The 66,787-nt window shown below is 48.3% G+C and overlaps 2 protein-coding genes and 2 long non-coding RNA genes across 9 annotated transcripts in view; all 4 read right to left on the minus strand.

Annotated features, from left to right (window-relative positions):
- Positions 1-15,788: 15,788 nt before the first annotated feature.
- MELK (maternal embryonic leucine zipper kinase) lies at positions 15,789-40,328 on the minus strand. Of its 6 annotated transcripts, none has more exons than XM_030005562.1 (18): positions 40,274-40,328; positions 39,850-39,951; positions 38,887-38,972; positions 38,295-38,411; positions 36,821-36,964; positions 35,221-35,289; positions 34,028-34,120; positions 32,788-32,886; positions 29,538-29,606; positions 28,883-28,981; positions 27,224-27,310; positions 25,708-25,836; positions 23,058-23,204; positions 22,106-22,331; positions 20,247-20,340; positions 19,634-19,802; positions 17,375-17,478; positions 15,789-16,220 (listed from the first exon to the last, which is right to left on the minus strand). In XM_030005562.1, exons 2-18 carry the CDS (start codon positions 39,911-39,913, stop codon positions 16,043-16,045), a joined length of 1,974 nt encoding a protein of 657 aa, XP_029861422.1. In that variant the 5' UTR covers positions 39,914-39,951; positions 40,274-40,328; the 3' UTR covers positions 15,789-16,042. The 6 variants fall into 6 exon arrangements, 5 of the variants coding, with proteins under 5 accessions (XP_029861422.1, XP_040976859.1, XP_029861425.2 ...); XM_041120925.1 differs by lacking the exon at positions 40,274-40,328 and adding an exon at positions 40,130-40,266; XM_030005565.2 differs by lacking the exon at positions 40,274-40,328 and adding an exon at positions 40,079-40,266.
- Positions 40,329-47,094: 6,766 nt separating this feature from the next.
- LOC115336403 lies at positions 47,095-48,070 on the minus strand. The gene is made up of 3 exons (XR_003921755.1): positions 47,904-48,070; positions 47,493-47,552; positions 47,095-47,177 (listed from the first exon to the last, which is right to left on the minus strand). It is a non-coding gene; the product is annotated as an uncharacterized LOC115336403 (long non-coding RNA).
- On the minus strand, positions 48,071-60,473 carry LOC115336647 (maestro heat-like repeat-containing protein family member 1). The gene is made up of 12 exons (XM_030004005.1): positions 60,469-60,473; positions 51,921-52,070; positions 51,569-51,723; positions 51,323-51,461; positions 50,614-50,768; positions 50,357-50,494; positions 50,000-50,105; positions 49,666-49,803; positions 49,302-49,361; positions 48,828-48,983; positions 48,368-48,469; positions 48,071-48,127 (listed from the first exon to the last, which is right to left on the minus strand). The coding sequence occupies exons 2-12, from the start codon at positions 52,005-52,007 to the stop codon at positions 48,071-48,073; spliced, it is 1,293 nt and encodes a 430-aa protein (XP_029859865.1). The 5' UTR covers positions 52,008-52,070; positions 60,469-60,473.
- A 3,309-nt stretch (positions 60,474-63,782) lies between these two features.
- The window catches only part of LOC121232686, a 12,962-nt gene continuing 9,957 nt past the window's right edge, over positions 63,783-66,787 (minus strand). Inside the window, exon 2 of the long non-coding RNA XR_005931595.1 lies at positions 63,783-63,936. This is a non-coding gene — a long non-coding RNA (uncharacterized LOC121232686). The remainder of the gene's footprint in view (positions 63,937-66,787) is intronic.

Here is a 66,787-nt window from a genome sequence, read left to right on the forward strand (position 1 = left end):
GCCTTGTGTTACCACTGCTATAAAACAGGACTGATCACTCTGTCTCTTGTTTGTGTGCAGGAGGCAGGCGGACAAAGCTGCTACAACGTGTGGAAACTGGTATTTATTAACCACGGAGCCATGGCCCCCTCACGAGATAAAAACACGCATCAGCAAGTCAGAAAGCGCTGGCTGTACACATGAGTGTTCAGACTCCCACCCCCATAAAGTCGGGGTCTTTGCTTGCATTTAAAGATGGCATATGCTGCAAGGTAACTGTCTGCTCTCTCTTGCCTATTTTTAGCTGCTTTCACAGGACGAGAATTGTAATTTATTTTGCAGAACACCAAATGTCACATCCTATGAGTACTTTGTTGTACAAAATGCAATATAGTAGCTGGAGAAAAGTGACCTTCCATAATGGAAGTGTCCTATAGAACTAATAGAAAATGATAACCAATAGTTTTTACCAGATAATTATATCCCTCTTCTAGAACAGTTTTAAAAGCCAAGGACATCTCTCTCCATAACATTGTGCAGTTCAGGCTTGTTTGGTGTGGGCTTTTTTTCCGCTCTTTCAATTCCATTAGAACCAAATTCATTTAATCTCTGGCCATGTCTAAGAAAATTCACATTGGTGTTGTCAGGGATTCAGACGCAAGGCTTAACCCTTTGACTCTGATCGACCAGCCCATCCTTTCTGCACGTACCACAAGCTTACAAGATCTACGCATTCTTCCAAATCTAGTTTAACTGATCTTAAATGTATTACATTTTATTTTCATGGGAATTGCTGACCAGGTAACAAGTACAGACTTCTTTTATATGGCTACAGCCACATGTGAATGCAGACTTTGTATCTCCTCTACCACTGTAGGGTGCCATCCTGAACTGAAGACTCTTTTGTGAGGTCTTTTTGGTCTTTTTTTGAAAGATATTAGCAGCTGCATGTGGTAATGATATTAACTGAAGTGCACTCCTCCTGACGCATGTTTATCTATGTCAGAGCAGAGTAGTAATTTATTCTCTGGGAATGTACAAAACATTTTTAGGGGAAAAAAACCACTGTTTAATACGCATCCACCGTTCAGTCCCACTACACCTTACTAGAATAGCAAACATGCCTTCGTGTTGCAGCAGAATGAGGACGGGAAAAGGAACACGCTCACAGCATCGTGACAGAAGTGGGCACTCTTGCTTCAACAAGCTTAGCCAGGGGATAGAAACAAATTCCTATCTAGACATCACTGAAAATGTTTGAACAGCTTCCAAATAAGGGCCAGAATAACAAAACACAATGTGCGTCAACAGCCCCATTTTTTCCAGCACAAATGTGTGCGTGTCTGGGAACACAAGACAGGGAAAGGCTCCTGGTTTCTGTCCCAGATTTTCATGTTTTCCATGATACTTGGTAATACTTTGTCTTGGGGGGAAAAAAACCCGTTATTTTCATAGAGCTACCAAGTATTGCTACACATATGCTTTCTGTCAGCAGTCTCAGTTACCCACAAGGTGCCCCATTCCTGTCTGAATCAAGGTTTTTCCATTGCCTTAGAAATTCCAGTCATGTTATTGCCTCTCTTGTAGAAAAAGGTAGAAGTTTCCCTAAATTGCTCTTTCCGCAAAAATCCCGGGCAGGATCTCAGAATGCTGGAGGTTGGAAGGGACCCCTGGAGATCGCCCAGTCCAACCGCCTGCTCAAGCAGGGTTACCTAGAGTTGGTGACCAGGACCATGGCCAGTTGGGTTTTGGACATCTCCAAGGACAGAGACTCCACAACCTCCCTGGGCCACTGCTTGCTCACCCTCACAGTGAAAAAGTGTTTGCTGATGTTCAGGAGGAACCTCTTGTGTTTCCGTGTATTCCTACTGCCTCTGGTCCTGTCCTGACCACTGAAGAGTGCCTGGCTCCCTCATCTTCATTCCTCCCATCACATATTTATACGCATGGATAAGACCCCCTGAGCCTTCTCTTCTCCAGGCTGAACAGTCCCAGCCTGTCCTCATAGGAGAGATGCTCCAGTCCCTCATCTGGGAGGCCCAGAACCGGACACAACACTCCAGATGTGTCTCACCAGCACAGAGTAGAAAGGAAGGCTCACCTCCCTCGACCTTCTGGACACACTCTGCCCAGGATGCCGTTGGCCTTCTTTGCTGGCTTATGGTCAACTTGGTGTCCACCAGCACCCGCAGGGCAATTTCTACCAGCTGCTTTCCAGCTGGGTGTTCCGCAGCGTATACTGGTGCCTGGGGTTGTTCCTCCCCGGGGACAGCACTTGGCATTTCCCTTTGTTGAACTTCATGAGGTTCCTCTCCGACCATTTGTCCGGCTTGTTAACATCCAGACAGAGTCAAAAAAAAATCTCTAGAGAAGGATTGAATAACTGGAACTTGTGTTTATATCAGTCAGCTACGCAGAGATGGTCTTACCTGATGTGCAACACTGTAAGGATGGGGCGAGAAGTGTCAATTTCCACACTCAGAAAAACACACGCTGAGCATACATACCTGTATGGACAGTATACAATCAGTGGCTTGTCATGGCCCCTCACTGGGTCTGTTGTGACATATGCTCCATCTATATGTGCTCTGTCCTCCGTCAGTGCTGAACGGCATCCAAGCCAGCCCAGTTCCATGGGAAGGAGTCGGGCAGCGACGGGAGGTGCTGGTACTGTTGGCTGCATGGGAAGCCAAGGCTGGGAATGTTGAGAAGCGTCCCTCTGACCACCCCGAAAGTAAAGCAGAAATCAGACCTCTTCTTCTGGCATGCGTGTACTAACTGCAAGGTGTGAAACAGGCAGCTTCAGCATTTTTCTACCCTTTACACCCAGAGGGGTCCCAGATCTTCGTGTTTCCCAACAACAGACATGGGTGGAGAAGTGGCATCTCCCAAATGGATCTTGGCTGGGGTCTCCATCCACAGACCCGTGCTCAAATCCTCTCTGCTTCACATACTCAGAGCTAAAACCTGAGGCAGCTCCTGGTGCCAGGAAATGCTAAGAACCTAACACTTGGCAGTGTTAGGTTTACAGTTGGACTCCATGATCTTAAAGGTCTTTTCCAACCTAAATGATTCTGATTCTAAGAAGGCTGGTCTTTCAGGAGTGGTGCAAAAGAAGACCATACCACCCCAAGTGAACATCAAAGCAACAGAGAATTATTAAAAAAATAAAATAAAAGTTATGGTCCAGGAAAAGAGGTTGCAAAGGATGTAGGAGTTGCATTACTTTTTGGATTCTGGCACAGATACAGCTCCTAGGAAGAAGCATGATACCATTGCAAACCTGCATGGAAGAAAACTGCAACTTCTGCCCTTTTGACAGCTGTGGGCTTTGGCAGACCTGTCCCAGCAACCTCCAGCCGATGCGCAGGAGGGCAATGGAGTCAGAGAAGCTGCCCGGTTCCGTGCGAAGGGTGAGATGGGTGGCGAGGGTGAGAAGGTTTGCACACCAGTCAGTGATGCAGGAAGCCTTCTGCAGCACCAGGAGAGAGAGAAGCATATGAGGGGGAACATTGAGATGAAAGGCAAAAGGAGGGAAAAAAGCACGATGTAACACAGGCAGGAGAAAAGCTCTGAAAGGGAGTCTCGGGCACGTGCGGACCTGCTCCCAGGAGAGCTCAGTGTCAGGGTCCCGATGGCACTTGCAGCCCCGAGCAGCCCCCCTGAAGCCCACCCCAAACCCTGCCTGTGGCCCAGGAGCCGATCTCAGCCCCGGGGGCCATCAGCCGCTGCCCCAGCAAGGCCATGGGATGCTGCTGCCTGGTGCTGCTTGAGAAATGACAAGCCATGGGCTGCTGGGAGATGTTAGAAAAGAGACAGTGGTGGCAGAGGTGCTTTCAGGAGAACCACAGCCAGCAGAGCGGTGGAGGCCTCTTGGAGAAGCAAGAGCTGCACGTGGTTGTCCCCTTGCACGCCGTGGTGGTCCCCAGGTGACCAGGAGCAGCTCCAGCCTCCAGTTTCCCCAGTGCGTGCTCAGCGGGATGAAGACCATGGTGGAGGACAGCCTTGTCTCACACCTCCGAGGCAGCGTGGTCTGACCGGCCAGGAAGGGACAGAGCACGCAGAGATACTGGTTTTCTCCGGTTGAAAATGCAAAAGCTTCCGAAAAATATAAATCCATTGTAACTACAAACGTGACAAAATCCTCGTTGGCTCTTTTCCGTGGTGAGCTCAACGCTGAGATTAGAGAAGCTGCATCCAAAGCAATATTCAGATAGCTGGTTGCGGAAAATACAACATATTGCGCAGCATCCTTTGGGGGAAAGGTTTGGCGCACTGCTGTTAAATGGAGTTCTACTAATTATTTACAAGGCATATCCTTAAAGATCCATTGTATGATTAAATTAACATAAAAAGTATTAATACATGAAAATCACCAAATAGGATGTATTTGCAAGGGATTTTTTTTTTATTTTATTTTGTTTACATTTGATAGGACATAATGAGGCCATCTTGGTGCTAATTGTGTCTCTGCTAGACACATGATTCAAGAGCACAGCCTACCATTGTTGAATGAAATTGCCCAGAAAAGTAATTGCTTTTCAGGATAAGCTTGTGCTCATTTATATGATTATGATTTGTTGATTAACCTTTTTTTCTTTCTTTCTGTTCTGTGCATAGTGAGCAGGATCTTCTCCTTTTGTAACTTTATCATTTTAATAAACCTTGGCACACCAGCAGCAACCCAGAGATCATCGTGACCTGCCCATGACCACCTGAGCCCTACTTAATCAATTTAATTAATTTACCTTCCATAGTCCTTGATATCAAGTTTGATCAATTCCATTTGATACACCAAAAATTCACTGGCCACTCTTGTTACGTTTTGTGAGGACTTTGTAAAAGCTCTGGAGTTTGTCTCTTTCATAAGAAATTAGCTTTTTCCTCTAAGACCATTGCTAAGTGAAACCATATACCTGAAAAGTAGTTAGAATAACTTCTCTTAGTAAAGGAAAAAAATAAGAGCAGTCATACAGGTCCATTCAGCCTATCTGGCTGTGACTGGTATGGGATGTCCGAGGAGGAGTATAGCAAGATGGCAATCACTTTATTAAGATTCTATCTGAATATTCTCCCACTAAGTAATGATTTACAGCTCATGATCCTCAGCCACCTCATTTTTAGCGGGATGTCCAACTCAGGAACATGAAAAGGGGACAGGGGTATCCCATTGATCCACAAGTTTATAAACTGGTTGCAGAAAAATCATAGGAAAAAAAGAAAAAAAGGAAGAAAAGTTGACTATACAGCTTAAAATCTGGTCAAAATTGCAAAGTCACAGCACATTGGGAAAAGCCACACACAGAGGGATGAGGGACTTGAAAGCAACCTGGGCAACCAAGCCACCATCCCCAGCAGCCTGCGACGTGTTGGCCCCTGAGGTGTCACAGCAGCATCTCCATGAGGGAGACCTCCACGGAGGTCACAGCCATCTCCAGAACCAACCCAGGTCTGCAAGGGACTGTGCTGCTGAGGGGGTTTCTTTTAAATGTTAGGGTGGTTTGACTTGTGTTTTTTTTTAAATCATCCGCTGTAGGTATATTGAAATGACTTCTCTCCCCCTGCTACTGCATCAGCTCCTTTCTGAGGGAAATCTGTCTGCAAGTCAAGATATGGATTTCACTTCAGGTTGAACAAAATACCTCTCCTGACCCTGAAAACAAAGTGAATAAGAATCGTGTTCTGCTTCCACCCAGAATGATCTGCGGTGGCTCCTGGCTAGCTTTTCATGGGGAAGGGACACCAGCAGACCAAGCACTCGGATCGAATCCTGCCCCGGGGGAGGACAGTCTTGGTCCACAGGAGGGCACGGGGAAAACCCCTGCCAAGGAGCAAGTGCCAGTACCAGAGGAGCCCGGTGACCCGCAAACCATCTCGTGGCTGCTCGCCACGTTGCTTGGTCATCCCCGGTCCCACCAGAGCCCGAGTGACCAGCGTGCAGGCAACGTCCCCTGCCGCTGCCACCATCCCCGCGCTCAGCAGGGACGCGTGCGAGCTCGGCGTTAATAACCGCGTGCCCGAGCCCCGTCCTCACCCTCCCGGCAGCTCTGCCGGCTGCGGCCCCCGCATTGGCGTGGCTGGGTGGTCGTGGGCTGACAGCGTTAGGGGCCGAGGATTCCGTTTTGGGGATGCTGAAATTACGCAATCCGCACCTTGAGTGCCTTTGCAGCTCCTTTCCCCCCGTGTCCCAATTCACACGCCCAGAGACCCCCCCCCACCTCGCCATCTGAACGTGCGGGTGCTGAGCCCGCACCGGACCACGCGTGCTGCCTTGGCCCGAAGTGCCGTCACTGCCGGGGGGTGGCGGGGGGGGGGGCCGCCGGCCCCTTCCCAGTGCTCTGCCCCAGGGTCAGCTCGCCTGCCAGCAGCACACATTCTGCTCAGCCCCAGGGACCCTCATCAGCCCGGCTGTCCCCAGCAGCAGCACAAGACTTTTCCTCCCGAGCCAGCGCCGGCGACGGGGGCGAGCAGAGGATCAGAAAAGCAGGAGCCTTCTCCCAGCTGCGGGGCACCCCTTCCTCCTTTCCTAAAAACGCCTGTCAGCCCCTGAGCAAGGGGGAAGCCCCCCAAAACACCCGATCTAGCGTGAGCTCCCGCAAGGGGACCGGGGGGGGTGTCCCTGCTGCCCCCGGGTCCAGCATCCCACGCCGGACCGTGTGCCCCGCTGTACGCGCTGCTGCCTTTTGGGGGGGGGGGGGGGTGGTCCACATCGGAGGCCACTCATCTGACTCCCACGCCGCAGCAGGTCAGGACCCCCCCCAACACCCCGTCTTAGTGCAGCATCCCTTTCCTTTCCCTACGCGCCCCGCAATCACCCATCATGGGACTGTTTCTCTAGAACCGAGCACGTCCGTGTAGTGGCGTTCTAGTTGGTTTTTGCTTTGCAGTTTTATTATGTAAGTGTGTACTGAACAGGATTTTATCTAAGCAGCCCAGATCCTAACGTTAAACCTCTTTTTTATCACGCAAGTTAAACAAAACTGAAAATCTATTACTACACAATTAATTAAAAATAGATGAGTTTCTAACTGCTGAGCTTTTAATTAAAGGAAAACCTGTATTACCCTGAACATTTGCAATAGGAGGCTGTAAAGTATCACTGCACAGTGATACTCAGAGAGTTTGGGAGTTTTGATTGCAGATCTCCACATTTCAAAATGAGGATGCTGCTACCAACAGCAGGAAGCCACTTTACTGTTCCCCATTTGGGAGCTTTGCTTTATCTTAGCTAAATTTCCCCTTGCTAGCACTCAAGGCCAAAACATCCAGCAACTCAGTTACATTTTCCCAGCTGGCCTGTGAAGCCAAAACCCTGAAAATTACTACTGGCACAAGGCTGAATATTTTCCACTACCTCCTTCTTTCCCAGATAGCTAGAGGTTTTCAAGAAGACCACTTTTGACGGGGAATTTCAAATTGCAAATAAAAATTTGATTCTCACAATTGCTAGCACCATTTTGCAAGGCCAGTCTCGATCATCTCTCACTCTGAGAAAAGATACATTACTTTTCCTTCTGCTGCAGGGGCATCTTTACAAGGTTGTGCCAGTTTCTGTGCTTGCTCCTATACTCCTCCTCAAACTCGTGAAACTCCTCAGAATTTGTTGCTCTCTCCCATGTGCTGACAGGCACCTTCTCCGAGCCTGAATGTGGGGCATCCTCCCTCTGGCCAGATCTCTGCAGGGAGACCTGGCTCCCGCACTCCAGGGAAACGCCTGATATAGGTCGAGAGAGCTCCCAAACCTGCTGCTGTACCTCAGCTCACCAGTTCCACCAGCATTCATCTCATGCGCGTATGAGCAAGCTGGGTCCTGCCCTGGGGTAGACAGTGCTGTTCACACGTGGTTTTATGAGCATGGTGGCACATACCACAAAATAAAGCTGTAATACTGCCCAGCATCGGCAGTGTGACACAGGAATTGTCTCCTGTAGGGAATTTTGGGGTATTTGGTTCTTCCTTGGGATTGTGACATCTTCTGATGATCCAAAGGTTCAACCTCGTCTTGCTGTTGAAGCCAACAGTCTGTCAATTTCTCTTCCTACAAGCGGATAAAACTGAGATTTTTGCCCTAGAAAGGATGGTCATTGTCTCACTTTTTTTGTATTGTCTTCAGGAAAGGTGGCAATTAATTCAGAAGACTCAAGTCTGGACCAGGGGTATGGACAAGGGAGAAGGGGAGCCTGGGAAACTGAAATCCGTGAGAAGCAGCAGAGGACCCAGAGGGGTCGTGGGATGTAAGGAGCACCCGGGGAAGGGAGGCCAAGAGCGTGCTCCATGGGGGGGCTTTGGGTAGGAGGTGAAGGGGCTTGGAGCTGCCACGGACTGAGAAGGTCAAAGTCTTCTGGAAGAAAGAGAGAACTGGTGGACCAGGCAGGGAGGAGGAGGAGGAGGAAGGTCAGAAGGGTGTCAAAGCTGTGGGGCAGGATGCGTTTGGAAGGAAAACTTGCTATCAGTGCAAAAATAGTGTTGAGGGTGGAGAAAGGCAGACCGTAGCCTCTCCAGAGCCGTGATCAATGAAGATACCCTCAAACCCCAAGAGCTACTGATGAGGACAGGGGTTTGCAGGTGTATCTGTCTCAGATGGACTTTGAAAACCGAGGTAACCCCATGCGAAGCAGGGACAGACGGCTTCCCTTGGGAACCTTGAGCTGGGACAGATGCCATCTCCCAGGAGGCAGGAGCTGCCCCTCAGTCCTTCCTCCCCATCCCTCGGGGCAGCCCAAATCAAATCAGAACATGGGCAATGAAAGAGACAAACTACTCGGCTGCTTTTCAGGAGGTTGTTGGGTAAAGGTATATTTTATGTCAAGATGACTCAAGGCAGTAAGAAGAGCTAAAGAAGAGCTGCTCGTTAAAGCATGATTATTGCTTCTCTGCTATGGAAACACAATGAAATCCGCCCATTACTCTCAGCAAGACATTTTTTTTCCTTCCCTTTCTTTCCACAAAAAAAAGTTCCTTGAATTAAAGTCACCTCAAAGTATAAACACACTTTATTTTCCCAACACTTGAATAGGCTTATTGTTTCCACCATTTATATTTAACATTAAAGTTTAATCATGAAGTTGTTAAGCATAAAAAACTATTAAATGAGTACAGAACATTAAAAAAATTAGTAAGTATTTCAGAATGAGCACTTGAAAAGAAAATTTATGCATAGAAACAATGGAGAATTACAATTAAGAGCTCTAGGGATCCGAGAATGATTTGTCCAGCCATTACACAGTCATTTCAATTTAAATTAAAATTGTAACTATTTTCTAGTCTACTAAAAATATGTGGTGTCACATTAAGAGTTTTAATGGAGCTTTCTCTAGGGAATGCAGAAAAGCTAGTTAGTAGCACATAAATAACTATATATTGGAAACTGAATAAATTCTCTGCCAAAAACCTAATATGATAAAAACAAAAATGACAGTGGATTATTTTATTTTCTCTAACGAAGCGCAGCCCTCACATTAAACCAAAGAAACAGTTCACAGGGTGTCGGAGTCTACATGATTTTGCCAGAGCTGACTGACAAAAATAAATAAATGTCTGCCTGATACATTTTTTTAACTTGACGAACCCCTGTGTGAATTATGCTGAGTACATTGTTCACAGACTGTGAGAGTGTTATCTAACAGCACAATCTTCCCTCCTTCTTCTCCTAGAACATACAGAATAAGTTGCTATGGTCTATCCAATATCCCTGGCATCGGGAACATTGGCTTAGTCAAAGTTTTAACCACTGCAAAACATGTTTTCAGAAATAGAGTTTTTTAGTGAGTCACTTTATTCATCTACTTAAACACAAAGATCTGACTGAAGAAAATGTACCCGTGCACCAAGTCAAAACCAGCTTTCATGTGGCCCTGGATGGCTTTTGCAGTTCAGAAGGTACTTGAGATCTGGGAGCTGCATGCTGCTATGCTGAAAGTGAAAACCAGGTTTAATAAAGCACAGGACAATGTGTTCTGCCCGCTTTGCTCACCAGCACCGTACTTGGATTTCAGAGAAACACAAAGAATCTGAGGCTTGCCCTGTCTGAACCCCAGTGCTCCAGGTGGGTTCTCAGCAGTGCCCAGGGATGGGACAATTCCCCTCCCTCATCCCAGAGAGAGGTGCTGCCTGCCTTTGATCCCAAAGAGAAGGGTCTCCCTCCTGCTCCTGTGCTCAAAACGTAAAGGAATCCACCCAATTTTCCGGTCGGTAAGTGCCTCCATACCTGTCAGACCAAGCTAGAGACTGGTTAGTCAGGTATCTCCTTCTACCACCGTTAGTAGATCAGTGTGAATCGCAAATAAGCGCCATGCCCTCCGGTGCAGTGCCTGCACCTGCACATGGGTGCCATGCGCCGTGTGGGATGCATGGTGAAACCCAGCTGTGAATGTATGGAGGTATTTTGGGGTCGTGGAAAACATCTCCTAGGCGTTAAGCAGGCTTTGGGGACAGGACAGTATAACACAAAGCTGTCTTGAAGCCAGTTTACTACTATAGCTCTCAAGCACCCAGAAGCTTTAGAGACTAGCAGCTGCTGCCAAATATATTATAATGAAGCAACTAAAATTTAGTTATCTGTCTCTCCCAACAAAGGTTGGTGGCATTCAGACATTTGATAAGCTTTCCATATGGCATTCCTGCTTGTTTTTTCAACTCTTCACTATTTTCCTGAATTACAGATGTCAGAACAGTAATTCCCTTAGTTAGTATATTGACTTCAATTAAGTAAAACAAAAACAAAGGGCAAGCAATTAGACTAATATCCTCAACCCTGACTGAGTCTGGAAAACAAGTCTGTGTGTTTTTTCTTTGCATTACGTCTATAGCAAATCTCACTCTATAGACTGAAAAACTAGCTTAGCTTCAGTATGTAAACATATTTTGATTTTCCCGTCTCCTCAAAATTTAATTCCATTTTTGTCTGCTCAAATTACACAGATCTGTTTTAATCTTAACACAGGCCAGTTGCAATTTCTCTGTCAGTTTCCTATTACCCTCACACCTGAAGGGTCCACCACCTGCCTGCTCCTCTGCAAAACTATCCAGCAGGACAAGATCTGCAGAAAAGAGGCAGACAGAAGAAAAGCAATGAGAGGGTGATGTTTCCTATGAAAAATACCTTCTGTTATAATTTTACAGCAGGGGCTTTGAGAAGAATCTTTACATCAAGTTTTGAATGGAAAAATAATTTAAACATGTGAACAGATGGGCTGCAGGGGTAAAGCAGGAAGGGTTCACTGCTGCCTGTTCCTCAAAGTAAAATCAACATGTAACACAGTTTTGTTAAAGTATCAAAACTAGTCCAGTACTTCTTTGGGAACTGGTTTTCTAAACAATACACAGCAGAACTGATCTGCACTTCTGAAGAGCACTTCATACTGCAACAGATAGGAAATACGATTACACTGGGAAGGATAGGGATTACTCCATGAATTACAAAGATAAGTGAGTCAAAGAGATGAAAGGTGATCTGCTGAAGAGGGGAGAGCTTCTGGTAGGTTTTTCAAGCATTGGTCTGGGACTACTCTTGTTAAATATCTTTATTCGTGGCCTGGACACAAGTTGTACAAGATGTCACAGAAATTTGCCGTTAGCACTAGGTTAGAGATGAACAAAGGGAGGAACTGAGAACACGTGCAATGGAAAGCACATGAATATCCGTAGCCCAAAGTACTAGGAACAGTAGTTCTGGTAGAAAGAGGACAAAGAGTGTTGCTATTGGATGAAGTCCATACAGGGACTTACAAGAACAGGGACCATCTGATCACCTGCTTTCAAAGGAAGATGAACCAAGATCAGCCAGGGGAGTACTCGACACCAGGATGATGAAATGGAGAGCCAAGAGGAGTCCCCAAGAGCTTGGCTAATTCAATCTCACAAAACACATGTCAGGAAGTCATGGGTACTTATATACCTGGACAAATGGTAGCGTTATGGAGAGATAAGACTTCATCTTAGCGGTAACACTAAGAACACATTCATGTGCAATTGTCATGGTTTAACCCCAGTCGGCAACTAAGCCCCACGCAGCTGCTCGCTCAGTCCACGCCGGTGGGATGGGGGAGAGAATCAGAAGGGCAACAGTGAGAAAAGCCGTGGTTTGAGATAAGGACAGTTTAACAGGGAAAGCAAAAGCTGTGTGTGCAAGCAAAGCAAAAGAAGGAATTCATTCACCGCTTCCCATCGGCAGGCAGGTGTTCAGCCATCTCCAGGGAGGCAAGGCTCCATCACGTGTAATGGTTACTTGAGAATACAAACATCATCCCTCCAAACATCCCCCCTTTCCTTCTTCTTCCCCCAGTTTACATACTGGGCGTGATGTCACATGGCATGGAATAATACCCTTTCGGCCAGTTTGGGCCAGCTGTCCTGCCTGCGTCCCCTCCCAACTTGTGCATCCCCCCCTCTGCCTCCTCGCTGGCCGGGCATGAGAAGCTGAAGAGTTCTTGACTTAGTCTAAACAGTGCTTAGCAACAACTGAAAACATCAGTGTGTTATCAACATTCTTCTCATCCTAAATCCAAAACACAGCACTATACCAGCTACTAAGAAGAAAATTAACTCCATCCCAGCCGAAATGAGGACAATAATGAACATAAATTAAATTTAGACTCTAAAAGAGGTTCCTAGCCAAGGGAATGAAGTTAGGACAGCCTCCTAGGTGTAACATACCAGTTGATTTCAAGACTGACTGATACACATGACTTTATACAAACTGCCTGCCTGCAAGAGGAGTAGTCTGAATGCAGGGAAGCAAGACAAACCTGGCCCTGCATTCCTCTGTGCAGAGGCTTCCACAAGCTTGGCACACAACCCATGCTCCTCATTATCCACACAGCTCCTTTATTTGTTAACCCTTGGTTTTGCCTCCCTCTGAGTTCCACCTGAGATCGGCTGAAACCCACTTTCAGCAATCTCAGTAAAAAAAATTACCGATATTGTAGCAGGTTTGGTTTCAAAAAAAGCATAAATGAATCTTGCTTCTTGCCCATTCTCTGATTCCTATCACCAGATGTCATTCATTCACAGCAAGGAATATTAGCAAAAAAAGTCAGGACGGTAGCCTATGAAGGGGAACCTTATTTCACACATCAGAGCTTGTAAGACAACTTGAATCAATTATCTCCCAGTTGTTTTTAGCTTAAAAAGAAGGAAGGAACAAGACATCTTAATTACTGTTTGTCCTTTCATAACATCAGTCTTGTCACCATTGGGAGGAGATAGTTACACAGAACGTGCTTCTAAACAGTTGCAATTCAGGTATTTCAGGACACTTCTGTAGTGATTCCTGAAATTAAAACTCAAGGAATGCAAAAGCAAGTGAACGTTTCAATTCTTCAGCCCCTGGGCTTTGCAGTTGTGATTGGTGATCTAAAACACATATCATGCTATTCATTAGCTAAACTGTTATCAATATGCCTTTTTCAATCAGCCCTTCCATCTTCTACCCTTATTTCAATTCAGATCAAGTTCCAGGCAGAAGCCGAATTCTTGGGGAAAAGTTTGTATTCGAACAACCAGAAAGCAAGCAAGCAAAAAACAGAGCTCGCACAATACTGCAGCGCTTCAGAAACATACCAGCTACAGCCCTTGGCTGCACTGCTGGCATTTTACCTGATTTCCAATTGATATTTAGCAGACTCGAATTTCAACGTCCAAAACCCTAACAGGAGTCTAACACTGCAGCTAGAGTCAGGTACAGAAAGTATTTAAGTGCTGGTAGGAAGCCTTAAGCACTAGTTTCTTAGAACAATGCTTTCATCAACACAAACCCTTAATTCATGTGCCGGTCACATACCACTCGTAAGATCTCCTGCACTGTGTGGGCATCACCGTTTACATTTCTATATTAGCAGTTAAAGGATGTCAAGAGCATGGCTGCCTCCTCCAGCACATGCACAGTCGTGTCCCCCCCGAGCACCGCACCGGCATAGCCCCCCTGTCCCCCCCGCCCGCACCCCGGCCCTCTGACCCTACCACGGGTCCCCTGCTCGCCGGCCGGTCCAGCTCGGCACTCGCTGCAAACACGCAGCACTCGCACGCTCGTCCCACGGGCACCCCACGCTTGTGGGTCCCCCCCAAAACCAGCACCAACCGTCCACCCGGCTGACACCCCTGCCCAGACCTGGGGACCCCTACTCACCCGCTGGCCCGGCTTCACGTTTGCCGGTGGATACACACGCACGCCTGGTCTGGGGAGGACACAGACGCTTGCCCCCCCCCCCAGCAGCCGGCACCAGGCTCTGGGCTGTGAGCCCTGCACGTCGCCCCATCAGCTGGCACCGTCCCACCCTGGACCCTCGCGTTTCCAGCCTCACCAGTTGCAAAGTCCCGGTTTGCTGCAAGTTACTCAAGAGCCCATCCACTACTGCCACGGACCAGGTTGGCTTGTTGTCTTTCTGTCTGTTAGGTTTGCATCCCTTTTCCCCCCACCCCTACTTCCCCCTTTTCCTTAGTATCCCATTTGACAAGGTCCTCGATCAGATAACCTTATCAAAACAAACATTACCACATTCCACACACCCTTATCAATTAATGTGACCGATCAGGTCTGGTTCTCATTACTGCCTCTCTTACCATCTGTCAGTCAGGTTTGTGTCGTTCTTGTTCATGTTGTCCCTCTTATTAACCCCTTCTGTAGCTAAAAGGTTCTTGACCAGAAATGGTTCAAGGAGCAGCAGCTCTCTCCTTCCACATAACCTTGCAACCATTTCCACCTTTTCTTGAAATTCACTAAAAGTGTCCTTATTCCTTTACCTGTCTAAAGAGCAGCAAAGGGACAACTTGGCACTGGAAAAAAAAATGATGGACACTTCTGCCTTGGTCAGTAACTGCTCTAGCAAACAAATCCCTCTAGTTAATGCATTAAGGGTCATGGATAGTGAGCAGACAGTTTTAATTAGCAGCCATATCTCTCATAAGTCACTGGAAGTTTCTAACAACACTCAACTGTCCACCTACCCAACCCTTTGACAGGTGAGCCTCAGGCTTTAGTTAAAGAGCAATAACTTGGGGTTTACATACAGCATGTGCCACCATTGCCCTCATGTATATTAAGAAAAATCTGCAGCACACTGTCAACTTGTCTAGATATACTGGACATTTTTGCATAGAGAAAGGCTTCAAGATATGTCTTCCCACTGCTGCTGCTTGGATTTATCCCCACGTGGTTGCTACTGAAGCAAGGCTGAAGGCATAAATACTGCCACACGACAGACAACACCAGTGCTTGGGAGATGCTTACCTTTTTCTAAGGGGATACCCTAACACCCCAACCAACTTTTACATGTACTTACTCATTCTGCATATTTCATATTTTGTTTTTAGTACTTAAGTTAGTTTTAGTGCACCCAGTGCTGTTAAAGGTGTCACTCTGAACTCCTTGTAGACTGTAAGGGTTACAAATGCCTTCTCCATTCACAACAGTTCAAAGGTGCTATTGTTCTTCACACAATGATCTGATGATCACTTAACGCAAGAGCATCAGAGAGTACATACATTTGTTAAGCATCACTGAGGCATAGCAATGAGATATAGTAATGTTTTATATGGGATCATAGTTTAAATCCTAGCACTCTTGACTTCACATTTATTGAAGACAGTCCTATTTTGTACAACACTGAGCATATAGTGTAACTCTGAAAACCACAGCTGTGACTTAGTTAATGATCTCAATAAATCCTACTTAAGCAGAGACAAGAGGAGAATTATGCAAATGACTATTTCTGTACCACATGTACTTGATAACTGAAGACATACTAAAATAAGCTTCAGCATACAAACACCAATACTTTTTTAACCCACATAGATCAAAAATACACAAAAGGTGGAGCAGCTTACAGAACTTTATTTCAGAAGAGTTGCAGTTGCAGTACATTTACTGCAAACTTGATATTAAAGGAAACATACAGAAAGGACATGTACAAAGAGGGGTGATTAAAAACCCAAGAAAGATGACAGATCTTTCAAAGACAGCTGTGAATGTGACAAAGAATTACTTTTCTGAATAGACCTTTCTAAACCATTATGATTAAAGGCCTAAGTACAAAACTGCTGTTTCCTCAGCACATGCATCAGCCAGTCACACTTGGCAGCTAGATAAGATGCCTTCTATCAGTCTCTTGTAGAGCCAGGTATCACCTTTAAGCCGTTGTCGCCGGATACCCACTTCTTCAGATTTACTGAGTCGACACACTTCTAGCTCAAATGCCACAGTTACTTTGCCAAAATTTGACCGTGTTTGACATTTCAGGGTATAACTGTACAAAACAAAGGAAAAACAGCATAACCACCAAACTGTTTGTTTGTATTGCAATGCAATTCTGAATTGATAAAAGCACCTTACAGAAATTACCCCATTGCTATTCAGAATACTGGGAAACAACCCAGGAATTTAGTGAACTGAGAGCTTTGAATACTTTAGTCCCAGAAGGCTATCGTTGTGCCCAAGTACCAACATGTAGCACCAACGTCCTACCCAGCCATAGGAATCACTGCTAGCCACAGACCCCCATTCTCAGAGTGCAGAGCTGGAAGGATGGAGATGTTCCCACGTTTTTCCTAGACAAGACCGCTCTCCCTTCTGCAGAGACACCACTGCTAACAGGCTGGTTACAGCTCAGCTGGTGTGAAAAGTGGAAAAACTGAATGGGAAGTTTAAATCATTACAATGGGAGAAGGTGTTTCCATGCAATTCAGTATCTTTCCAGATTTTGAGCTTGGAAATGCATCAGAGGTTGAAATACACTCTGACATTCTACCATGCCTATATTTAAATATTCAATAACTTTAGAAAATGCATATTCATAAGTGAGCACAACATTTCTTTCATTCATTGGGAAGTCAGGAAACAGATATTAAGCTTTGATCAGAACTAGGAACCAATCCCACTCTCAGTACCTTAGTCTACTTAGTAAATCCTACAAATTAAAATACAAATCCTACAAATTAAAATAATCCACACAAAGGTGTGTGGATTCTGTGCAGCTTTTAAAATACACTGGTCTGTTGGCTAAATGCTAATGTCTTTTAACTGCCAAGATTGAGGGTTAAAAGGTATCTACATTATCTCCCCAAATTGTCCGATTTGGTCATGTCACTATACCCTAATAGACCATTCGTATTTGCAATTTCACAAGACAGAGACAAAATTCACATTAGCCTCTAAGAGCTCTCTCACTATTATTGGTTCACATCTGTCAAAGAGTTCTATCAGAACTCACTTAACATTGCTTTGCATTGTGTGGACAAGTTTCATTCCACAAGTTCATTCAGTGCTCTGTACACTTTCTATAAATTCTTGTATTTAACAGTGTGCAGCTGAGAAAGTAAGATTACATACTTCGCTTTGTCAAGGATTGCAGTACTGACTATTTAGGCAAATATAGTTGAAGCCATCGTATTTTACACTTACCCCTTCTGAACATATTCCACATGCTGCTTTGAAAGAACGGCCATTACTTCATTCAACAGTTCATCTGGATTCAGTCGCTGAATGGTGGTAACATTACAGTGTGCCTAAAAGTAGTGAGCTCGTTAAAAAAAAAAAGGGTCAAGAAAAAAAAAAATCTTTCTCCTAAAACTGAAAACATTATGAAAAGTTTTCATAAAGAAAGCTTTGGAACAGCTTTGCTTCAGAACATAGTGACAAATGCTTCAACTTCCCAATATTATCATAATTAAGACATTGTAGTAGCAACAGGAACACTAAACAACAACTGCTGGACCATTAATATCAAAGCACGTCCCAACTACAACCCATCATAAAATCCAAAGTAGCAGTGATGGGCCAGGGCAGCACAGAGGCTATTAGAAGCCTTGTACACAGCCAGAGGTGATTCCTGCAGAGGAGTGCAGAAGATAGCCACACAACTCTGCTTAGAGCACCCTGCTGCACACTCCACAGTTGGGACATCACCGATAGTGTGTTGCCTAGCTGAGACTGAGCACTTCCGATATCAAGGAACAGGCACAGCGCCATGCAGCTTTTCTAGGACTAAAGCGTCACCATGTTTAAAGAAAAAAGGTAACTTACTACTCATAATTTCACTGTTACAGGGGTCTTGTATCTAATACTTCATATAATGAACTTGTCCAATAAGTGACTTCTTGAACAACTTTCAGACACTCATATGTAATGAAAGCGTATGCCAACTGTAATACACCACAAACACTCTATCTAGCTTCTGGTCACAGAAGCAGAGAGAAAAGACAAGATCATAAAACAGCATGAGAAATGAACACAGGCTGAGGATGCAAAGCCAGAATACAAGACTGGTTCTTACAGCTCTTATTCAGCTGAGAACATATGCAACTCCCTACCATAACTGCTGTACCAGTGTGAGGTACAGTTCTATCTTCCCCTATTATACTCCAGTGTCCCTAGACACGCATCAGTAACTTTGCATGTAGTATGGACAAGGGAAACTGATGCAGAAGGATAAAAGCTTTTAGAGACAGAAGGTCTAGCTTTTGTTTCCAGTTGCTCAGGCTCTTGAATTATTTGCACAGTCTGGACTCTTGTCCGATGAGTTGGTCAGGTTTGTAGCCCAACATATGTCCTGAACTTGTAAGACTGCCACCTTGCCTCTGACAAGTGCATCTTGGAAAAGCTTCCAACTGCAATACAGTAGCTGAATTCCATTTACACAGGCTGCAAAACACAAAGTGATCCTTTTACTGACAGACAGATCTTACTGTACAGTAGGTGTCCTAACAGCTGCAGCTCCAGAAGCCAGTCAGCTGAAGGTATACATCACTTACTTCTATGGAGCTATTTATGTCTCAGTAACACACTTGCCTCTTTCACATTAATCATGTTCTTCAAACATGTCACCTACAGATTAAAGTATAAATTCCTCCTTGTATAACTTTTGAAGTATATCAGTTGCTTTTGAGTGATGTATACAGTTCTGTTCACTACACTGGTATTATGCCAAAGCCATCTGATGTGTATTCTACAAAGCTAATATTAACCTCACGAGTCAACTTTGGTAGGTACAAATTATTAATGTAATTTTAAAGTGTTCTGTGCAATGCACTGTCTGAAGAACAGCTTTTTCTACGGCTACTTAAAGAAAAGTAAGTAGCCAACTGGCTCGGATGCAGTGACATCAAAACTTTAAAAATCAAAATTATGCTGACAGTGTCAGAAATTCTTTCATAAGATATAGTTATTTAGGCTCTAAGTTTGATCTCAGGTTCTCTTGACATCTGAAGACTATCTTGGAACAGATACATCACTCCTGGACTACAGGAACCTAAGCCAGGAATGTTATCAAAACTTTTCTTTGTTTGTTTGGGTGGTTTTTTTGTTTTTAGTGGGAGAGCTAGCAGTATCTCTATACAACTAATATGATCAAAATTTTTCAGCTAGGGTTTCTTTAAAACCATCCTGCTTCCCTCACATTTAGTTTAGATAGGATATGAACAGCAATGGCCAAACTCCTCCCTTGATCTGTTGGTGACTCACCCAAGCCCAGACTAACGTGACATCTCTTGGCAATAACTAGGACATTACCACATTAATAGAGATGCAGTAAGAACAACTGCACTTTACTGTAGAATGCAGGCAAGTCAGATCACAGAAGTTTTCACAAGACTGTTTCTAAAGGCATTGGATGTTTTCAATAATTCTACTTCTTTTCATGTAAGATTTTTCCAGCAACCATACCTTAAGTTTCCTTGGACAATCTCTAGTGAATCGTTTCTTTTTGCTTGGTGTCAGCATTGTGATCACTTTATCTAGGCCTCTCTCAATACTTCCAAATATTTTGGCTTTTCTCTTCTTTTGGTTACCATCCATGTGAGCTAGGTTGAGATCCAATTCCACTGAATGACACCTGTTACATGAACAAATTAATCAGTTATTTTTCCTCAGTGTTTAGAAATTAGTTATTTCAGATACAACACTAAAATATTACCAGACCTGACGGAATGAAGAAAACCAAAGCAAGTGCAGTGTATTATGAAAGTTTCTGTTTGAAAGTCAGTTGAGATTTAAACCCAGAGATGTATATAGAAATCCCAGCACACTGGGGAACTGGAATAAGAAGGAACTTACATTATGGAAAATAGGAAAATATTCTGAAGATAGTTGAGTTATAGTTTTAAAACTTTTCTCTGCCTTCAGTATTTTCTAGTGAACGTAGAAAGAGGTTTTAGGAGGGTTTTTACCAAGAGATGGAAATAACAGCTTGCTGTTGTAACAAGGCTTCCTAGGCAGTACATGGATTAAGGTCGTCCTGCTCTAAATCAGAAGTGTACACAAATAACAGGACATTTACCTTTTTTCGGGAAGAACCTCAACAGCTGTCAATTCATCTGTGTTTGCTGGGTTTGTGGGTTTCTTAATTGGGGAGACAGTAGTGAACTGGCTCTCTGAAAGAAAGCATCCAAGCCAAAGCAGGTATGTTTTTGCGTAAAGGATTTTCTTTTCTTCAGCAAGGATTTCTCATGATTAATAATTTATTTCTAAAACCAGCCCCCTTTTCTATCTCAGGTCTATATGTTCAGAACAATAAAATAAGTTTGTAATATAATTACAATACTACCCCCACTCTACAAAGAAACACTGCAACTGATTTCCCCAGGGCTCTACAAGTCAAGCCTTAGAGGGACCAATGCAGTTCAATATTAGAAATTTGGAAAGGAAGAGGATTAGAATTGCTTTCTTGCTCTGCCACTGGTCCCAGAATAAATACCAAGCAGTTCACTGTGTCAAATAGTTGTGTTCTTCACAAAGCCATTTCCCTTATATGGTGTGAGTTTATACAGCCATGTTTAATAGTACACACTACATAATAGCCTAAAAAGTTCTCTTACACACACATTGACAGAGTTCTGCAGAACATGGTTTTGAATGTGCAGAAGCAAACACCAAGTGAAGCAGTCAGCAAACAAGTTGTTACAATTAAATCCAATTCAATGTTTGAAGTTTCAGCTCTCTACAGAATCACTCCTGTCCCCAGACAATGATGATCTCAATTTCCAATGAATACTTCCACTTTTCTATCTCTAAGAAAGTATTAATATTACCTCTCCTGAATCAAAGATCTTTCAATGAAACAAAGAATTAGCTTTTCATTGTGTAATCCTCAGAAATATCTCTAAAATGAGCTGGAACTGTGTTTCTGCATTTCCCATTTCAGATAGAGTACCTACTTCTGCTTTTTAAACTTAACTTGTGAAGTTTGATTTCATGGTGTCACATACAATCTTAAGAAAAAAGTCAGACTCATATAAACAACTGGGTTTTGCAGTGCACTTCCTTAAATCCTTTACATAGGGTGTCATTGAACAGCAGTATGTCCAAGATCCCTTATAACTTGAATCAGCCTGCAAATACTTACTGTTTCTGAACAATGTTCCTTAGCATGTGGAACAGAAGAGTCTCCTACTGTAAGGAGTCCTTGGCATTTGAAGCACAGAGTTATCATTTACAGTATCAACACAAAAACTTTTATCTCAATGGTGAAGGAAATGGTAATGTACATACAGGATCCATCATTTTTCGTAAGAATGGGCTAGACAGGCTGAGAACAGAAATTGCTAGTAACTCAGAAAAGCTGACATAATTTAGACAGACATCTGTTGTCTATCACATAACTGTAAAGTCTGTACATTGTTAACAGAAGTATTTTCACTGCCACACTAGACTGTTAGTGTGAAAATGCTGATACACTACCATGAGAAATCCAAAAGTTAGATTTCTCTTCGAAGAAGCAATAAAAGCAGACTTGACTAAAAGTATACCCTTATTTTCACTCAAGGTAATAACAAATTAAAAACAGAGTGTTGAGGAAATTGTGCTCTCAACCTTCATGGAAAAGTGGAACCAGATGCAAGTTTTAGGAACACAGTACTTGGCTCTGTGTCAGAGTGTGCCAAAAGGCACGCATGTGTGATACCATAAGCAGCAATGACTTCTGTAATTAACATACAACATGCCCTGTTGTATGGTCAAACCTTTTGCAGCACCTTACCAGATGTACTAGAAGAACCAGGCTCATGAATATGACAAAAAAAGTTAAATCTTCCAGAAACAGATGTGTTGGATACACAAGTACTGTGTTCATAATTGAATTTACAATACTTCCTAAGCAATGTATAAGTTTTAAGTTTTCATTAGTTACATTCAAGGTACCTTGGAAGCCAGGTGTCTGACAGGGTATGGTTTGTACTTGCGCCTCAATCTGATTCTTTGCAAAAGGAGTCTTTGGAGCAGGAAGCGCAAAGAGCATTTCATTTCTTAAAGCTGACTCTGTATCAACATTCTCTTTGTTTTCATGCTTCTTTGATGCCACTTTTCTTGTCACTGGATTTGACAGTGTGAATTCCATATCATCCAGTTGAGCATCATGCCTTGAATGCTACAAGAGATGTAACAAAAAAAGACATCCTTTGCTGTATTCTGATCACATTCAGGAATGTTACAGACAAGGAAATTCTAAAATTGAAGCAGGTTAAAAATACCATACAATGCTTGCCTATTGAGCAAAATAGTTAATAACTCTTCAATACTTCTAATTCCCTCTATAACTTGCTAATAAACATCTCAAGTAATTTACCATTTCTTTATCTACTCTTCTAAATTCTTCAGCCCACACATTTAAGACTAGTCCTCACCAGCTCATCTAAACACAGCTAAGAATCTTCATTTGGTTTAATGGTATAATTTTAATTGCTTCATTGGATTTTTTTGTCCAATACAGACAGGTTGAACCTTTAAAGACTTGTCCAGCTTTAGCCTAGCTCAGAGATCTTGTTTACTGTACCGTATTGTTTTCCCATCAGTTTTAAAATCCTCATTGTCTCATTTACTCATTCCTTAGATGCTGTTTTTATGCAACTCAAATGTCAATGCTCAAGTTTTCATCAAATGAATCATGACCTACAGCTAGAGGAAGCCACAATTTATGTTCAGCAATATATTTAAAACATTTCTTTACTCAGTTTGTAACTCCCTTGGCTAGGGTCCACCAAACATTTAAATATGTAATAAGTTTTATGTACAATGAGAATAAGACTTTTGGGGGGATTAAGAATAGTATATCTATTTATATTTTTAAAGGAACTAGTAATTATTCTGCAAACACCTGCTTTGTTCTGCAAGTATTTAGATTATATTCTTCTAACGGAGATTCTTCAAACAGTGAAGATGCATCAGAAAACTCCGTGGATCCAAATGCACATGGCACTTCACTGCAGCCTGGCATATCTTCCTGTGTCATAGGTTTCTCACACTGAAAAAAAAAAAAATTCAGTTGAGATTCCACTACACAATTAAAAGTAAGATTTCATCAGAAAAGTGTCATTAAAATCTGAATCTTATTCTTTCTAAGTTCCTAATTATGGTTAACAGCTAATGGAAGTTCTCATGCCAGTGACCTAAGTTTTATAATATGACTTTAATATTTTCATTTTGGAGTTGTCATTTGTATCAAAAGCAGATGTGAAATTATTCTCAAAGCACCATTACCAAGTCATCTTTCATGACCTGTGCCAAGAAGAGAAGCAACTCACAAAAAATACCTGCCTTTGATTTCAAGACTGGGACCACAAGCTCTTTTTACCAAAAGCCAAGTAATAAGCCGGAAGGAAGGCAAGAAAAGAATGCAGTAAAGTCTGAAAGGGGGCCAGATAAAGGTAAACACATTACATTCAAAACATATGATTATGGAATCTGCAACAGTACTTGAACTAGAATTCAGAACCCTTCATCTAATTGCTAGCCCCAAATAACGTCATTTATTAAATCACAGGATTCATAACTTCAGCCAAGATTGTTAACCTTCACATCACATACAATCAGATGTATATCACAGCATCCTTAGTTTCTAACACCTTTTGTTATTTCCAGGAAACTCTTCCCAAGGACTTGTTTCATACCACTTAAGTGAAATTACATACAGTTATTTTAAATTCTCAGTCCTCAGCTGGAATGGATACCATTTTAGGAAGCTATGTTCTGATGGCAGGTAACTTTCTCTTGGCCTATGATCAAGGATATTGCAATCATCAGATCTCTCATTACTACTGGAATAGAAACAGATCTTCTTGGTATGCTACCAGACCTGCTATTATGACTTACTAAAGAGCCCTTACCAGAGGGCTGCTAGCTACAGCCAAGAAGCTAACAGCCTGATATTGTAGTTGAAATCATGTTCTATTACAATATGAATGCCTGATTAGGATTCCTTGGCTACCGTGTTCCAGATGAAATTCATGCCATGGTGAATTTTTTGGAATATCCTTCTACATCAAACTGCTTGAAACAAGGCAGTATCACATACAAGTGTGTGCCACTAAATTCAGAAACTGGCTAAGTTAAAGTTTCTGTTTGCTTGTTTGTTTTCACATTAGACCAGCTCTAGCTAGAGAACTTTGCTAGTTAGGTATTTCAGCAAATTCACTGACATTCACTCACAGAATCTACATGCAGGTAAGTTAAATGTGTCCTCAGTGCTGTAGAAGGAACAATGGATTTTTGTGTTGTGTAGACATGATTTTCACAATCACCTGTGAAGGTATAATGCATATGTTAAATAGTAGCAGTAGCCGGATCAATTTACCTGGGACATCACTAGAGATGAAGTAATTTCACAGCATCAGAGCTACTGAACCTAGAGAACCTCCACATTAAAATCATCTGAGTGTAGAAGACTATCCCACCATGATCATGGAAATCACATTATGCATATTCACGAACACTTATGATCCATGATCTGTTATGCAGCACTGGTAATCTTAGAATTCTCATCTGTGTTTCAAAGCAGTTGTACAAGTGAACTGAAATGATATACATGCAATTGAATCAGATACATAAGAAAGTACTTCTTCTGAGTGCTTGTCTCTATGCAGAGAACAACACATTCAGATAGCTAGTTAACAACTTCACACAGGTGTCTACAGTTCAAGGGGAAATGGCTAATAGGAAGTCTGCAATTTTACTGAATGCTTTTGAGTTTGTCAAACATAGATGAGTATCACCGGCATCACATATAACTGCCTATTACATATGATATTGCAAGCAATTTCGCAACTTTAGACAAGTTCTGAAGTATCCTATTTGCACTTTGCTACCAAACCACAGGAACTGAAATTACCATACGACATATAAAACCTCTTGAGAATCCAATACATCAGAAAAACATCAGCAACACATTTCCTTTACTCAAAATATACAGAAACCTCTCTGGGATTGTGTTCTAAAAGGAAACAGACAAGGAAGGAATAGGTCCCACTGCTTTGACCATCAGCTCATGTAGTACCCATACAATCTCAAAGTAGGCTGCCCAGATGACATGCCAGGATGTTTCAGAAGACTTTCCTTACTAAGCCATGATAAATGCAACTAGCATGGTACAAAAATATTTAGACAAACGTGAAAGAGTGCAGTAAGAAGTTAGGCATCACAGAGGAACATCTGGAATGATCATATAGGCCAGACAATGGGCAATTTTAGTCCACTTCTGTGAGTAGCCAAGGGGAGATTCCATGCAGTACTCATAATGCACCATGTCCTCCCAGATAGTTATTCCAGTAATGTCAATTCATAGAAGCAACCCAGCTTGCTAAAACATGTTAATGAGGAGACTGAACTGTTTAATGACCAAGCCTTTGGCAGACTGCACACATGCTCTCTTACTGATGTTTAGGGCATCAGCCTGTTTTCCTAGGCAGACCTTTGTTACTGCAGAACAGCATTTTAATCAGCATATTGTCCTGTTGAATTCAAAAACTTACCTTGAGGCCTGCTGATTGTGTTGTACTGGCATGCCCTGTTAGACATGGAACCCTTAAGCAAACATGCTTGCCACGAGCCTTCTTGGATTGAAGCAAGAAATATGTTGCCGACATGTGGTCATATTTCCACTGGGGGGGGGGGGGGGGGGGGGGAAAAAAAAAAGAGTATTTTAATCTCTTCTTTGGAAACATTGTAAATACAAAGCAAGCTCAGCCTTCTGAAAATTTCTGCATTTCTACAAGTTCTACCTGATGTGCATCCCTAATGTTTGATCAGCTAAGTGTAATTTTAGACTTCAGTCACATTATGTGTTTGAGATCAAGAAACAGACTATGGTTGTTGCTCTTTGCAAGTTAGTTTGTAGCACACTCACTACCATGAAAACTAATACTGGGGCCAGAATCTATCCACTGAAGTGAATGGCAAAGGTCTTAATTCAGTTTAGCCAATATTTCAACCAGAGTCTCAAGTTTTTGGAAGTCCCCCTCCATTCTTCCCCCACAAGCAGCACCAACTTTTTGCATGATTTTCAGCAACTCTGCTTGTGTGAGGAACATGGGTACAATGCTTGAGAGGTTTGCAGCACAGTACAATTAGTTTGAATTAGTTATAAGGGACTAGAAGTCCTCCAGTAAAGGACTATGCAAATGCCACAAACATATTTGGAAGGACTTTTCCCCATGTAGACAGATTATTCAGGTTACTTCCTATAACTGAAGAACAAGTAGCATTAAATCCACAAATCCATCTTAAGTATCACACACATTTTAAAAATCTGTTTCTACTACAGTTACATGGAAAACCTAATGTTTTTTCCAAAGCAAAGAACTATATCACTGCTACCATATACAAAGAAGCAAAAAATTCAGTTTCAAGGGAGAATTTTCAGATTCAGGTTAAAACTGGACAACACATCATGTTTTAAGACTCTTCTACAGCCTGCAATGTCATTGCTAACATTTGTACAATTCTTCTAGAAGCAGTCAGTTCAATTTTTGTCATTTGTATTCAAAAGTGACTAAACATACTTTTTTAAAAAATCTGAATAGCAACTCCAAAAAATGTATTTTATTGTCTGTCTGGGTGATGCTCTGATATTTTTCTCTTATTCTTTTATTCCCCCCCCCCCCGCCCCCTTACTTATTGAACCATTTCAAAGCAAAGAGTTAACCCAGCAAAAGGCATCTGCTGTTCAACTACAAATTTCTGTAAGTCTATTTTGATTTTAAGACATTCAGAAGGATTTTACCTTGGTGGGAAATAACAGCAAGGTTTAGGAAACATCACAAGTGCAATTAAAGGAGGAAAAGGAAAAACACACAAATTTGAACTTCAGAACTGTAGTTATAAGCTACAGCTAGATTCTGGAGTTCTGCTGGGGGTCCTTAAATCTGAAAAGTATTTAAAATTTCATACTTGAGAATAAGTAAGCATTAGTCTATTAATACAGTACATTTATTTACTGTATTACTGTTTAATTACCATAAATTACAAATATAGATATATACTTCTTACCTCTGATATTAATTCCAATATACTCTCCCTGCTCTGTTTATGAAACACAGAAAGCTCTGTTACACAGTCTTCATCAATGTGTCCAAGCTGCAATAACATGACAGATATTGAAGCATGAGGCTTTCAAGTTGTTTCATAATCCATATCAGACTGTGACACTGTTGTGAAACCCAGTAGGCAGAGTCAATAATCAACCATGATTTTAGGCCTCGTACTTTAAATAGTTAGCACCATAGCTAAATATTGTAGGGAACAGACTGAAAAAGTCATACAACTTCAACAACTTCACAGTGTGACCCCTCCTTGGTGAGAGGCTGTGAATTCAAATAAGAAAGCCTGACAGCAGATGAGTTTTTACTAGAATGGAAGCTACACTTTCATCTCTCCATAAATATTCAAAGCTATCAGACATGCATATCTTTTCTAGAGCCAGTTAGAACTGATGCTGCAGGCACAGTAAAGCTGTTCTTTATCTAGAGAAACAGTGTCATCCAGTGGCTAATGAGCAGCATTGGCTGCAAGCACGAAGGAACTTCTCAGTACTTACTACTGACAGCAGGATTCCCACCCCCCCGTCCTCCATGCTACCTTAGTCTCTCACACAAGTAAAACAAGTGAGAGAGACAGGACAAACATACTTTCAATGAAGTAAAATTTTTATTCCAACTAGCAATTTTCAGTGAGGACTAGGTACAAGATAAACCATAATCACGTCTAACATGCTCTCCAAAACGTTTGCATTTTGCACCTTAAAGTATTGACCAAGCAGCCTGGAGAATCAACCGGTCATTCATATGCAGAAATACTTCACATTTTGATGAGAAGTCAGTTATTTTGCAAATTAAGCATCAGCTGCAGAATACAATTGTCATGGTTTAACCCCAGCCAGCAACTAGGTACCATGCAGCCACTTGCTCACTCCCTGCCAATCCCCCACCCCCAGCAGGATGGGGGAGAGAATCAGAAAAAAAGTAAAATTTGTGGGTTAAGAACGATTTAATAACTAAAGTAAAATAAAATATTATACTAACAATAATAAAATATAATAATAATAGTAATGAAAAGGAATATAACAAAATAATAAAATAAAACCAAAACAAAACCAAGAAAAGACAGGCGATGCACAATGCAATTGCTCACCACGCACTCACCAATGCCCGCACAGCGATCCGCCCCTCCTGGCCAACTACCCCCAGTTTATATACTGAGCATAACATTCTGTGGTATGGAATATCCCTTCAGCCAATTTGGGTCAGCTGTCCTGACTGCATCCCCTCCCAACTTCTTGTGAACCTGCTCACTGGCAGAGCATGGGAAACTGAAAAATCCTTGACTTAGGATAGCAACAACTAAAAGATCAGTGCATTATCAACATTGTTCTCACACTGAATCCAAAACACAGTACCAGCTACTAGGAGGAAGTTAACTCTCTCCCAGCCAGAACCAGGACAATAATGAAAACACATTTGAAATTCCTCCCCAAGAGAAATCGAGAGAAAGTAATAATATTTTGACAGCAAGAACAATCCGAAAGGAACCATGGCCATCTCAAAGTTCGTCTTTGGAGAAATGTCTTCGCACCCCCATACTGTGAGGACAGTAGCAAGTCAGTAAAGATTACATTAAATACTTGAGTAATCACCTGACAAGCGTACTTACTGGGTATTTACTTTGCCACTGAACAGCATCAGAATAACCTTGCATGAGCCAAGGGTGACTTAATAGATCTCTAACCCTAATCCGCTTCTTTGGGTCCACCTAGTGGGCAATAAAAATCAAGCTGATACTTCCACTGTTAAGAAGAACTGAAGAAAAAACTTGTCTTCTACTCAGAATTTTAGGGTGATTAGAAGCTCAAATGGAAACCAATACGTTTCATAGCTTCACCAAAAGGAAGGTCAAACACATGAGCTGTGATTCTGTTACAGAACTTACAGATACAACAAATGTTCCAGGAATATTCAGCACTGGCTAGATTGCTTAGATGTAGCCCAAATGCATAGTCAGTATGTATAACCTCATTTATAAAACAGCACTTATTTATATGGCACAATTAAGGAAAACCAAATGCAGACTGCTTGAACAGTTTGTTTAATCATTTAAATTTTGCTTAATTATTTCTATACCCAATCATTCTTCCCAAAGAATTTTCAGCAGAAGACAATATTAATCTTTTCTTCAAAAATTTGTAAGAATTCAACTTGTTTAAACACTGAACTTTTTTTTTTTTTTTTTTTTAAGTATTTCAACGTTGTAATGTTTTGACCTAGCAATAGTACCTTATAGACCTATTGAATAGAAGCAATACTTTTACCTGCAGCATTTGGTTGAGTAGTAGTATACTGCCAGGAGAGAGCCACTTTGGAATACTGTATTTTCCTCTCTGCAGAAAAGACGGCGATTTAGGATGAACCTTGAACAGCTAGCTCAGAAGGAACTACTAAATTACTTGGATGATAGTTACATCTGTATTTGGTCAAAAAGGAAGAACAGCACACACGTGCAAACTTAGTTTTTAGAATGACTTGAATAAATTTAATGGTAGTACTAAAATCCAACTGTATTAGTAAGGAAAATACTATGTTTGAATTATCAGCTGCAGTTTTCACCCACTTAGCTTGTGTGACATTTCCATCTCAGTCCACTTTTACAGCTAACCTGCTCCTTATCTATTGCATTGTTTCATCATACCAACTTGATACCGAAGTTTTAGAAGTTCAAACATGCTGGAACATCAATAACTGATATTAGCACTTTGAAATGTGAATATTCATTGAAATCACTGCTTTTCAGATACTAAAAATAAACCATCCTCAACACTTAGCCTTTTTTTTTTTTTAATAGGTTACATCTAGTGCTAGAGTTTCGATCTCTACTCATATTGCAGACAGGAAAAAGGTTACAGATCTAACAGGTAAGCTTCTTTCAACCAAATTATTTACTGGTGGTTTTTTTAAATCTTGATTAGAATAAATTTGAAAATGGCTTTCAGATCTGAGGTGCAACAGTAGGTAAAAACCAAACCAAATTCACCATCAAGCATCATTTACTTCTCAATGAAAATGAAGAAAATAAATAAAAATCAGTAAACAGCCATTATGAAATAATATAACTATCAATTTGTCATGGCAGTTTTCTTTCTACAAATGCCTCAATAACAGAACAGTTGGTACTATATGCAAAATACATTTCTAAGCAGAGTATGTACTGCTCTGACATCACAGGTTAAAGAACTTAAGTTACATCTTTACAGACAGTATTAATGAACTATTTATAAATAGTTTGTAGGCTGTTTCACAATGCAGCTTTACTCTTAAACTAAGCCAAGTCAAGTAAGACATGTAATCTACATTTTGTTTCTAATACATTGCTACAGAACATGAGACAAGGAAAAACAGAATTAGCATCTACTTGACTGAGGGCAATGCTGGAAGGTAAATAGCTTGCAAGAGCTACCAGATGCTTAAGATCACACCAGAAATAAGTTTTGGTTTTATTGTTTTGTTTTGTTTTTTTGGCTGGGGTTTTTTTTTTTGGTTTTGTTTTGTTTTTTTACAGAAGTTACACCACATGCTTGATTCTTCATTCAAAAAGTAAAGGCATTTATTCAATTATTCCCAAATAAAGAGACGTGGAACATTCCAGGAAAAGAAACATTGCATATAAGTCATACAATCCTAATTAGATTCAAGCAGCAGATTATTACATTGACTTGGAACAATAGTTCCGAGTTGAGATCACAATAAATTTCAGGATCTACAATGTGTGAAATTAAATTCCACAATAGTGCATAAGTGCCTTCATTTCAAGCAATTTTCAGTTCACAACCACATTAAATTAAAACAAATTCAGAGTGGAAATAGCAAGCCTGTATCTTAACACCTGTGACATTACTGGTTTTCAACTGCACCCAGACTAAGTTTTACAACTTGGTCATCTCAGTTCACTTAAACAAGTTTCACCGGCCAACATTCTGTCAGTCCAAACAACTCAGCTCCTAGCTCCTGTGCATGTTAGATGACTATAACTATGCAGAAATCATCTTTGATGATCTTAAGATCTCCATTGCACATCTAAGCTCTCTGTTCACGTTTCAACTATTGACAAGTTTAAGAGAATGAATACCTTAAATAGTGAGATCACTTACCAGGTCCTGCATCTTGGCATAATGACCAGCATAAAGGATTTTCTGTCATTCTAGAAAACTATGCTAACAAATGGACAAGTTCTTAATGTATACTAACATTATGGGTAGACAACACAGTTCACACCACAAGCAGAGAGGGAAAGGTAGCTCAAGTCTGATCGACAACCTAGTTGGTTCCCCTTCATAGTGATTTTACTGAGAAATTGCACATGCTTGCTAACGTTATCTGGACAATGCTCTTAGTCATAGGGTTAAGTTTTAGGTAGTCCTGCGAGGAGCAGGGAGTTGGACTTGAGGATCCTCATGGGCCCCTTCCAATTCAAAATATTCTATGATTATGCAAGCAGGAAAGTAATATCATTTTAATGGTGACCCACCTGAGTATCAGCACTTTCACACAATCTCGTTGGAACAGTTAGCCATCGCTTCCTTTTTTTTTTTTTTTTTTTTAAAAAAGTTCTTTACAACAACTCAAACTGAGCTTCCTACAGATCTTATGTCAAGGTACTCAAGTCACTCCAATTCTAGACTAAAAAGCCATGCCATTTGATGAATTAATTCTGCACTTTATAGAGCTCTGTTTGTTAAGCACCCCAAAAACACTCCCTGTGTAGATCAGCTGTCAGTTGCCTCCTACCACAGTAGTCCTTGAACACTCTCAAGGAGTTTTGGGGGTGGGTTTGGTTTTTTTTTTGTTTTTTTTTTTTTTAGACATATCAGAATCTGGGTGAGAGAAGGAGAAAGAGGTAGAGTAAGCCAAAGCCCTTACCCAACACAGCTACTCCTCATCCCACTCACTTACTGGAAGCTTTATCAACATAAATTTTATGGCAGCTTAGAAGCAGTTGGTAGAGGTGTGTGTACGGTGAAGAACAGCAGCTGGTTAGCTGCATCAGGAAGAGTTTACAGGGAAACAGAACAAACTACTGAATTCTATTACTTATTATTTATTCAACTTTTCCTATTGATTATGATGTCTTACATTACCTCCTCATTTTGGAGGAGGAAAGCATAATAGCAGATGCAGAAACTTGCTTCTTCTAGACATGAGAATAGCTGACATTTAAGAACACTATTTCTGGTAAATCAAATGATGTATTTGCAATTCTATTCCATACAATACAGGGAGAAGCCAGACAGAAGGCTGAATTCAGCCCACCAGCAAGAAAATACCTCTCCTAAAACTTAATTTCCTATCATATTATAGGACCAAGCTAGAGTACTGCAAAGGCTGATCAAAGATGGAAACAAATCCACAAAATATTCATAGGAAAAGTAGCAAAGTGTAACAAAATTCAGCAGATAAGCCTTTTTGCCCTAGGCACAGCTCAACAGGTTCTGCCATCAGAAAAGCAATGTTCCTCATAATGCTTAGAAATGTCCATTCCTAGTGTACTCTAGCACCATCAATACCTACCATTATCTTCTTGTAGGTAACCATGACATTGGCATCATCAAAGGGGAGAAAGCCACACAGTAGAGCATACAGCAGTACTCCCATGCTCCAAATATCTGCCTAAAAAATAAAAGCGAGTGGAAGTTCACAAACCTGATCTGTCTAAAATGGTTTAGAGACAAGTAATATTGTCCCCCTTTGGCAAAGCCCACATAAAACTCACGAAAAGTAAGCTCCTTAATTCTGGACAGAACTCTTAAACTCCAAGTGAAAGCACACAACTCAAATTCAATTTTCAATTCGCTGAAGCTAGAGCACTAGTAAAACCAATATCCTCTCCTTAGGTCACCAAATTGCTGCATTACCTTCGATCTACAAGGACCTCACTGGAAAAAATGAAATCAAACTCATCACAAGGGATTTCATACAGTAACATACTATGGATTACAACAGCTGTCAGCACAGTTACAATCAACTCTAAAGCCCTACTGCTTCTTCTCTGTTTGTATAGGCATGACAAGGTCCATGTGCCTCATACTGTAATTCCCACTTAGAACATAAGAAAAAGGAGGCTTGAAAAGCACTGGACCTCATGGAAAACAAAAACAAAACAAAGAAAGCAGGAGTTAGAGGCCAAGGACAGTGGTGCAAAGACTGACTCCATCCAACAGCACGGCAATTTAGGAAGTTTGAGGGGATTGCAATTACAGCATTTTGGATGGTTTGACAAAGGCAAGTAGCAGGTCCCAACATTCTAGACATGGAATCAAACCTGGATAAACTCCACATTTTTTCTTCTCTCAGATTTTACTATACTGTGCAGTACAATGAGAGCAAGTTTTCGTACACAAATTCCAAGCTAAAGGCAGGCCTGGTAAAGCACACAAGATACTGAGACTGCAGAAAAATTTGCAACAGGAGTCAGATAATTAGCAGAACAAATGGCTGCTTGAAAGAATGTGCAGTAGAAGGAAGGAGTTTAAGTTACTCTTTCATAGGGCACTAAAATATGGAGCAACAAATGGAGAGAGAGAGAAGGATTAGTCAGAGATGAACTAGCCAACTACATGACTTGTGGCCAAGAGCACCATGTGCTGTTCCAGGCTGTGACTGTTGAGGCTAGTCACACAGCTTCTGAGATACCTAGGCAATGTTATCCAGCAGTATTCGAGAGAGAAACCAAGTGAGCATATCTGAACCTCACCACCTTTAAATACATCATGGTGGGGAAAGAAACCTAACCCCAAACTGTGCTACATACCTCTGAGCCAATATAAGCTTTGCCCTGAATCAGCTCTGGTGCTGCATAAGCTGGGCTTCCACAGCATGTGTTCAGATGGTAATCAAGGCCACCCTAGAATAACACAGAATATCGATCACACAGAAGCATTGGCTTTAACATAACTTAAGTCTTCCAGCAATGACATATTGGAGGCCTCAGAGCCTTCATTTTCCTCTGCTGTGCATCTACATTCGCCTCATGTTTTGCTTTGGTGTAATGTATGGCTTCACTAGGCAAAAACTGTCTAAGACCATGAGTATCCTATAAACGTTCGGATCCCAAGCAGCTCATTCATTCATTACCCTAGCAGTCCTTTCCACAGCTCCTCCTCTGGTAAGAATACCTCCCTTTGTGACTGCAAAGAGAAGAGAGATGGAAGTTGGGAAGAAATGATCCAAGAGCTACTGGGCATGAGGCTAGCTGGTTATTTGTATCAATATTTAATGCAATAACTTCATGAAGACCCAATAAAAACACTAAAACCGTGTTATTACTTTGCCTGGGCTTTGCTCTAAGCAAATCGGAAGATGATGGTCTAATAGTCTTGACTGCAAGATGCTCTAACGTTAGCCAAGTAAAACTACCTGAGGACAAATAACTCTCTTCAGTAAGACCTTCTTCCCATTAAATTGTTTCTTAGCAGCACCCACCTCACATGCTAAGCTGCCAAACAAAAAGGGCTCCTAGAAACCAATTTTAAATTCAGGAAACAACTTAGTACAAGCACATGGAACCAGAGGATTTGTAACTGTAACAACCTATTTTATTTGATCCCCAATCTCCACGTACATACAAATCTTTTGAAAAAAGACATACACCACTAAAACTTATTAGGGAAAAACGCACACCAACATTAGCTTTATATTATAGGCCTTTCTATGTGACAGCAAGTGCTATACAGACAAGATCATCTCTGCCTTAGATCACGATAAAAGATGAAGTGTAAGAGGAGAAAACGGTCTAACAGTCTGGCCATAACATGCAGTTAACTGCTCTCTCACACAGTTAAGGCTCTACCAAGTAATTAGTGATTGGATGACACCTATGCAAATAGCTTGAATTTAGGGTCTTTGGGCAAGTCTCTGCATTGCACTCTGAAGTCAAACATGCATTTTTTTGTGTGTGCAGCAGCTGATTTAGCTCTACTCTGTGAAAGTAACTGATACTCTTACCTTTGGCTTTGCACAAAGTCCAAAGTCTATCAGCTTCAAATTATGTTCCTTGTCAATCAGCAGATTTTCCTGGTAAAAGAGAAAGTGGTAATGAATGCTTCTATAACCTAAGTATCCAAGAAACCACGTTTTCTTTCACCTTATTTCTTCTTGTCCTTAGCAGCTAGAATTTACCCAAAGCTCTCCTCTGGAGATTTTGATCAGTTGCTAACGAATATATCCCATATTCCAGATAGGGGATACTAGTTGCTATCTGCTGAGAAGGGCCTGGCTGGGGGGGATAAACAGCAAGCTGAACGTGAGGCAGCAGTCTGCTCTGCCAGAAAAGGTGGCCAGCAATATCATGGGGTGTATTAAAAAGAGCACAGCTAGTAGATTGGGGAAAATTACTCTAGTCCTCTGTTCAGCACAGCTAGAATAGTGCATCTAGTTTCTGACCCCCCAGCACAGGAAAGACATCAAACTGAAGTAAGCTCAGTGGATGGCCACCAGTCTGCTCAGGGGGCTGGAGTGCTTGCTCAGTGAAGAGAGGCTAAGGGAAAGACATTCGTTCAGCCTGTAGACAAGAAAGCTTCAGTGGAGACTTCATGGCAGCCTTTTAATACCTACAAGGAGGGCTGGAAGATAGAGCTAGTCTATTCACAGCAGTGCACGATGGGATAATGACAGACAACAGGCATCCAGAGATGTTCAGACTGGAAATAAGGAAAAGCCTTTCTCCTCATAAGGACAGCAAAGAGCTGAACAGATTTCCCAGAGAGATTGCACTGCCTCATCTTCAGGAGAGGTCAAAGATGCGACTGGATAAAGCCCCAAGAAACTTGGTCTGACGCTGCTTTGAGCTGGAGGTTCAAGCAGAAGCCTCTAGAAGTCACTTCCCACCCAAGTTATCACATGATCCTATGAATCCATCAGCTCTCCAGCTACAAGCCAACTCCCTCCAAAAGGTACTTTCAATGCTTCATCTGGGGAGAAGTTGCTTGGAGACAAAGACTTCATGAGCCATCTAGGAAAACATTCATGCACTGAGTATTTTGTTTTCTCAGAGACGTCAGCGTCTCTAAAAATGCAAATTTCTAAACCCTTCAAGGAGAAATGGACTCAAGTCTTCAATTCCCTAAACCTATGCTTAAACTCTGCAATAACAGCAAAGCCACAGGATGGGGCCAGTAGCATGCACCTCCCCCTACGCCCTCTGACTAGTCACCACTTGTTTAAACTGTTGGTTTTCACGCCCAAAGGAAAAAGTGACACCAAATGGTTTGCGCAACAGAGTGGCACCATAAAGACTCTCTCCAGGTGCAAGCTGAAACAAAGGGGATAACAAAAACACCTAAGCAACATTCAAAGTCTGCACTCCCAGCTGGAGCGTGTTGTTCTGCTTCTCTTTCAGAGGACGCTCCTTCCTCAGATACAGTCACATCCAGCTCAGCTGAAGAACATAGTAGCAAGTAGAAGTAATGCTCTTTCAGAAGATGTTAGATAAAGAGCTCTAAGCACAAGAGAATGGAGAAGGCATAACTTACTCCAGCTCCTAATGAAGAAATAAAAGTGGGTGTTCATTATTATTTATGCAGATCTGACCACTATTCAGGCTTACTGGTTTGAGATCCCTGTGGGCATATCCCTTGCCGTGAACATAAGCAATTGCTGAAACAATCTGCCGAAAAAATACACGAGCTTCCTCTTCTGAAAGGCGGTCCTTAGAAATTATGTAATCAAACAGCTCTCCTCCAGGACAGTACTGCATGAAGACAGGAAAAAGAGAATACATTTAGAATACAGTAATAAAATCTAAACAATGAGAGCACTGGACAGCAACTAGAGGACACTCTTCCATTCCATTTGGGCCAAGACCAATTGTTTGAGGTTCAACAAGGCCAAGTGCCGGGTCCTGCACTTGGGTCACAACAACCCCATGCAGCACTACAGGCTTGGGGAGGAGTGGCTGGAAAGCTGCCTGGCAAAAAAAGACCTGGGGATACTGGTCAACAGCCGGCTGAATATGAGCCAGCAGTGTGCCCAGGTGGCCAGGAAGGCCAACGGCATCCTGGCTTGTGTCAGAAATGGTGTGGCCAGCAGGACTAGGGAAGGGATTATCCCTCTGTACTTGGCACTGCTGAGGCTACACCTTGAGTACTGTGTTCAGTTTTGGGCCCCTCACTACAAGACAGACATTGAGGTACTGGAGCGTGTCCAGAGAAGGGCAACGAAGCTGGTAAAGGGTCTGGAGCACCAGTCTTATGAGGAGCAGCTGAGGGAACTGGGGTTGTTTAGCCTGGCTAAAAGGAGGCTGAGGGGAGACCTTATCGCTCTCTACAACTACCTGAAAGGAGGTTGTAGTGAGGTGGGTGCTGGTCTCTTCTGCCAGGTAGCTGGAGATAGGATGAGAGAAAATTGCCTCAAGTTGTGGCAGGGCAGGTTTAGATTGGATATTAGGAAAAATTTCTTTACTGAAAGGGTTGTCAGGTATTGGAACAGGCTGCCCAGGGAAGTGGTTGAGTCACCATCCCTGGAGGTATTGAAAAAGCACATAGACAAGGCACTTCAGGACATGGTTTAGTGGGCATGGTTGATGGCTGGAATCAATGATTTTGAAGGTCTTTTCCAACCCAAATGATTCTATGATTCCCTCTGCTTTATCACAGCAGCACGCAAGTGCCCCTAGGTGTGCCCTAGGTCGCACTGTGGCAGGCAAGAGCTGAGAAGTCTGACTCTTGCCTAACCTGTTGCAACGGATACATCACCCTAATGTCACAGGCGATACAAATTGCCCAGGAGGTGACAACCACAGGGGAGTTCCAGGGTCATGCATATCCTGCTGATGTTGTTTTAAAATAACAAGCGCAAGGTAGGAATTAAAGTTATTTCATGTACTGTAAACAGCAAAGGGCAGCTTTTACAAGAAGACAGGACATAGAACATATTACCAACTTTGTTTTTAAACTAAAGCATCTTGAACACACTCATCATTGAGATAACTTTTTAAGAATTTTTTCATTTGAACCCTGTAATCATCCACCACGACAGCTAAAACCAGGAACATTCGCCATGGCAGAAACACCATTTCTTACCTCTAAGACCATGAATATTTTCTTGGATGTCTCTATCACCTGATACAGCCGGCAAATATGCTGGTGACTTAAGTTCTTCATGGCATCAATTTCTATTTTAACACGAGGCAAGTCATCCTAAGAGACCACAACAGCAAGCTATGAAATTGCTGACTACTTTGACGATCTGTACATCCCGGTAAGCATCAGACTATTGTGCAACGCAAAATTTCACAGCATGCATACGACAGCATACAGTTCAACTGCTCAAATTCAATCCAACAACAGCCCTACCATTAGCCCCCTACCATTCTGGCACATCGATTGGCAAAACCCAGAGCAGCAGATGTAAAATAGCTAGTATTCTCATCAGCATTCTGTTTGAATTACTGTAATAATCTTTGACTTCCTCAATTTTACAGCCAGAGAATGTAGCCCTCTCCACAAGAGCGCACGAGATTTGTGGTCTTCTGTTAAAATTCTTTCAAGTCCACAGCATCTGTCCATGGCCAACGGGACAAGCAGGCAGCACTTCGACATGTTGCGCCCCACAAGAACAGCTTTTAAATACTTTTTAAGCTTTTAAAATACTTTTAAGTAACTTTTGGCTTACCCCTAGAGCAGCTTTGTCCATGATTTTTATTGCAACTTTTTCAGCAGTGAGAAGATGTCGTGCCAGTTTTACCTTTGCAAACCCACCTAGAATTTGAAAAAGAGACATTTAGAGCTCAGCGCAACGACATGCTTTGTTGCCCATAATCTCACGGTTACAGTGGAGTACTGTCGTGGTTTAACCCCAGCCAGCAACTAAGCATCACGCAGCCGCTCACTCACTCCCCCCCCACCCAGTGGGATGGGGGAGAAAATCAGGAAAAAGAAGCAAAACCCACGGGTTGAGATAAGAACAGTTTAATAGAAAAGAAAAGAAGAAACTACTAATGATAATGATAAAACTAATAAAATGACAACAGCAATAATAAAAGGATTGGAATGTACAAATGATGCGCAGTCCAATTGCTCACCACCCACTGACCGGCACCCAGCTAGTCCCTGAGCGGCGACTCCCCGCCCCCACTCCCCAGTTCCTATACTAGATGGGACATCCCGTGGTCTGGAATACCCCGTTGGCCAGTTTGGGCCAGCTGCCCTGGCTGTGTCCTGTGCCAACTTCTTGTGCCCCTCCAGCTTTCTCGCTGGCTGGGCATGGGAAGCTGAAAAATCCTTGACTTTAGTCTAAACACTACTGAGCAACAACTGAAGACATCAGCGTTATCAACATTCTTCACATACTGAACTCAAAACATAGCACCGTACCAGCTACTAGGAAGACAATTAACTCTATCCCAGCTGAAACTAGGACAAGTACGTAGCACACACAGTGTGCAGCGTCTGCATTGGAGGAAGAAGCGATCACTGCTACCAACTCCCAATTACGTTTTCAGAGCTCTGCCCCCCGAAATACACACTTGAAGTGTGACCTGTAGATTCTGCAATAACAGTTAATCCACACTCGGATAAATACTAGAGTGGTTAGACAGACCGCACGCACCTGTTTGCGTTCACAGACCAAGCTTACCTGTTCCAATTGTTTCGTGCAATTCATAGTACTTGAGAATTTCCTCATAGTCACCTGCAGACATTCTGAGGGGAACAGGGATCTGGCGATTCTTCTCAACACCTGCAAGGAGAAAGCAGGAGCAGGCGTTCGCGAGTTTCCACTCCCAGCATGACCGGCGGAACCCGCCTGGGGCAGCTCCAGTGGCCCGGGGAGGTGCCAGTTGCTACAACCCCAGCAGCAAACTCACTAAACGAACAACTCGGAAGGCCCAGAGGCCGAAGGCACGAAACACCAGCACCGTTCACCGGAGCTCTGCGGCGGGGGCCCTCCGGCGGCCGGGGCGGCCCGGCGAGAAGCGTAGAGCGGGCAGTGCCCGTCAGGGCACCGGCGAGAGGCCGCTGCCGCCGAGGGGGAGCGAGCATCGGGGGAGAGGAGCACTCACCGGCTGTGCGGCGGCCGCCTGCGCGGCCGTTAGCGTTCAAATCTCTCCGCTTGCGGTCGGGCCCCCCCCGGGCGGGGCCAATCAGCGCTCAGCGCTTGACCGGAGCTGGGCGGGGACGCGCCGTGCATGACGGGAGGGAGGTCGAGGCGGAGGTTGTGTGAGCGCCGCCATGGCGGGAGGGTCTCCGCTCCCATTTCGTTGCCGACGGGGACGGCCTTGGCCGCGCCCGGCCCCGACAGAGACGGGGAGCAGCGCCCGCTCCCATCGGGAAGCCCGCTCCCCCGTACAGACGGCGGGGACTGGCGTGGGCTCCGCGCCGCCGGGGTCTGCTGCCACGCACAAGATGGCCGCCCGGCCCGCCGCCCAGGCGAGACTACGCCTCCCAGCATGCTCCGCGGGTCCGGCCTTCCTTGACGGCAGAGCCCTTCCGCCGCCAGGTCCGGACCGGACCCCGGCCGCCCCGCAGGCCCCGCTCCGCCTCGGAGCAGCCCGGGGCAGGTGAAGGAAGCGAACAGAAAAGCGGGGTTTGCTCTCTTCAGGCGGGGGCTGACGGTCTGCCTTTGCTGCGGCCGGCCGTTCCCTTGCCAGGCCGTTCGCCTCGCAGCGTACCAGAGGCCTCGGCCTACAGCCACAAGCAAAAGCAGGACAACGGGGCGGGGGGGGGGGGGGAAGGTGGTGAACGTCTTATTTCTGTAAACTGTTTCTCCTTTCGAATCCTCCCAGACAGATTAAACCTTGCCTGAATGAAGACCCTGTCCTGGTTCCAGCTGGGGTAGAGTTAATTGTCTTCCTAGTAGCTGGTACAGTGCTATGTTTTTGAGCTAGGTATGAGAAGAATGTTGATAACACACTGATCTCTCCACTTGTTGCTAAGTAAAGTTTATTCTAAAGTCAGGGATTTTTCAGCTTCTGATGGCCAGCCAGCAAGAAGGCTGGAGTGATAGCATATTTCCATACATTTTGTATGGTATGTCTAAGTATTTTGAAGGTTTTAATATTTTGTACCAGCCATGGAAACTGGTTTGCTGCTAGGCGGCTGTAAAAGTGAGATTTGGTAAATAATTAATAGAAATCTTACACTAACACTATGATTGAAACAATAGACAAAAGTATAGCCAAGCAATTAACTAGTAGAGGTAGTTACGCATAAGTTTTGCAGTTCTTTGCTCTTATGACTAGATGATCCTGTACGCTAGATGAGAACAATGTTGAAAATGACCACATGTGATTGGAGCTGTGTTAAGCTTCAAGATCAAAGAACAAGGACAAGAATAAAGACTTCAAGGACAGCCAGCAAGAACTTCAAATGGGTCGGTGGTCGCAAAAGCAGCCCTTCGACTCAAATAGAACCTTCATTGCACATGATCGGATGTAGGCAGTACTAAGATAATCAGTTGCAATTATTTTTATGTGTATGTATACTAATCTGATTAATATGCAATTAGGTATTCTATATAACCTGTTAGTGCTAAAGCTGTGGCATGCACTCTAGGTGGAACTATCCCCCCGTGCATGCAGCGCTGCAATAAAGAATGCCTGCTTTCTAAAACTCCAAAACGAGTCTTAGAGAGTTTCTTTGACCGGCTTTTCGGTATCAGGAGGGGCACAAGAAGTTGGGAGGGGACACAGCAAGGACAGCTGACCCAAACTGGCCAAAGGGATATTCCGGACCATGTGACATCATGCCAGGTATATAAACTGGGGGGAGTGGGGGGGGGGGGATCGCCGCTCGGGGACTAACTGGGTGTATGTTAGCAGGTAGTAAGCAATTGCATTGTGCATCACTTGTATATTCCAGTCGTTTTAGGATTACTGTTGTCATTTTATTAGTGTTATCATTATCATTATTGTTTCTTATTTTCTGTTCTATTAAACTGTTCTTATCTCAACCCACGAATTTTACTTTTTTTTTCCAATTCTCTCCCCCATCTCACTGGGTGGGGGGGAAGTGAGTGAGCGGCTGCGTGGTCCTTAGTTGCTGGCTGGGGTTAAACCATGGCAGACCCTCATTTTTGAGAGTAAGGTTTGATTCTCTCCTGAATAAAAAAGAGGAAGAAGGATGTTTTGGGGAGAGAGAATGGAGCCCTTCCTTGCGGGCAAGACAAGTGGTGTCTCCTCTAGATGGGGTGTCACCTTCTATTCTTCATCAGCCAATTAGCGGTTCCTTGCGTCCCCATTAATACAGTCACCCACCTCAAAAACCATTGATTAATTTTGCTCCTGTATTTTCAGTCATTTCCTACATGGCTATTGCAGGTGGAAGACGCTGAACGGGAGAGGTGAGTGTGGCTCGTTACCAGTGTTGACTGACAGAAGGCAGAAGACCTTGGTGCTGAGGGTTAACCCCAGCAGGCTGCAAAGCTCCACGCAGCAGCTGGCTTGGATTGGGGGAAGAGGAAAGGGAGGGTAAAAGCAGCCTGGTGAGTCAGGATGAAAACAGTTTCACAAGCAAAGGAGAAGGGGAAGAAGAGAGAAATAAAAGAAAACAAAGCAAGTAATGCAAAGGCAAGAGGCAAGCACCTACCACTACCCATGGGGTAGACCTATGCCCAACCACTTGCCAAGCAAAAGCTGGCTAACCTCCCAAAAACCCCTCCCCTCCCTTTTGACTGCTGAGGGTGGCGTGATGTGGCATGGAATATCTCTTTGGGTAGCTGGGGTCGGCTGCCTGGCTGTGTGCCCTCCCCACCTATTCACTGGGGCGGCAGAGCGAGGTGTGGAGAAGTCCTTGAGGCTGTGCAAGCACTGCTCGGCAGCAGCCAAACCATCAGTGCGTTATCAGCACTGTTACGGTCACAAGTCTAAACCACAGCGACACAGGAGCTGCTGCAAAGAAAATGACCTCTGCGGGAGCATAATCATGGACTCAACGACAGATCAATATGATCATAGTTGAAGACCCTTTACTAGAGCATCAGACATCATTTTATACATTGGTTACATCCGTACATGTGTTTAGCTATACACATTATTCATGCACTGTCCACGCGCCTAGTTGCACTTAATGATTGGTTATATCAACACTGTACACGCGCATAAACATAAGACATAATTGGTTATACTAACTAAAACATGCGAAACTTGTCTCAGTCTAATTGGTCAAGATAAACTGCCGAATTGAGGTTGTTTGTGCCAAGTTCCCTTTATCGTGGAATGCGCACCTGTGTTGTTCTTCTAATTGGTATCTTTCTTTTTTTGTCTTCTTGTTTATTCTGTTCAAGGCCTTCTAAAGGCGTCTGGAATGGACTTGTGACTGTTAGCTAAATATGTTCCCACGATTCCCCCTTTTTTGTTTTCTGTCAATTAATACAGTCTTACTTGATCTATCAATTAATTTTTAAACACATTGCAATATACAAGGCACACAAATTAAAATATATAAAAAAAAAAACCACTACAAGATAAATCAAAACTATCTTAACTAATGATTTAAGAGCAGCTCTATTTTGTAAGGTTGTGTGTCTAATACTATCTACATCTAACAGTAAGTCAGATAATACTACACCAATCTGTATTCAGGGACCCCAGAATCTGTGATTCCTGGGGTGGCAATGAGGGTGAATGCCCAATCCGTGGAAACCAGGCTTTCCCATCCATTGAGTCCATGACCTGCTGCACAGGGGTCTCCAACAATAAGTTCTTAAACTTCGTTGATGCCAGTGGAACCCCCTATTAAACCTGTGAAAAAGGGATTGCTTGGTGTTGCTGTACGGAGGCATCCGGTCACATCAGCCAGGGTCATCCAGATGTTTTCTTTGGATATTCTTGTGCCGTCTTGCTCCGCGAACTCAGCCCAGCAATCGGTAGGTGCCAGCTTTACGTGGGCGTCCCCACGGAGGCAACGATGGCCTTGCCGTACACCAGCCCGATGCTCTTCGGAAAATCCCGGTATTTATACATTTGCACAGGAACAGATTTCAGCACACGTGGCCAGCGGGTGCCAAAATCTGCCTCGGTTGCAACATGGGGAGCCTATGACGCATGCGCTCGCTGGCCAGGCGCGCTGCACGAGTCATAGCCATCCTGTCTATTGGTTCATGGGCTTTGTGATGCGGTTGTAATGCACAGAGAATCTTGACCTGTTTTGTTGGCCAAGGTGACCTACAAGATCTATGAACACAATTAATTAAACACAGTAAAAGTAACATTATACCTAATAAAATACACAAGAATAAAAGAAACCCTGATATTTAACAAAGATACAAACCAACTCCTAAGTCCCCATCCCGCAGCTAAATGCTCTGAGCTGAAGTGACAGCCTTCTTAATTGCGTTAAAGCTCTTGCAGCTCCTTCTTGCCTCTGCAGTTCTGTTATCTTGTTTATTAATTGCTCCACTGTCCAAGTTCCTCATGTCCATTGTTTTTCTTGTGGTTCAGAGTCCTTTCATACTGCAGCTGTCATGTACTCTGGCCCACTCATACTAACTGTGGCCTACTTATGCTAACTCTAAATAATCAGGCTCAAAGAAATGTCCCCATTTTCCATGAAATCTCCCACAGACCTCAATCCCGTGCACTTGGGAAAACAGGCGATGACCTCTGAACATCTCACTTCTGCCGTACGCCCCAGAGATGTGTGTGAACATTGTCTAGTTGTCCTGGCGGTAACGCTTCTGGGGTGTAGCAATGGGCTCAACGCCTGTCAAGTGCTCATCACGTTTGAGTATTACTAGTCTTAATGGACATGCCGAAACATGGCAATGAAAAGAACGAAACCACGTTTCTCTGAGCTTCCGGCACTGAGCATTTCCTAAACACTGATAAAACTTAACTTCACAGTAATTGTAAAAAGAACTGAAAATCTAAGCGTTTTAAGCGGATGAGAGTGTCTGGCGATAGTGATGGAGCAGCTGGGCCTGCACCTGCCATTGAAGCGTTTGTGGGCAACTGCTAGCCTGCTGATAGTCGCCAGCTCTGCTTGACGTGCCTTCTCGAGGTGTTTTGGGAACAGTTGGCTTTCTCTGAGCTGGAGCTCCTGAGAACTCATGGTGTCTAGCTGTGGTCTGACCCTGCAGGGTCTCATCCCTGTCCCCCTGAGGGTCCAGATCCCATCCCCCTGGGGGGCCCCTTCCCATCCCAGGGACAATGGACAGCAGGTATTGTCTGACATCGAGAGGCTGCTGTCATGGCGGGCCACAGGCATGGCTGACTATGGCTCCATTTCGTATTGGGAGCCTCCACCCCTGCCCACACTCCCACTGGTGGGGCCCGCTCTCCACATGTCGAGCACCCAATGGGTGCCTGGGGAAGCAATGCCGCTCTGGTAAGAAGAAGGTGGAGAAGCAATGGGCTCCAACATGCACGATTTCCTACATGTACACAGCTAGCGGGATTGCCCGGGACCTGGTCAGGGACCTGCTGCCGAACAGAGAAGCCCAGGGCCTCTCACAGCCCTCGCAGGGGCACGAGTGGGCCCAAGCAGACCCTCCAGAGAAGCCCAGGGTTTCTCACAGCCCTCGTAGGTGTACGCGTGGGGCCAAGCAGACCCTCCAGAGAAGGTCAGGGTTTCTCACAGCCCTCGTAGGTGTACGCGTGCGGCCAAGCAGACCCTCCAGAGAAGTCCAGGACCTCTCACAGCCCTCAAAGGGGCACACAAGAGTACAAGCAGACCCTCCAGAGGAGGCCAGGGTTTCTCAAATCCCTCGCAGAGTCACACGTGGAACCACGCAGACCCACCAGAGAAGCCCAGGCCCTCTCCAAGACCTCGGAAGGGCACACGTGGGGTCAAGCAGACCCTCCAGAGAAGTCCAGGGCCTCTCACAGCCCTCGGAGGGGCACGCGTGGGGCCAAGCAGACCCTCCAGAGCAGCTCTGCATTGCTCCAAGCCCTCTCGAGGGCACGTGTGGGGCCAAGCAGACCCTCCAGGGAACCGCAGGTCCTCTCCAAGACCTCTCAAGGGCAAACGTAGGGCCAAGCAGATCCTCCAGAGAAGGCCAGGATTTCTCAAATCCCTCGCTGAGGCGTACGTGGGGCCAAGCAGACCCTCCAGGGAAGCCCACGGCCTCTCCCAGCCCTCACAGGTCCCCACGCAAGGTGCTACAGGGACGCCGCAAGGGTCTGGCGAGAAGCCTGGCTCCACAGGGCCATGTGCGGGCCCTGCTGGGGCTCTTGTGGGGGCCTGGCGGACAGCAGGGCTCCTCAGGGATGCAAGTGGGACCCAGTGCGGTCCCTCCATCTGTCTGGGTGGCAGCAGGGCTCCACAGGGGTGCCCAGGGGACCTGGCAGGGTTCTCCGGGGGACTTGGCAGGCAGCAGGGCTCCACGGGGCCTCGTGCGGGGCTGGCGGAGTAGGGTGCCTGGGGGTGACAGGGAGGTGGCGGGTACGGCGGAGAAGAGCTCAAACAGCGCCTGAAGTTCCACAGTCCTTTTATCAATGGCGGGGAGGGCACGCAGGCCGGCTGCGCTCAGGGCTCGCTTGCGCCCTGCAGGATGCCCGCTTCCTTCCTGGGTCGCAGTCCAAAGCGCCGCCGCACGTGGCTGCTGCTTGCGGCTTCACAGCCAGCACGCCCACGGGAGCCGCGGGGCCGTGGCCCCTCCCGTCCCCTTCCCCATGAAACGGGAGTGCTGGGGAGCGCGGGCGCCCATCCAGGCTGGGCAACGCAGCGTGCGGTGGTGTGTCCTGCACGGCCCTGGGCTGCTGGCAAGCGGGCAGCTCCAGCTGCTCAGGTGGAGCCAGCGTGCGGAGCAGCAGCCCGGGCTCAGCTCTGCACACAGCTGCGGCAGCACAGCCAGGCATCTCCCGGGGCCGCGGGTCGTCCTCCTGCATGCCCTCCGGAACCGGTAGCGCAGCGCTCGCAGGCCTGAATCCGGAGGCAGGCTCTTCACCGCAGTGCCCAGCATCCGCAGGGTTTGAAGCGCCAGGGAAGAGACCGAGGGGCTGCTGTCGTTCGCCTTGCCTTGAAGGGCTGGGACGGAAAGGACGGAGCCGAGGTCAGAGCCCGGATCTGCGGGGACCTAAGGAGCCCCTCCAGCCAGGGCCCACCCCCGCGCCCCGCAGCTCTTGCCAGGGCCAGCAGGGAGGCAGGGGCACCGGCATCGGCCAGAGGGGGCTGCCCACCGCTGCCCCACGGGCCCCTGAAATCTCCCCCGGCTCTGTCCACGCACCCCTCACCCGCGCGGGGAGCAGAGCCCTCCCCGGCCGGGGCAGGGGTTTGAGCTCCCTACCCAGGGTCTTTCCTCCTCCCTGCCAGCCCCCGCAGACACCCACTGCCCTCGCTCACCCTCGCAGATGACCTGCAGCTTCTCCTGGTGCCCATCCCTCAGCCGCTGCCCAGCGAGCCCTAGGCACACGCAGCCCATCACAGATCCCGCTGGCCTGCCCGCCCAGCGGCCCAGCTCCCCCCACCGGCCCCACCGGCCCGGCCACGCGCCCTCCTCCCCTTGGGCAAGGCTGACCCCAGGGCGGTCCCCTGAGCGTGAAGCCCAGAAGGCTGCCGGGGACCCGGCGAGGCTCCCGCCGGCCCCCCCCCCTGCGCGGGCAGGAGCGGAGAGAGGGCGGCAGGGAGCCCGCGGACGCCCAGCCCCGCGTCGGGCAGTCGGGGCTCTGCAGCCGCCCGGCGGGTCGGCAGCAGCCGTGGCTGGGGCTAAGCCACCGGCGGGCAGGGAGGGACCTCGGCGGGCTCGTGGCTCACCAAGGAACCTGACGGCTGCCTCGCGCAAGGGTTCCTGTGGGCTCTGCAGGTACGGCAGGCTCTGCTCCACGTACTCCTCCGCTCTGCTGCTGTTCTCCGCCAGCTGGTGAGAGCACCAGGGGACAGGGTTGGCGCAGAGCCCGCCCTGAGGCCCAGGCTGGCCTCCCCTACCTTCCCGTGCCCGGACACCCACGACGTCCAGCCAGCAGCGGGCTGGTGCTGGGCTCTGGAGGGAGCAGAGGACAGCGTGCTCCCCGGGCTGCTGCGGTGCCACCCTGCCGCCAAGGCCCAGCGGGGCACCCCTGGGCTCCGGGGGGGGAAAGGCAGCCTGTGTGCGGTGCAGGCAAGCGGCGCAGGGGCACAGCTGCCAGCGGCGCAGGGGCACAGCTGCCAGCCCCACGCGCTGGGCACGGGGGGAGAGGGGCTTCTCCAGGCTGGCTGTGGGGCTTCGGGGCCGTCCTTACCAGGTGCTCAGCAACCCTCCAGGTCTGCTCCGTCTCCAGCAGCTTCCGGAGCTGCCTCCGCTTCAGGAGCTTGGCAGCTCCAAGGAGGGCTTCCCGAGAGGCCTGCAGAGCACCAGAGACTGGGAGATGGCACCGCCGCCCAGGGGCCAGGACCTGGCGGTCCCTGGGCAGAGCGAGAGCGGGGGGCTGGCAAGGGTTGGGGGTCCACGCCCTGGCCTTAGACACCTGCAGCACGCTGGGAAGCCCACGGGGGCTCGGGGCGTAGGTCTTTGTGGCTGCGCGCTGCTGCCGAGCTCTGCTGCGTCAGGCAGGGCAGGGGTAGGAAGAGCCCCTGCCCGCCTTCTCGGCTGCTGCCAGCTCTGCGGCCGCAGGCAGGGAGGGGCTCACTCCCAGCCCTCCCCAGGGACTCCGGAGGTTGGGCCCCAACTGAGGCACATTCCAAGCGCTTGGAAACGCCCACCTGAGCTACGCTGTGGTCCTCGTCGTGCAGGTGGAAGAACAGGGGCATCAGGCTCCTCCGCACCTCCTTCTTCCCCTGCTTCGCGTGGGTGCCGACTGCGACATCCACCGCATCTCTGCAGAGGAGGATGGAGTGCTCGCGCACGGAGCTGGACTCCTAGGAGGAGAGAAGGAGGAGGGGAGGACCTCAGTCCCGGCTCCTCCAAGCCCAGGGCGAGGAGACAAACACTTGTGGCCCTCCCGCTGGCGAGGAGAAGAACTCGCAGACCTGCGGAGAGGGACGCACCGGCCCCGGGCCACGCACGCGAGCCCCCCCTCGCAGGCATGCGAACCGAGCCTCTGCTCTCCCGCCGCCTTACATTTTCAAAGAGCGGCAGGAGCGCCGCGAGCAGCTGCAGCGCGATGGGGACAGCCGTCTGCCTGTCCGCCAGGCAGAGCGTGTTCCTGAGGACAGTCAGGGCCGCCGTCCTGATGCCGCAGTCGTCGTCCGCAGTCGCTGCGTGACCTCTGGCAGCAGGCCTCGCAGAGTCGCCGCCTACGCCAAACAGGCGATCTCATTTTGTGACCGCAAAAGGAAACCGCGCTGGCAGACCGCGCTGGCGGAGCCGCTCCGCGTGTAGAAGGTGCGGCGCCGCTCGGGCAGACGTCCGTGTGCGGCGCAGCCCGGGGCCTGGCCTGAAGCGCTCGGGGGCCGCCCAACGGGGGACGCGGGGGCAGCGGCCACCCTTCCCGCCGCTCCCGCCGCTGCCGGCACAGCCCGAGCGAGCCGCTGCCCACACCACCACCCGCAGCCCAGCCCCAGGCGGAGACCCTCGCTGTGCCCGGCTGCCCCTGCTCACCTTCTCGGGTCTGCCAGACAGCGTGGCGAGGCTCGTGACTGCCATCCTGCGCAGCGCCAAGCTCTCGCTCCGCAGGTGGAACCGGAGGACGTGCAGGGTGTCGCCGTCGACGCGCCCAAAGTCGTCGTCGTCCAGGAGCTGAAACGCACCAGGCAGCGGAGTGAGAGCCTGGCACGGCCAGCAGAGCTCCCGGGTGGCTTGGGGCAAGGCACCAGGGCTGGTCACAGCCCCCGCAGAGGGCCCTCACCGCCTCGCCTCTGCCCTCTGCCTCACGCCCGCAGCCCAGCTGCCCCCCGCCCGCCCTCAGAGAGGCAGCGCTCGCCACCAGGCCCACCTCGACGAAGACGGCCATGGTGCCCATGTCCTGGCAGGCCCGGAGACCTCGGAGCGCCTGTGCGGACAGGGAGGCGCAGCAGGCCGGCGCTTCACGCCGCAGCACCCTGGCCGGGGGGAAAAAAGGCATTGGCGGCAGCCAGCTGGGCAGGCAAACCCCTCTGGGAGCGCGCTGCCAGCCCCAGCCATTCCCCCCCAGGCCAGGCCAGGCCAGGCCAGACGGGGCAAGGCTGCCTTCGTGCCTTGCCTCGGCTGCTTGCGCCCCACCGCCCGCGAGGAAGGCGATTGTTGCGGGGGGGTGCTGCGGCCCGAGGGTAGAAACGCCGGGGGAGACGAGGGCAACCGAGAAGGCTCTCACCTCGTCAGCGCGGCGATACCGGTGGGGTAGGTCTCGGGGCTCATGAGCGCGTCCCAGGCGCCCTGCCTCCCGATGTCTTCGGCCAGGGAGGCGCCGCCCAGGCAGTGGAACAGGGCTTGCATGGTGCTCACCGTGCTCCTGCACGCAGAGCAAACCACGGTCACCCGTGGAGCCCCGGCCCCAGCTCTGGGCCCGGGGCAGAGACCAGGGAGGGGACAGAGCACCTGATGGGGCGGACTGGAGGATGGCTGGCCTCCCTGCTCCGGCTGCCAGCGGTGCAGCAGCCCCGCCCCGGGCTCTTCAAGCTGAAGGAGAGCTGGAGGACCACGGCCACGAAGAGCTCGTCGACAAGTACGCGCACGCAGTCTCGGCTGGAGGGCACCACGAAGATCTCGTGCATGGCACCAGCTACCTACGGAAAACAACCAGGGAGCGCTCTCGCCGCAGAGACGTCCCGCGGCGCTGCCTGGGGCTGGGGGCCTCGGGCGCTGCCCTGAGCTGAGGGAGACAGATGCCAGGGCAGAGCCCGGAGCCCAGCCGTGGGGGGCTCTCGGGGCTCGGCTCCCTTTCGCGGCGCAGGCCCGCGAGCCGAGCCTTCGTGCTTCCCTCCAGAGGGAACGGCCCAGCCGGCCCCACGGGCCCTGCTGGCTGCCCGGGGCTCCCCTGCCCAGCCCCACAGCCTGCTCTGCCCAGGCAGCCCCGCCGCCCCGGGCTTCCCGGCGGCCGAGCAGGCAGGCGGCGGCGGCGAGGAGGGAGGAGAGCCGCCGAGGGCGGCAGAGGCGGGGGCGGGCTGCCTGCCCGCGTGCTGCGGGCCGAGCAGCACGTGCTGCCCTGCCTGGCTGTGGCCCCGAGGCCCCTGGCCCCAGCGCCCCTGGGGAGGTCCGGGCTTGGGGGCAGGCGGAGAGGGGGGGACGGGCTGGAGAGGGGCACGCAGGGGGGGGGAGCAGGCCTCATCCGGACACTCACAGCCAGGAAACGGCAGCGGCTGCATTCTCCCGTGTCGCCGCGCTGGCTGGCGTCTTCCTGCTGCAGCAGCAGCCTCCTCAGCACGCTGTCCGCCAGGCAGGGCTCAGAGGCCAGGATCCTCCACATGGCCCTGGCAGTGCTGCAGAGACCGAGCGCGCCGTCAGGGGGGCCGCCTCGGCCACCCCCCTTCTGCCTGGGCAGGCCCCAGAGGTCCCGAGCTGCCCCCGAGGCTGGCTGCCCACCTACCTGTCACAGTGCGGGGAAGCCCGCAGCAGGCCGGCGGTCACCTTCCGAGGGTTCAGGTGGGCCACCTGGACGAGGGTCGTCCTCAGGATGTCCTGGAGCGGCTTCCGGCTGAGGTGCGCCAGCTGCACGTGGATGGTCTGCGTGATCTCTTCCACCTGGCGGAGGCAGCGGGGTGCAGCGGGGTGCAGCGCAGCCACGGGCCCGGCTGCCACCGAGAACCGCTTCCCTCCCGTCGCTCCTTGCCGGCCGCAAAGGCCGCCGCCCGCCGGGCGCTCCCCAGCCCGGGACTTGGGGCGGGGAAGCGGCCCCCGCAGGGCACGCGCACAGGGCGATCCGGCCGCACGCCGCCTACCTCCACCAGCTCCGAGCACGAGTGTCTCAAGACCACCTCCAGCACGTTGGCAACCGTCTGGGCGTCAGAGACCCTGGGGTGCACCATGTTGCTCAAGACGGTCAGGAGAAAGTCGCTCCTCTCCTTCGGGAGGAGGAAGCTCCCAAACACCTGAGGGAGGGAGGGAGGGAAGAGGTGTCGCAGCGAGTGCCCTGCTGGCGGGGCACGGCTGAGCAGCGGGGGCGGCTCCGGAGCGAGAAAGCGGGGGCGGCGCTGGCCTCCTGCCCCGGGACAAGGGCCAGCAGCAGGGGCTGCTCCGGAGGGATTGCAGCCGGATTGCAGCCGTGGCGCGTGTGGAGAGGAGAGGGAGCTGCCCTGCGGGCTGAAGGAGGGGCACAGGGGGGCGAGGGCACGGGCGCTAGCTCTGCTGGCCACCGGAGCTCGCGGTGGCCGGGACAGGGGGCTGCTGCACCGATGCTGGGTTAAAGCCTCGGGAAAGCTCCTCGCTGCAGAGAGCGGCGGGACCCCGCAGCCCGATCGCAGCCCGATCGCAGCCCGATCGGCGGGAGGCCGCGCCGTTCCCCGCGGTGGCGGCCGACGCACCCGTTCGCCCGAGCAAGGGGAGAGGAAGCGAGGGAGAAGCGAGGGAGAAGCGAGGGAGAAGCGAGGGAGAAGCTCGTTACCGTCGTCTCGTCAGCGGGCTCCTTGGGCCAGATAGTGCTAGCGCTTTCCCGCTGCGTTGGTAGCTCTCGATCCTCCCGTGCTGCCTGGCAGCCTGGGCAGGAGGGGGAACACACGGTGAGCTGGAGGCAGCAGGCGAGGGCGCGAGGGAGAGCTCTGCGCCTGGCTCTCCGTTCCGTGGGGAGCCAGAGCCGTGGCAGTGCGCCCGCTTCCAGGGGCAGGAGGGGAAACCCTCCCTCTTAGGCTGCAGAAGGGCACGAGAGCTGGGTCTGGCTGCCGGCTCGGGAGGAGGAGAGAAGCCCGGGAGGCTGCTGCCGCAGGCTCTCCAGCCCAAGGGTCCTCCGAGGCGGGCTGCCTGGGCCCCGGGCTTGGCGCAGCACGGCTGCTCCCCTGCTCCAGCCTCGCAGGAGTTTGCCGCTCCTTCCTCGAGAGGAGGGGGGCTGAGGCGGTGCGGCGCCTCGCCTGGGCCCGTGTGGCTGGAAGGCCCCGGCATCTCTCACCCTGTCGCAGCAGAACGAAGCTGTGCAAGGCACCGAGCGCCTCCGCAGCCGCGCAGCTGATCTCGCGGTCCTCCTCGGCACAGGACAGAGCGACGTGCCCCATCAGCTGCCCCAGGAATTCCACCGGCTTCTCTCTGAAGAGGAAGAAGTTGCCCTTCCTGAAGGGCACGGCCTGTGGAGAGAGGAAGGAGCGGTAGCAGGGCCAAGCTGCGGCCGATGGGACGAAAGCCCTCGCCTCCGAGAGCGGGCCCCGGGCCGAGCGCCGCGTGAGCCAGAGCTCTGGAGGGCTCTGCCCTGCGCTGCGCCCCGCGGAGGCACGGCCTGCGGCAGCTGCGGCAGGGCAAGGAGCGTGCTGCCTCCCCGCGCAGGGAGCCCTGGAAGGGTTTTGCCTTCCCTCCCCGTGGGCCCGCGGGACTGGGGTGCCTGCCGGAGGCTTGAGACCCTGGCTCTGCTGGTCCTCCGCACCCCCATTCAGCTGCGGGAGCCCTCCTTCCCCGCCTGCGGGACTCCCCACCTCCGCAAAAGGGTGCAGCCACGCGCCCTCTCCTCCTTCTGGCAGGCTGTCCCCAGGCCTGGCACCGTCCTTCCCGGGAAGGGAAGGGAAGGGAAGGGAAGGGGAGGCAAGGGGAGGCGAGGGGAGGCGAGGCAAGGCAAGGGAAGTCAAGGCAAGGGAAGGCAAGGGAAGTCAAGGCAAGGGAAAGCAAGGCAAGGCAAGGGAGCGCAAGGCAAGGCAAGGGAGCGCCTGCGGGGCTGCAGCAGGAGCCCCGGGGCCAGGGGGCCGGGAGCGGGCAGCGGCAGCGGGGACGGGAAGGGCCTGAGCGCCCCGCAGGCCTTCCACGCTGAAGCGGCTGGGCAGCAGCCCAGGGGAGGGAGGGCTGCCGGAGCCGGGCCTGCAAAATGCTCCCACGGCCCGGGACGGAGCTGGCTCCCGAGAGAAAAGGCACGGGAGAGAGCAGCTCCCAGGGAGAGGGGCAAAGAGGCTGGCGCACGGCTGAGCCTTACCGAATCCCCTGCCACAGGCCCCTTACCTCCAGCATCAAAGAGGACATCCAGATCTGGCTCAGGCGGACAACCCTCCCCACAGCCCTCCGGCGCCTAGCCACTTCCTGGGATGCCATGAAGGGCAGCAGGACCTGAGAAGGGAAAAGCTGTTGGCCTTGGGAAGTGACGGCGGCTCCCGCAGCGGTGGCTCTGCCAAGCACCCGGCGGGGCTTCGGCAACGTGCCGCCAAGGCTTCCCCGGACGGGAGGAAGGCCTGGAACGCGGTCCGGCCGCCCCGCCACCTCAGGGACCGTTGCCGACCGTCGGTGACCTGCTGCGCTCAGGGAGGCAGCCGGATCCCCAGCCGCCTCTGCCCCCTTCCACGCGCCACCCCAAAAATAGCCGCGTGTCCCTTCTCCAGGAGGACGGGCACCCGCAGGGGGGCCCGCGCCAGGGAGGCCGGGCCACGGCCCCTGGGGAGGCCAGAAGAAGGGAGCTTCAGGGCCGGGCTCCCCCTGCACCGTGGCCACGTCCCAGCAGACCTCCGGCCTGCTGCCGCCTGGGGAGGAGAGCGTGAAGGGGGTGGGCAGCAAGGGCAGTGGCTCAGCGGTGCCAGCTGCCGGAGCAGGGGGCCTGGGAAGGACACTCGAGACTCTTTCCGCTGCTTTGGCTCGGGGCTGGGGCGCGCACGCTCCAGAAGGTCGCGTCGCTTTGGGGTAAGGCAAGCGAGAGAGCCCGCCAGCTCTGCTCTCGGCAAACGCCTGACCTGCAAGATCCTCTCCACTGTCACGTCGCTGGAGCTCAGCCGAGCGCCGTGCATCAGCACCTCCAGCACGCTGTCCAGAGTTCTCAGGATCTGTGAGGGGGTGCGGCGGGTGAGGTGCTTGCACCGGCCCTTCTTCCTTGCGGGAAGCTGGCTCGAGTTGCTTGCACCTGAAGCGGGCCTCAGCTGCCCGCCCTCTGATGCCCAGGAGAGGCCTCCGGGTCTCCCGGCTCTTCCTTCTTCTCCTGTCGTCGTCTTCCCGCAGCCAAAGCCGACTCGGAAGACGAGCACAGGGACTGACCGGCGGGCTCTCCGTAGCTCAGCCCACGCTCACCTCGGCATCGAGCGAAGCACGTTCGCTGTCCGTCTGCGCTGGAGGAAGGTGGAAGATGCTGTGGAGGCAGGGGCAGAGGTGCTGTGCCAGCAGGCCTTCCTTCTCTTCGCTGCAAGGAGAGAAGGCGCCGGGTGGATGCCGAGGCTTCCCCGTCCGGCAAGGTGGCCGCAGCCATCGGGGCTGGCAGTCCCCGGGGTGGTGCCCGTACGAGGCGGGGAAGGGACGCGTGGAGGCAATCTCCTCCCTCCCCTCTGCCGCTAAGCCGCGGACAGAGGGCAGTCCCGGCCGGCGGAGCCCGAACGCAGCCTCTCGAGCCGAGAGGCACCAGGGAGCCCCGGAGCACCCTCCGCCCTCCCATCTGGCCCACCGACGGACCGAGCGCGAGGGAGAGCGCCGGCCCGAAGACAGTGCCGCCAGGGTCCTGCCAGGAGAGGGGATGCCTGGTGCCATCCTGGCACCCTGGCACGTGGGGAGGCCCTGGCCCGGCCGGAGTCTGGGGCAGGTACCTCACGGCAGCGACGGCAAGCACGGCTTGCTGCCACATCACGGCGTCTGTGCTGCGAGGGGCCTCCTTTCGCCGCAGTAGCTGGGGAGGGAGAGCACGGCCGGGATGGGGCAGGGGAGCTGCCGGCGCCCGGCCCCAGTCCGCAGCCGGCACCGGCACCCGGAGCGTGGCCCCGGGGCAGGCAGGGCTGTTGCCACGGAGGCCTGTCTCGCCCTCTCCCTGTGCCCACGTGCCCGAGTGCTGGCTGCCCTTAGCGCCGGGCCGGTGCTCGGCCAGCTTTGCCCCCCTCCCTCAGCCCCCTCACCTCTATTTTCTCCAGCAGCTCACGTGCCGACGAGGAACTGGGCCGGTACCTGCCCCGCAGCCAGGCTCCGCAGAGCGTGCGGATGGCGGCCAGAAACCTCCGCTTCGAGGCCTCTTCCTGACGGCGAGGGAGAAGAGAGACAGCGAGGGAGGGTGAGGGGGCAGAAGCACGGCCGGCAGGAGCAGGGGCTCGAGGGGCTGCAGGGCCGGCGGGGGGCCGGCAGGGGAGCAGCTCTGCACAGCCAGCAGCCCTCCGAGAGCCCGCGCGCAGGCAGCAGGCACGGCAGCACCTCGCTGCTGACAAAGTCTGCAGTTACCCTGCCGGTGCTGTGGAGAAAGGCCAAGAAGCAGTCGAGGGCTTCCTTCTCCTCGCCCTCCAGCTGGCAGCGGGAGGCGGCAGCAGCTGCACAAGAGCGGGGAGAGCTGTAGGCAGGGGCGGGAGGTAGAGGGAAGAGAGGGGCTCCCTCTCCGGCCCTGCGCCGCCGCCCTGCACGCAGCGAGACCCGGGCCAGGGCGCCGATGCCCCTGGCGTCTCCCCAGGACGCCGCTAGCAGCAGGGCGGGAGAGGTGCCAGCCCTGCAGCTGCGCCGCCTCCTTCCAGCCCGGCTGCCTCTCCCTGCCCCGCTCTGGGTGCTGAGGCAGGAGGTGGTCCCGTCGATGCTCACTTATGGCGGGGATGCCGGAGCTCTCGTCCTCCTCCGCACGTGTGGCGGGGCCAGCGGAGCCCAAGTCCTCGCCGCGCAGCTCGCGCCGCCCAGGGCTTTCTGACCGCTGCCGCTCCTCTGCGGCCACCCCGGCCCTTTCACCCTCTGCCGCCCCGGGCGCGCGGCTCCTGCGGGGGGAACGTCTGTGGGGAGACAGAGGAAGGGGCTGAGGGTGGGGAGGGGGCAGCCCACGGCGAGCGGCCCCGTCCCAGCGCTGCCTGGCCGGAGCAGGCGGGCGGTGGGGCGGAGGAGCTGGGCAGGGACGGGGGGGGTCTGCCGCAGCATGCCGTCTGCCAGCGGGCACCACCCCAGCCCTGGCGCCGGCTCTCCTGCCCCCAGCCCCTTCTGGAAGGGCCTGCCTGCCGGGCCCAGGCCCCTTGGGGTCCCTGTGGCGCCGGCCCAGCCCCAGCCCTGCGCTCTTACCGCGGAGGCGGCGGAGCCTTGGGGAAACCCCTGGTGCGCCAGGGGCCGAAGGGAACCCCGCGCTCTGCGCGTAGAGGCTCTCGCACGAGCTGCGGGATTCATGTCCTGTCCTCGGCAGAGTCCCGGACACTGTGGGGCTGACGCGCCGGCGCTGGGCATCACTAGCTGCCGCAAGAGGAGGTCACAAAGGGCCCTATTACCCGCCAGCCGGGGCAGGGCGTGCCCCCCGTGACACGGGCTCTCCCAGGGGAGTTGACCCGCCGTCCTCCGGCCGCAGCCTCCGGTCCCTCTGCGCGCCTCCCTGCCCCAGGCGGGACTCCCCAGCGCTGGCGCTCCCCCTGTTATAAGTGGCGACGACAAACTCTACGCCAGCCCGTGGACAGTCCAATCAAAATTTATTGAAGCAAGCGGCAAACAGGCAAAACAGCGCTGGGCGGCCGGGGAGTCTCTGCTCTACCAACGGGCGCGCCCCCAACCCCTTTAGAGTCCCCTTTTTACAGCCCTTGGCTGCCGGGCTGAAGCCCAGAGTCCCGGCCCGCGTGGCCTTGCCTAGCGTCTTCTGCGATTGCACGTCTGGTGGCTAAGGGGGTCGTGGGATTGAAGGTTGTAGTCTTCTTCTGCGTTTCTTGTCATTTAGAGCATGCGTACCTTAAAATATTTCCTTATTGGGCATTGAAAGCCGATCTAGCCCGTTCACTTAGCAGGACCTTACAGTTACAAAGTTTCCAACTGCCCCTGTTTGCAAGAGCTAACACTGCCTTGCAAAAGCGAACATACTGTGCAAGGCTTACAAAACCGGTTTGATTAACAAATACATATGATGAATTAATACATAAGATGAATTTATCACAGTAGGGATTATTTTGCCTTTGAATGGGAAGATCCTGAAACCCATAGGAAACAACAATTAAGATGGACTGTACTCCCACAGGGGTTTACAGAATCACCAAATTTGTTTGGGCAAGCTTTAGAACAAGTATTAGACACTTTTGAATTAAACCCAGAAGTGACTTTAGTGCAGTATGTAGATGATCTGTTGTTAGCTGGGGAAGATCAGGAGGCTGTTAGAAATGAGAGCATTAGATTATTGAACTTTTTAAGCCTAAAGGGATTGAAAGTTTCAAAGTCTAAATTGCAGTTTACTGAAGAGGAAGTAAATACTTAGGACACTGGCTGAGCAAGGGAACTAAGAAACTAGCCCTGAACGAGTGAACGGTATTTTATCCCTCAGGCACCAACAAACAAGAGGCAGATAAGGCAATTGTTAGGACTTTTAGGGTACTGTAGACAATGGATTGAAAATTATAGCAGCAAAGTGAAGTTTTTGTATCAGAAATTAGTGGGAGTAGGATTAATAAAATGGACTCAAGAGGACGAACAGAGTCTAGAAAACCTCAAAGCTGACCTTGTAAATGCTCCGGTGTTAAGTTTACCCGATATTAAACGACCATTTTATTTGTTTGTGAATTCAGAGGGAGGAACAGCCTTTGGGATACTAACCCAGGAGTGGGCTGGAAGAAAGAAACCCATAGGCTATTTTTCTAAACTTAGATATGGTTAGCAGGGGATGGCCTACTTGCTTACAAGCTATAGTAGCCACGGCCCCTTTAGTTGAAGAAGCTGGGAAAGTAACTCTAGGGGGAGAATTGAAAGTATATACACCTCATAACGTACGGGGAGTATTACAGCAGAAGGCAGACACATAGATCACTGACGCCAGGCTGCTGAAATACGAGGGTATTTTAATACATTCCCCCAAGTTGGAACTTGAAACAACTAGCTTGCAAAACCCAGCTCAGTTCTTATATGGGGAACCAAATGAGAACCTAATTCATGATTGCGTGCAATTAATAGAACACCAAACCAAAATTAGAGAAGATTTAGAAGAAGAGGAACTACCGAACGGGTTGAAATTATTTGTAGATGGGTCATCACGAGTGGTAAATGGGAAGCGAAGATCAGGGTATGCGATAATAGATGGGACCACCCTAGAGGTGAAAGAATCTGGCCCCCTCGAGGCGACGTGGTCAGCCCAAGCTTGTGAATTATATGCGGTATTAAGAGCTTTGCAGTTATTGAAAAATAAACAAGGGACGATATTTACAGATTCCAAATATGCATTCGGGTAGTTCATACATTTGGCAAAATTTGGGAAGAACGAGGGTTAGTAAACTCTCAAGGGAAGGGCCTAGTACATGAGGCCTTGATAAAACAAACTCTAGAGGCTCTAAGAGGACCCAAACAAATTGCAGTAGTACATGTGAAAGGCCATCAGAGGGGTGTCAATAAACAAATAAGGGGAAATAATTTAGCTGATGAAGAAGCAAAGAAAGCCGCCTTACTAATCGTAAAGGAAGTGGAACAGACACAGACTCCAATAAAAGCCAATGGTATCGTGAGTTTTACCACTCAAGAAAAGGAAAAACTCAAACAAGCGGGGGTTATTGAAAAGGACGGGAAATGGTGTCTCCCTGATGGGAGAGAAGTAATTCCAAAGGGGGCGGCATGGAGAATAATGAGAGAATTTCACAGGCAAACTCATTGGGGAGTACAGCATTGGTAGACCAATTCGGAACTAAGTATATGTGTATAGGAATATATGATATAGCCAAGAAAATCGTTGGGGAATGTTTACCATGCCAAAGGGTAAATAAGCATCAGCTCAGGGAAAGAGTACTAGGAGGACGCGAACTGGCTAAGAGACCATTTGAAAGAATACAAATCGATTTTACCGAACTTCCCAAAGTGGGCAGATACAAATATCTCCTAGTACTAGTGGACCATTTGACCCACTTTGTGGAGGCCTTTCCGGTAGCCCGAGCCACTGCAAAAGCTGTAGTCAAGGTACTGCTGGAAAACATCGTACCGCGGTATGGAAACATAGCAGTAATTGATTCAGATCGGGGACACCATTTTACCTCCAAGGTTATCAAGGAGATCTCGGATCTCTTAGGAACTAAATGGGAATATCATACCCCATGGCATCCACAGAGTTCAGGAAAAGTGGAAAGAATGGGGAAATTAAGAAACATTTGACTAAATTGATCATTGAAACTAAAATGAATTGGATAAAATGTTTACCATTAGCCTTATTAAATGTAAGGACACAACCCAGAGCAGACACTGGGGTCTCTCCTTTTGAAATGTTATATGGGATGCCCTATGACCTAGAAATGCCGATTGAACACCCAAAGGGAGAAGAAAAATTCTTACAGGAATGTATCGTCGAACTCATGAAGAGACGGCAAGAATTGATAAAGGACTGATAGTGCAGAGACCACCCTTAGATATTGCAATACACAAAATTACACCCAGAGATAAAAGTACTGATCAAAACTTGGAAAGAATCATCTCTAACTCCCTGTTGGGAGGGACCGTTTTCTTGTTTTGCTTACTACAGATACTGCAGTCCGGACTGCCGAAAGAGGGTGGACTCATGCAAGCAGAATCAAAGGACCAATTCAGAGCTCACATTGGGAGGCGATTAGAGACCCTGACAGCTTGAAAATTACGTTCCGAAGGAAAGCAGATGAGTGAGACTGTCTTTTGTAACAACCCCAACTGTATATGTTATCCCTTTGTATGTTATAGGTGTAAACTCTGTAGAGAAAAGTGGTGGGTCCATTGCCCCTATAGATATTCCCCTAGCGGTATTTGCCACGAATGTTATAATCACGAACGGGAATTAACTGAACAAGCATTACGTGTGGGAGTAGCAACTGGGAAAATTCAGACGGGTCGTGACCAGAGTGAGATGTGGAGTCTGGGAGGTGAAAAATAAGAGTTGGGAGATCTATAAGTCAAAGTTGACTAAATATGACAAAGGAGGTTCCCCTGAAGAATACGACTGCTGCCGAGAAGATGGTACACCTCGCTGCTCTAAGCAGCAGAGTAGGCAGAGGAGAAGGCAGAGGCGTACTGCTGTGGGGATTGAGGTTAATGAACCACCTCCAGAGATGGCACATGAGGTCCCTTGACTCACAACTCCCAGACCCAATGACCTCAGGGCCGCCCCGAAGTTCTCATCTCCCTCAGGGAAAAACCGAAAACCAAATTAAATGTCAAAATGTAGAAATATTTATAGGAAGAGCAAGGCCACACCACTTTTCTCAATCTTAAATCTAAGTATATGGATAATAAGTCTGCTATCAATGCTGACGGAACCTGCCTGTGGGAACGAGAACCCTCATCAACCATATAAGTGGACGTTTAGTAGATGGGATGATCAGAAAATTCTTGATACTACCATTACCGCAGGGGCACCCACATTTATTATTACCAATTGTAAGTTATTTGAAACCTTAATAGGAGATCATTATGTATGTCAACAAAACCGGATGAAGGAAATGCAAAAGCCACCTATTGGTGCCCCAGTTCTAACCCAGGAAAAAGTTATTGTAACTATCCGGGGGAATATTATTGTGCTTATTGGGGATGCGAAACTATAACAACAGGAGGTTGGAAAGTCCAAACTTCTGACCCATATCTTAAAGTTGACAGGGGACCCACGAAATGTAAAAGCCTACTTATGGATTTGAGGAGGTTTGGCTAATCTTGGTAATTGTAAGTACCTAATGATTCAAATATTGCAACCCCAACATGATGGATGGGAAATCGGTAAGACCTGGGGAGTAAGATTTTGGGAACAGGGAAGCGACAGGGGAATACTTATTGTTATCAAAAAGGAAAAGATAAAACATCTGCAGGCTGTAGGTCCTAATTCAGTAGTTAAGGAACCCAAAATACTACCCCCAACCCATGATATAACCATAGGAAGAAATATATTACCGAAGAAACCCTGAGAGAAAGAAATCAGTCAGATCCTCTATGGGGAGGAACCCGAGGAAAAGTAATCCATCAGATCCTCTATGGGAAATAATACAAGCGACCTACCAAACTTTAAATCATACCAAACCAAACTTAACAGAAGGTTGTTGGCTTTGTTATGATGTCATCCACCTTTTTATGAGGCAATTGGAATTAATGACACATATAACTTGAGCTCAAACAGCACCTTCCCAATGCTCTTGGGGAAATAGGAAGGAGGGAATAACCATGCAACATGTTACTGGAATAGGGGCCTGTATAGGTACAGTACCTAGGGCAAAGCAAACACTGTGTAGTTCTATTAATACCAGCATCAACAAAACTGCGGAAAATGGATTATTTCCCAGGAAGGGGCTCGATGGATATGTTCAAAAACGGGACTTACTCCGTGTGTATCTCTAAATGTGTTTGATGCTTCTCGTGAATACTGTATACTAGTCACTATTATCCCGAGAATATTGTATCACCAAGAAAGTGTAATTTATGACTATTGGGATATTGACACACAAAAAGAGTGAAAAGAGAACCCATAACTGCGAACAATAGCCACACTGTTAGGTATTGGGGCATAGGAGCAGGGACAGGAATCACCTCGCTCATCCAACAGAAACAAGGATTTAACTCCTTAAGGGCTGCTATAGATGAAGATTTAGAAAGATTGAAAAATCAATAACAGAAAAATCTTTAACCTCACTATCAGAAGTAGTGCTACAAAACCGGAGGGGATGGATCTCTTATTCCTACAGCAAGGGGGGCTCTGTGCAACTCTAGGAGAGGAATGCTGTTTCTATGCTGATCACACGGGAATAGTAGAGATACCATGACAAAATTACGAGAAGGTTAGAAAAACGGAAAAGGGATAGAGAAGCCCAACAGAACTGGTATGAGTCCTGGTTCACCCAGTCCCCCTGGTTAACTACTCTGCTGTCAACCATAGCGGGACCAATAGCTGTATTAATGTTGATTTTAACTTTTGGACCTTGTATATTAAATAGAATTATTGAATTAGTAAAAAAATCGACTAGAAGCTCCACACCTAATGTTATTAAGAGGGCAGCATGAAGCCGAAATTGTTGAAAGAGAAACTCCCCTTCTTTCTCTAGCTCGAGAAACCGTAATCCGGTTTGACCAACAAAATGATGAAAACAAAAAGGGGGGATTGTGATAAATTCATCTTATGTATTAATTCATCTTATGTATTTGTTAATCAAACCGGTTTTGTAAGCCTTGCACAGTATGTTCGCTTTTGCAAGGCAGTGTTAGCTCTTGCAAACAGCTTATAACACCTACAGTTTTCCTTTAGGTGGCAGGCCCAAAATGCGTCCTTTAAGTCTATTACACTATACCATTTTAATTCGGGGGAAAGTTGATTCAGTAAAGTATATGGATTGGCTACCACTGGGAATCTAGTAATAGTCCTCTTATTTACTCCTCTTAAATCCTGTACTAAACGGTAGGACCCATCCGATTTCTTTATGGGCAGAATGGGGGTCTTGTGTGGTGACATGCAAGGTTCTAATAATCCTTGCTGCAACAACCTTTCGATTACTGGTTGTAGTCCATGTCTGCCTTCTTGTGACATGGGATATTGTTTGACTCTAATTGGAACTTCTGGGTTCTTAATAGTGACTCAAAGGGAGCAATGTCTAATCGTCCTACTGACTCCGGGGTAGACCATACTTCAGGATTGATTTTAGCTTCATCCTCCGTTGTCAAAACACACAATTTTACCGCTATTTCTTGGTTCTTTATTCTAAGTTAATCCTAATTCAATCATTAGATCTCTTCCTAATAAATTGTATTCTGCTTCAGGTACCAACAAAAAGGATCCTATTCCAAATTGAGATGGAGTTTCTATTTCCACTCCTTTTATTATTGGTACCTGAAACGGTTCCCCTTTTGCTCCTATTACTTGCAATTTCTCCGAGGACAGTAAGCATCCTCGGGGCACTGACTGGACAGTAGATCTTTCTGCCCCAGAGTCCACAAGGAACTCAACTTCTTGATGCTGGGGACCTAATTTTAATTTTATCAAGGCTCTTTTCTTAGGGGTCCCCAGCAAATAGAGCCCCTGACCCCCCTAATCTTCTTTAAACATCCGTTCATCCTGTATACGCTTTCTACAGTTCCTCCTCAGGTGTCCTTTCTTTTGACAGTAGAAACACTCAACCTGTCTCAAATCCTTTGTGTCACCCTGGCTTCCTGGGGTCTTTCCTTTGGCCCCTGGGCACTACATCCCCCCGTACGGGGTGCTACTCCTCTCTGTCCTTCTCGGACAGCTGCCACCAAAATCCTTGCTTGCCTTTTCTGGATCTCTTCCTCCCTTCTCACATACACTTTCTGAGCTTCTCTTAACAATTCATCTAATCCTCGCTCCTGCCAATCTTCCAACTTTTCCAGTTTCTTTCTAATATCTACCCATGATTTCGCCACAAACTGAGTTTTTAACAGGGCTTGCCCTACCGGAGTGGCAGGGTCCAGCCCGGAATAGAGCTGCAGATTCTTTCTCAGTCTCTCTAACCATTCAGTGGGGGTCTCATCTTTCTTTTGGTGTTCACTAAATGCTTTGTTAATATTCTGTCCTCGGGGAACAGATTCCTTAATGCCTTGAACAATTATAGTACGCAGATCCGCCATATGAGTTCTATGTTCTGCGTTCTGGTTATCCCAGTTCGGCCGCTGTAATGGCCATTTAATATCTGCGCCTGGTCCGCGTTGGTGCTGCTGATCCCAAACTCTCATTCCTGCTCTTCGAATCATTTCCCTTTCTTCTACTGTGAATAGTATGCCTAAAATTGCCTGCAACTCTTCCCAGGTATATACATTAGGACCCAAAAACTGGTCTAACCTCGGATACTCCCAAAGGGTCTTCTAAAAGGTTCCCCATCTCCTTCTTAAATTCCCTTATATCTCTGGAGTTCAAAGGTACTGGCACAAATCCCATGCCAGGTTGTGGTCCTCCCATAGCTATTTCTCTTAATGGGTATAGTCTTTCCTCTAACTGCTCTTTCCTCCTAGTCTGACTCCTCGTTATTCTCCGAGTCTCTCAGGGAACTAGGAGAGCCTAAGTCTGGGTCTGGGGCTGTCGGGGGAGAGGAGGGAGGGGGGTTGGGTCAGGCACGGGTGTAGGGGGAACATAAGGGGGAGGAGGTGCGGGAAGTTCTTCGGGGTTTTTAGTTTTTTTCCTATGGTTCTTTTCACTTAAACACGTGGACTCGGGTATCTAATCTTATCCATAAACTAGCATATTCACTCTCTTCTAAACTGAAGGGTTCCTTAGTATTTACATATATGTTTAGGGCCTGGCATATCCAATCCTCAAATGACCCAAAAACAGGCCAAAATACCCGATCTCCTCTGATTTGTTTACCACCCCACACCTGCATACAATAATATATTTTTCTCTACTTTTGCCTTGTCTGGGGGCCAGTCATCCCAATGGGCAATGATTAATCCTAGAGGGCTGTCGGCGGTATGTCGGGTAACCTCACCTTGGGGCCCCTCATGGAGTCAGAAGGCTTGCTTTTCTTCTGCCCCATCTTCCGAAGTGCCTTCTCACACACACACACGCCCCTCGTTCGTGGCTCACGCCCTCGCGGGCAATGAGAACCGCACAAGAGGGTCCGCACTCACTTCGCTCCTCTCGGGAGCGTCTCGTTCATGCGCACTTCGGGAAACCCACCCCGACCGAACGGGAACGCTTTTAATACTCACTTAACCTGGAGTCTTCGTCCGGATCTTTGTGCACAAAAATTACGGGGTACTGCAGTGTTCTTTTGCCTGCTTGCCAAATTTAGGGTTCAGAGGTAAGGGTCTTGGAAAGGATATCGTCCACTCCGGGGCCATCCAAAGATGGGGCGCCTCCCAGAGTTTAGATTCCGAACCAAGTTACCTTATCGAGTCACGGCACCAAAATTGTTATGGGTGGCGACGACAAATTATACGCCAGCCTGTGGACAGTCCAATCAAAATTTATTGAAGCAAGCAGCAAACAGGCAAAACAGCGCTGGGCGGCCGGGGAGTCTCTGCTCTACCAACGGCGCGCCCCCAACCCCTTTAGAGTCCCCTTTTTATAGCCCTTGGCTGCCGGGCTGAAGCCCAGAGTCCCGGCCCGCGTGGCCTTGCTAGCGTCTTCTGCGATTGCCGCCTGGTGCTAAGGGGGTCGTGGGATGAAGGTTGTAGTCTTCTTCTGCGTTTCTTGTCATTTAGAGCATGCGTACCTTAAAATTTCCTTATTAGGCATTGAAAGCCGATCTAGCCCCGTTCACTTAGCAGGACCTTACAGTTACAAAGTTTCCAACTGCCCTGTTTGCAGAGCTAACACTGCCTTGCAAAAGCGAACATACTGTGCAAGGCTTACAAAACCGGTTTGATTAACAAATACGTAAGATGAATTAATACATAAGATGAATTTATCACACCCCTTGGATGGAGGCCTTGCGACGGTCTGACACATCAGAGTCAATGTCTCAGACGTCCGTTCAAGAGCTTCGGTGGAGCAGGCGGTCTCTGCAAAAACGCTGGACGTTTGGCAACAGGACAATGTGGCCGGAGGAGAGGGCCCTGCGGAGGGCCCTGCGGACCGCGCTTCTCCGGAGCCGCAATTCCTTATCTGAAGTGACCAGGAGAAGGAGCACAGCATGTGCGCCTGGAGGAGGGGGCCCCGCGGAGGATGGGACTGTGCTTCTAGCTTAAGCAGCCATGCCAGCAGGGAAAGAGAGGCCGCTCCCCCGTGAGCCCCCCCAGAGCTCTCCGACTAATTCCAGAGAACCCCGGGAACAGGAACTGTGCGTGTCGAGACCACCGACTAACACCCTGTAAAAGAAGGGAGACGAGTTCTCGGTGCGCTCCCTCGGGAACTGGATCC

The sequence above is a fragment of the Aquila chrysaetos genome, chromosome Z (genome assembly GCF_900496995.4).
Source record: "Aquila chrysaetos chrysaetos chromosome Z, bAquChr1.4, whole genome shotgun sequence".
NCBI classification, from domain to species: Eukaryota; Metazoa; Chordata; class Aves; order Accipitriformes; family Accipitridae; genus Aquila; species Aquila chrysaetos.

Coding starts and splice junctions, on each gene's coding strand:
- MELK (XM_030005565.2), bottom strand. CDS start 40,253: ATGCTCGCTCCCCCTCGGCGGCAGCGGCCTCTCGCCGGTGCCCTGACG. Junction 39,952..40,078: donor CCTTCCGAGTTGTTCGTTTA/GTGAGTTTGCTG, acceptor TTCTCCTTGCAG/GTGTTGAGAAGAATCGCCAG. Junction 36,965..38,294: donor AAATATTCATGGTCTTAGAG/GTAAGAAATGGT, acceptor GTCTTCATGCAG/TACTGTCCTGGAGGAGAGCT.
- LOC115336647 (XM_030004005.1), bottom strand. CDS start 52,007: ATGGTGCACCCCAGGGTCTCTGACGCCCAGACGGTTGCCAACGTGCTG. Junction 50,495..50,613: donor ACCGCTGGCAGCCGGAGCAG/GGAGGCCAGCCA, acceptor CTCTGCGTGCAG/GAGCACGGTGAGCACCATGC. Junction 49,804..49,999: donor CCATGGCCGTCTTCGTCGAG/GTGGGCCTGGTG, acceptor GGTGCGTTTCAG/CTCCTGGACGACGACGACTT.